The sequence below is a fragment of the Papaver somniferum genome, unplaced genomic scaffold (assembly GCF_003573695.1).
Source record: "Papaver somniferum cultivar HN1 unplaced genomic scaffold, ASM357369v1 unplaced-scaffold_99, whole genome shotgun sequence".
Taxonomy (NCBI): Eukaryota; Viridiplantae; Streptophyta; class Magnoliopsida; order Ranunculales; family Papaveraceae; genus Papaver; species Papaver somniferum.
The window spans coordinates 4,524,469-4,596,557 of NW_020653081.1; the positions used below are offsets into that span (position 1 = coordinate 4,524,469).

At 39.3% G+C, this 72,089-nt stretch overlaps 1 protein-coding gene and 1 long non-coding RNA gene across 2 annotated transcripts; both read right to left on the reverse strand.

Annotated features, from left to right (window-relative positions):
- Positions 1–9,913: 9,913 nt before the first annotated feature.
- LOC113346247 (putative disease resistance protein RGA4) lies at positions 9,914–10,963 on the reverse strand. The gene is made up of 3 exons (XM_026589805.1): positions 10,876–10,963; positions 10,182–10,476; positions 9,914–10,007 (listed from the first exon to the last, which is right to left on the reverse strand). The coding sequence occupies exons 1-3, from the start codon at positions 10,901–10,903 to the stop codon at positions 9,914–9,916; spliced, it is 417 nt and encodes a 138-aa protein (XP_026445590.1). The 5' UTR covers positions 10,904–10,963.
- Positions 10,964–23,507: 12,544 nt separating this feature from the next.
- Positions 23,508–32,273, reverse strand: LOC113346302. The gene is made up of 3 exons (XR_003358479.1): positions 32,097–32,273; positions 30,467–30,574; positions 23,508–23,581 (listed from the first exon to the last, which is right to left on the reverse strand). It is a non-coding gene; the product is annotated as an uncharacterized LOC113346302 (long non-coding RNA).
- Positions 32,274–72,089: the final 39,816 nt, after the last annotated feature.

Genomic DNA, 72,089 nt, shown 5'->3' on the forward strand with positions numbered 1-72,089 from the left:
CCAGATTTATGTTTTTTTTTTTCTTTTTTTTCTTTTAATATTTCAGAAAAACAGTTCGGCTGATGCCGAACACCGTTTGTAATGAAGAAAACCTTTAGGTTCGGCTAGTTATCTGATATATTATTTTCAGCCGAACCTTGTTTATTTCGGATAAAATCCAAGTTCGGCTAGTTCGAAAAGTTAGATTAAATGACGAACCTATAAAAACGACCCACCAAGGCAAAGTTCGGCTCATATTGGAAATGCAGTTGTATAACCGAACCTTTAACTTGTGTTTTTACACTGTCAGGTTCAGTTGTATCATAGTAAGCCAAACATGACTCTTCTTTTAAAACACCACACTGTGAAGTTCAAGTTCGGCCAATAACGATTGCAGTTCCAATAAGCCGAACATCAAATGTAATTTTTTCACACACTCAGGTTCGCCTTTAGAAATATCAGCCGAACGGTTCTTCCCAACAATATTCAACTAGTAATTTTATAGCCGAACCAGTACTGAACATCCAAAAAAGTTTGTAAAAATTCATTTTTTTTTAAGAATTCAACCTAAAAAATGCAGATCAAACATCGTCTACAAGTATACTTATGAATCTGATATTTGAATCACACATTTTGGTCACCTTTAATCACTTAAATCTCAAAACCCAAGTTTTTGTTTTTCTTTTTTCTAATGGAATAATCTGCCCCCGGAACTTTCTCATCGTCACTTTCAATTTGCACACTGGGATGATTTAATTGAAGTAACCACCGGATCATTGTAGAAGTTGCCTGTTCTGCGATGTCTTCCTCTTCAATTCTTGTTGCTGAGTAGGTCATCCCTCCCATCAAAGCCTCTGTATAGTCAGTGTTGATTAAAGACATAACAACATTACTCGAATTATTAGGATGATTCAACACAATATTAATTCTTATTGTGAAAAGATCTGGTTGAGAGGATATTTTAGAGTATTTAATGAAAATGTGCTGGTTATTGTCATTGTTATATTTAGTATGCCTACTGTTGTCTATTACAGTGGTAATCAAGTATGCAGTTCTTCTAGTGTTTAACTTTTTATTTTGAAACACCCAGTCACATCAGGTCTTCCAGATTCCCCACAAAATAGTAGCTAGGATCTTTGGCCATTCATTTGCATTTGCATAAGCGTTCGTGGGTCTACTGCACCAGGTTGAAAACCATATGTGAAAGTCTAAGTTGTCAGATAGCATATGAGTCGTGTCGATATTCAAGCAGTTATATAAAAAAAATATTAGTAAAATCACAATTCATAAAAATGTGAGTTAGAGTTTCTTTCTGCTTCCCACAGTTGGGGAAATTCTTGTTGATGGTTTGAATTATCCGACTGATCCTTTCATTCAGCGGGAGAATAGAGTGTGCACATTTCCAGATGAAAGTTTTAATTCTTGGCGTTACATGCATACCCTAAATGTTTTTCCACATTTTTGTGTTTGTTACTTAACTACTCGTCATTTTCTTATTGGTTTGTTATAGAACGATTTGGTAGTAAAACTCCCTTTGGATCCCCTTTCTCGCTATTTATTTGTATTCCTTTGATATGTGTAATAGCCTGCTCCTCAAAGTATAACTGAAGTTTGTTGACATTCCACGTTTTTCGTTTTTGGTTTTTCTTCATTAGCTCATTTAACCATATTATTTGTGTCTGCTTCTCCCCATTGTTGGAAGGAATAATACCTTGCGGAAACCATTCATCCACCCAAATATAGGTTTAATAAGATTGCTAAATCAATCAGTAATTACTCAATACAAGTTATTTGATTATCATTGCTGCTTCAGCTAGCACAATGATATGTCACAATCATCAGTGACCCATTAAATCAAGGTCTATGGTCCACAAAGCATGTTGTTGTTCCAGGAAACACTTCATGCTTCATCCATCATAACCTTGAAGTATGAACTATGTTGAATTCGTCTACAGTTGACAATATAAACTACGTCAGCAAAACAGACTTTCACATGAGACATCAATTCTTGTCACATGGGGGGATATTCACTATGGTTTTGGTGTTGAGTACTATCTTCTCTAAGATTTGCTCGAGATTTATCTCCGATAGGTAAGGTTAAAAGAAGTCACAAACATCTTCGTCTCATCGTTTGTGATTCCACAATATCTTGTTTCGTTTCCATACGATCAAGATTAATTTGAGGTGATTGATAATACTTGGATATTCTTCGGAAATGTAAGTCCGATTTATCAATTGGTTCCTATGAACCTTGATTTATCATAATACGGAACAAAAATTATAGGTATTTTTTGGGAGACAGATTTGTCTATCTCAATAAACTTTTTTGTGTGAGACAGATTTGTTTATCAAGTCTTCGACTTTGGGTCGCAACAACTCTTAGTTGTGGGTGAGATCAGCTAAGGTAATCAAGTGCGTAGAGTCCTGCTGGGATTTAGATACGTAAGGAGCGAAACTATATCTTGATCAGTGTGAGATTGGTTGGGGCTCAACTACATTCCAGTCCGAAGTTCATTTGTAGTAGGATGGTGTCTGTAGCGGCTTAATACAATGTGGTGTTCAAAGCTGGACTAGGTCCCGGGGTTTTTCTGCATTTGCGGTTTCCTCGTTAACAAAATTTCTGGTGTCTGTGATATTTCTTTTCCGTATTATATTTGTTATATAATTGAAATAATACAGGTTGTGCGTTAGATCAATCAATTGAAGAGCCCGACCTAACAGTTGTTGATTGATATTGATTGATCCTTGGATATTGGTCTTTGGTACCATCCAAGTTATCTCTCTTTAATTGAGACTAGCAGTTTGCTTGAGTAAGATTAAATCGAGAGATTGAGATATTAACTCCTTGAGATACTTTTATCCAGATTGAGTCTGACTGTCTAGTTGATTCTCTAGAAAGTGTTTCGGAGTTAGTCCATACAGATTGCTGAGCGAAATATTGGGTGGTGTTGTTAGACCCCCGCTTTTTCAGTATCAATGGTGTTCAACAACAATATAACACATTTTGCAGGAATATTTATAATCAAAATTTTCAAGAAGCGGGAAATCCACAATGTTGTGATGTTGTAGGGTCGTCAAGCCGTTATAATACAACAAGACATGAACGATTAGGTAGCTTTGTTGATGCAAATGAATCGCTAAAAAATGAGCGGTGAAACTGGAGTGATGTGGTAAGTTGTATTTGGTATTTGAAATATCATACGTTTGCTATATAACGAATTTATATTTTTTTAAAAACAGTAGCAACATAAAACTCGAGAAGAATGGAAAAAATCAAGAAATGTATGGTTCAAGTATGACGCCATTTCTACATCCTTAAGAAGTTGAACCGATATAACCCTGATTTGTTAAGCAGATATTCTTCACTAAATCAATCACCATACGAGACTGCAAATATTTATCAACCACCCGGGTCTCCTTATTCTTCACCAGAAAAAAACTCAAACACTCAGACATATACTGGCGGATCCCAACATTGTAATTATAATATAAAGATTAATAGCCATGTCGAAAGATATGAAAAACCAGGTAACAAAAAAGAAAAAATGAACAGAAATGCAATAAAAGGATCGTGCAATTATCAACTCCAGGATTCAACATGCAAGAATTTTTAATAAAATTGTAAAAAGCAATATTCTTAAAACAATAAAGCAAAACAGAATGGTTGCAAAATTAAGAAAAGATCGTAAATCAGTTGACAAAAATTTCCTTAGTAAGCACATGATAGGAATCCTTGGAATGGACACAACAAGGATGTATTTTGCACAACTAAAAGTCTAGCAAGGCAAATTGTTGTGGATAAAAAAAAAAAAAAAAAAGAGAGGAAATAACTTGATTTTATCACAGGACATGCGTTTTTCCATCAAAGCATGTGAAAAGGGACATATATATCATGAGATAAAGATGTATTTTGTTTCCGCCTCCCAGCGGTAATGACACCAAAGTACATGTATCAATTGAACATGGGATGAAGCTAAGATGTAATTCTAGCTCTCACCAAAGAGTTGGGAATGAATTTTCTTACCGATATTGATACAAGCAATGTAATGCATGTACCATATTAGCAACCAATTTTCACATCAACTTTAATGGCAACAAGAACTTTGCCAGGCCAATTGACTATCTTATTCAGTTGAACTAGATCCAATATCTGCACCTATGGAATGAAAACACGAGACATAAATTCTCTAAAACAATTGAGATATATTGGGTGAAACGTAATATATATTTACTCTAAAGTACTTGAGTTGAATCCCACTTTTATTACGTAATAAGGCCACACCACTTATTAAAACTAAAAAGGCCCAAAATGCCTAACTCATAATTGTTTTTCTTCCAGTAGCTTAAGGAATTTAAACTAGTTGTTGAACTATTTCCTTATAATGTGACTACGAAGATTGGATCACCGAGTGCAACACTGCTAAAAAAAAATTTATTTTCAAGATAGAACAAAAACGTCATAAAATCTCTATATGTACCGAGAGATAATCACACCTTGTTAAATTCCAAAGAAACTCATGCAAATGGATATCATGTGGAACCTGACTGTGATGATAATGTAATTGATTGCATCTTTTATAGTCACTAATGTATTTGGAAGGAAACATACTTTAGAGAGACTAATGAGTCAATTTAGTGAAATGTAAATCACTATATTATTAATTTGGTATTTAATTCATATTGACTCCGACAATGAAATGTTGGAAATTGACTCATACAGACTTTGACATAACCATAAAGGAACTTTGGTTGTGACATGATGTTTCGTTTTGAAAGGGCTCATATGTACATCGCTGTGTTTGACTGGACGAGACAACGAAAAAAAGATTGACAGAGTGCGAAGTAACGACATATCTCTCAATAAGTCTTTTCTAAAATACCAGATGCACAACCCCCTCCTCCCTCCCATTATGCTTTTAAGTAAGAAAGCATATCACTCATTTTACAAAGTCTTCAGTAAAACAGGATCGAGACCATCCTAAGATGAAAATGGTAAACAATCCATATTACAAAGATAACAAGGTGAAATTTAGAAAAATATTCATGCAGAATGCGGACCATTAAAGTGACTTATGGCTGTGGTGAATGTTTTGACATTTTGGACTAGTTATAGTTCCCAAGAAATTTGCGTTTTAAAAACTCCTAGCACATATTACACAATACAAAGTGCAAAGCCTCACCATCCTTATTAATGCTAGAGAATTTACATCAAAAGGACTTGATGAATATTGCATGTTTAATAGGATCAATGTAGAGCATCTTATATATACCCAATGGTCTCGCAGAGGCTACCATCAAAGGTTACATATGGTGCCTAAGGAAGAGGTTATGCGTACCAACCTATCTTTTATTGCTTTGGGGATATGCAATATTACACGCATCTTATTTAATTCGTTTTTAGAACCCAATATTAGTCAACCTTTCATGCGTACCAGTTGATAACTGGATTTAGGCCCGACATTCGTGTTCTTACGCATTTTTGGTTGCACTATATATGTGCCATTACGAATTCACATCGTACTATGATGGGTCTTCAAAACTGTTAAGTAGTTATGTTGGAAATGAGTCCCAACAATTATCCGCATTTTAAAACTTTTGGCAGGAGATCTCTTACCGCTATATTTGCGGGTTATCACTTTAATGAGACAGTCTTCCCGTCGTTAAAGGGAGATAAGAAGAAGTATTTTCTAAGGGAATGACAGGAATTGTCGTGGTGCGTTCCCACTGTATCTCATATTGATTCTTGTACTCCACAAATGTAAATGTGAAGTGATAAAGAATATTCGAGCTTCAGAATGTACACTGATGTTGCTAAAGTGATGAGATCACACATACCAGCTGCAAACCTACCTGCAAAGTTACAAATCCTCAATACGGGATATACACCATAGACTAAGGTGTTGCAACTACACTCAGTGGAAGTGTGGTTGAGGTCGTGGCTCCATAAAGGAAGTTGGAGAGACCACTTGGTTCGATCAATCCTCACCTAGAAAGAAAGTAGGTGAGTAAGGCACAACTTATTTATATCATCAGAAATCATCTCATAAGATTGTCTCTGAATATATCCATGAATCAAACTGGAGGACGATCCGAAGGTTTAAATGATTCTAGAGAACAATGAAATCCTGACGGATTATGAGAATGCATATGAGTCAATGGAAGGATCATGCGTGCACAATGATGATATAATCCATAAATAGTTGCTCCATAAGTAGAGCACAATGAGATCGAACCATGCTTTATTTTGATTAATTTCAAATAAATAGCATATTTTTCCTACACAATCCAGGTAGAACTTAGTTTTTTGGAAAATATACAAGTATTTGGTGTGGTAGTGCTAACCAACCAAGTGTAAAGCCTATTGGACATATATAATTAATTTGTCATAAAGCATAATGAGAAGAAAGTAGTATTAAAGTACAAAGACTCGCCTTGTGACGCGAGGTTTCTCACAAATCCCTGGAATTGTTCTCTTGTAATGAACGTTATAGAGTTCCGCTACTTAGTTAGCTTAGTAATTTCAAAAGGACTTGAAATGCAGCATATGTATGTGGTTGTTACGTATCTCTAAAAGAATCAAGAGATGGAAGATATTTACAAAAGTACTTGATATACTTTTGTTGCCCAAATCAAATGACTCTAAACTACAGTTAGATAGAACGCTCACTTATAGATTTAAGCAATCAGGCGGATGTGGTATACCCGTCTAAGTGTTTATTTGATTTGGAGGGGATAGAAAATAAGTTATTTTTCCTTGCGTATTCATAAGAAAGTTCCTGATTTGAAATTGTAGCTATTTATGTTGATGGTACAAACATGATGTGTACTCTTGATGTAATAAGAGATCTTAAAAGTTATTTAAAATCCGAATTTGAGATGAAATCTAGGGAAAGCTCAATCGAATACTGAGCTTGTGGTATATTATTCCACCAGTTTGCATATGTCTAAAGTTGTCAGGCAATTTAATAAAGACATGCATCCTGATAGCACTCCCATGATTATTCGAGGTTCAAATGTAAGTAAGTAACGATTTCGTTCAAAGGAATATGATGAAGATGTGTTGGGAGATGAAATTCCCATATCTAAGTACAATAGACGCATTGTTGTACTTAATATAATAATATATTCAACTAAATTTTACATCCTCAGGGAACTTGTTACTAGATATAGCTCCGCGCCAACGCAATGTTATTGGAATGGTATAGTGAATGTAATCATGTACTTAAAAGTAACCATTGACATAAATTTGTTTTATCCCTACAAAGACATTAAAAAGAATGCTAATGAAAGTGCAATCCAAAAGTTGTTAATTATGAAGGAACAATAATCTTTTCTCCAATTAAAGTAATCAGAGAGAGATATGGTAGATTATTTTCTAAGTCATTATCAATATTCAGTTTCGAAAAATACATGACTAAAGGAACTGTCTGGAACAACTCTGAAAGTGATCAGGGGGAGATGCCGACATCAGGGGGAGGATCCAAGGATATGATGTCGACATATTTTACGTCGAAATTGAAGATGTGTTGTACTCTTTTTTCCCTTCGATCTAGAATAGTTTTTCCCAAAGGGTTTTGTTACTCGACAAGGATTTTAGCGAGACAACACTAAGCACATCATGTATGTTGAACGTTGAAGACATAAAGATCGCGTTGATATTACTGAAAATATCTGAATCAAAGAAATGAATGGCGATAGTCTGTTAAGAAACGTAACTTCCAGAACCAACAACAGGGTCTTATAAACATTCAAGTCACCAAAGTAATGTGTGATAAACTCCCTTTGACTACAGTATACTAATGAAAATTGTATGACATCAGGGGGAACATGTAATGGTGTGTTGAACTCTTTTCCTTCACCGAGGTTACTTTTTCCCGCAGGGTTTATTGCTCGGCAAGGTTTTTAATGAGACAACAACAAACACTGGGAATGTAATTTCCCATCTAAGGCTATTGTCTCTCTCGCGGGGATTTTCTTCCTCAGGAGTTGTGAAGCAACTAGTCAACTTCAATGGAGCAAAATGATCATCTTCAACGGATCACCTTTACTTGCATCTTTCACATTGTCCTCTTTCCCCTTCGTCAAGGTTTTATCCCACTGGGTTTTCCTTGTGAAGGTTTTAATGAGGAAACATATACGAATCCAACTATGTTCTAAGTTTACTTAATATTGTACTCTTTTTCTTTAGTTCAGGTTTTGTCCCTCTGGGTTTTCCTTTCGAAGTTTTAACGAGGCAATTAACTTAGACTCGTTGGTCTTTGAAGATCGTATTGCATGTGATGAACTACATGTAAAGTACAAGACAACATGTGAAGTATTACATGTGAAGAGTTGTACCAAGGTTTTATCCCACTGGGTTTCTCCCTGTCAAAGTTTTAATGACGCAATTGATTTCGACACAAGTCATCAAGGAGAGGAAGACATTTGAAGAACTACATTCGAAGCACTAAATGTGAAGCACTGCTTATGAAGTCCTATTGGACCGCACAAGGGGGAGTGTTGTAGGCCTACGGCCCATAGATGTGTGGCCCATCTATATATCTAGGGTCTCCCTTGTACATGTATATAAAGGACATTGTTCCAAAACAATTCTTGCGTCAGGGAAGAGCTCGTGCATGGAAGAGCTCGTGCTGATAATGTTTTGTAGTGATAAAGGTGAGAATGATAGAGAAAGAGGCAGAGTTTCTTATTGATCATCAGTAGGGTTACATGGAACAATGTCCTTTATATACATGTACAAGGGAGACCCTAGATATCTAGATGGGCCGTAGGCCCTACAACACTAAGGGGTTTATTTTAGATTTTTAAGGCCTAATTTTTTGCACATCTAAAATTAAATTAAGTCAATTCAACCTCCGAAGGAGGTTGGGTTGACGTTTTCACGCATCAAGAACATACAAATTCATTTTCATATTCCAAAAAGATACTAGTTCATTTTCATTATCCACTTAAAATAAACTTTCAAGGGATAGTTAAATAAAATGGAGGGGTATTTATGAAGACCTTATATTCTATGGGAATTTAATTAATGTACCCTAGTTATAAGCCCGACTTTCTACTCAACATGTAATCTTTCTCTTGGAATGAGATTTACTATCTTATCCAAAAAAAATCTTCGTACGCCTGATTACAAAGGTATCTGAAAAATCTGCCAATACGGGATTTCAGAAAAAACCTGTCGAGAAACAGACTCTCTAGCATTACGTTGATCAATACCTTATGTTGTGCGTTTAGATATTACTCACACGTAACTTTGATCCAAAGTTCCAACATCCCAAAGGGGTTGTTGACTATCGGGCGTCGTTGACTATGGGGCGTCTCGACAGGTATTAAAAGTACGTCGTAGTCGATGGGTTAGTATTATAACGTGAGCTAGTGTCGATGCTTTGGCCTAGACCCCATGGCGCTTTGCATGCACAATCACGTACGTGTAATCCAACGAATGGGTTCAAAAGTACACACCGAATGGCATCCAACAAGTCGGCAGTGATGTTAAATTTGTACAATTCGACAAAAAATTGATTGAAGAAGAAGACTGATTCATTCCCACCGCACCCATACCTAAAACAAGAATTAAAAAAATTGATTGTATGGGCTGTCTATATCAGCCTGTATCTCGCACATTGTTAGAGACGTTGCTTTATATATATAGCAGTCTCTCACTTCTGTAATATCTGAGTTCATTAATGCAATACATCTGGATTCTTTCAAAACCCGCCAATTGATTCAAGACTTTTGAAAACTGAAATTCTTATCCAAGGATTCGTACACTCCTGAACTCAGTAGCATTTACTCTCAAAGCATCAAAAGAACAAAATGAAAATGAAAATAAAACTAAAAAGAGGCTAAACCAGGGATAACTAATAACACAAAAAATTTAAATCCAAAATCTGACATGTCCTCTATCATATAGTGATTAATTTGATAGATGTCCTCATAACAAATTTATCTTCCCAACAACTCTTTCAATGTCGCTTATCAACTCACTTACTATGAACGGGGATTCCGAATCTCGCATCTTTGAGCTACTGCTGGCAGTTCAACCGCTTCCGTAAGTTTTGAATAATATATATGTAAATTTTGAATACTATATCTGAACTACGCAATAATTCCTTTAATCTTTTAGTTACACCTTTAACCTTATAACCCATCCTTGCTTGAAAAACAAGTCGATTATTAGAAGAAGAAAAGAGATCCTTTACCTTGAGCAACAGATTGTCCACTTCAGCTCGACGCGCATGAGTTCATATGATAATTCACCTAATACATCCTCGACATCGTAAGCAACATCATTAAGCATTCTCAGCCAGCGTTTAACATCACCATCCCTTTGTTGTAATTCCTCGGCATCAGAAGTTATATCATAAATCATCTCCAAGGTGCGATTAAGTCTCTTCATGCCACCTTTGATTTTCCAATACGGAGCAATCTGATGAGCAATTGTAGCGATCGAGTTGTGAAGCATCTGTGAAGTACCCGAAACTTTGTCCATTTCTGCTATTAAAGAGATTACGGAGAATTCAATACACTGGAAAAATAAAATATTCTTAACACAAAAAACCATCTGTCTGCTTGATTATATATAGGCATAAACTAGATTCCTAAAGTAACTCTGAAACTAAATAGAGAAAGACTAGAAAAACGAAAGAAACTAAATTAAGGCTGTACGTGTATAGCCGACTTCTAAAACTACGCTATATACTATGAATTGCCAAATTCTGTTCTCCTAACGGCTGACTATCTACATCACCTGAAAGCAGGGCCGACTCTGACAATTTGATGACCTTGTGCAAAAATGAGAAACAAAAAAAAACGCACATGTAATATGTATATTTTTCTTTTAACGAAATCTGGTATTTAACACTGGGACGAATGAATTTATGAATCATAACTTACTACATGGTCGAATTGTAGCATGAAACATCTGGAAATTGAAATGATATACATGGTAAATAAATTGGCTGTCAGAACGGAAACAAGAGGAACAAACTGAAGCTAGCCACCGTCCAATTATTCTTCACTTGAGAGCCGTATTAAAGCAAGAACAAAATTAAGACTCTGAAAACCAAAACAAGAAAAGTGTTCCACTCTGAAAAAGCATAAAACGCATCGGATGATATGGTCCAAAAAAGTAACAATACACAGTTAGGATTTGCCAAGTAAAAGAACTTGAATCTTAGTCAGAGAAAATTTAACATGAGATGGTAACCTCTTATTAATTGCGTCAACCACCATTTAAACTTTAGACCCCTTGCACTTTTGTTAGAGCATCTCCAATGCAAGGGGTAAAGGTTTTAAAATTAAATGACAGCTCAAATTTAAGATTTTTTATACCAAATTGCTATCTCTAACACAAGGATCAAGGTTATAGAAATAAATGACATGGTTAAGTAGGGGTAATGGAGAAAGTGTAAATAAGACTTTCTTTATGACCTTGGGTCTTAAAAACACATCATTATTTGGTCTCTAAATTCAAATAAAGTTTGTTAGATAATACATTGAGGGTTGGGGATCAACTTAAGGTAAAAGATTTTACATTTTTTTTTTGTCATTTAGTAATGACCTCCATATATGAATGTGTTAATAAGACCTTCGCATAGGATGAGCTTGACCCTTTGCGTAGGAGATGCTTCAAACCTACTCCTTTTAGATCTACAAACTCTCTATAAATAAATTCAATGGCGGAGCCAACTCATGGCAAGGATAGGCAGTTGCCCACACTACCGGGATGGCTCCCAAGCCTAATTTCACCAATTCCATGCTTGTTCTATCCCAAGCCTAACTTTTGCCTACCCTAAAACAATTTTGGGGAGACAATTTTGCCTCACCAAAGGAGATTTTCCAGCTCCCGCCCTGGATATTAGTGGCAACCCACTCTTTACTATCAACTATGAAACATATAGACGCAAACAAGAATTTCAGTCCAAATCATTTTGTTTTTAAACTTGAAAGCAATAAAAACCAAGACGGTTACATAATTAGATCAAAACTAATACGTAAATCAATTTAAACTAGCGAAGTGACAAATTAACCTAAGTATATAAGTAATACTAAACGGGAGAACAAATTCTAGATAGAGGGAGTTATACTTATAACTCATGAATAATGAATCCGGAACTAAACGAACCTCAATACCGTATGGATGGAAACGAAAATCCTGCTTATTGATTTTTTTTCTCCCTTGGTCTCGCTTGTTTCAGTCGGAGCTTGACGTCCTCTAGGGTTAAGTTGATAACCTATACTTTCTGCAAGGCCGCAGTAACTTAAAAGATTATTCACCTTGTGCAAGAGCACGGCTTGACGGGCTTCATAACTGGGCCTGCTTGAAAGACAGTTTGCTTCTCTGGCAAAAACATAACTAGGTTACAAATATACCCTTACCAGAAAATTTAGATACTGAATAATTCAGTAAATCTCCATATTATATCTTTTTCGTTGGATTATATTATATTTTTCCTAAAGAAGTGTAAAATCAATTGAGAGTTACACTTACGAGACCCAGTTTTTCAAAATTTTCTCAATTATGCATCCTAGATTCATCGTTTTAATCTGATTTAATTATGTTTGTTCAAACTTTTCTACTCATCCTTAATTTTGATCCTTGTTATTTGTTGTAGCTTTGGGTTATATCTTTTCTAATATCTATTACTGAAATGATTATTCTTGTCCATCTTTAACTTTCTTTTTTGATTTCTTAGTGTTCTTTTGATTTGATTTTCTTATTTGATACTAATTTCTTGAGTGCAATTACGAGTTTTTGATTTTCGCAGGTTCCTCTGGTTGACTAATAGATTTCTTCCTATATTGGATTTTTGTGTTCAACACATTTTTGATCCTCAAGACTGTATTGTCAACACCGACTATATTGCCTACTTCAGTTTCACCCTATAATGCTATATTGCAATCCCATTATGTTTCAGATTTGAGTTTTTCTCATTATGAGAGTCATCTATCTCCCTCGATTCAATTTTTTGAAGCCATTTCTTATCAGTCCTTTACCTGGATTAACACACCGATTCATGTTCATAAAATTCAAAACTATAGCTTTCCCTCTAGTACTCACCGTAATTGGTGGAGTCATCCATATTTCTTGGATCTCATGCAATAACAGAATAACAAAAAATATTCAATTATATTTCAAAATTATTCTTTTTTTAAGGAAACAAATTATTCGTCATATTTTTCCCATGGATATATCCTAAATATAAAAGGTGATAACTTGCTCAGTCAACACATTTCATACAACCACCAAAACCCTAGCAGAAAGTTTCTTAGAAGAAAAATGGAGGAAACCAACAACAACAACGCAGCTGATACTAACTGTGTTAAGTCGATCACTGCAAAGATGAAGAGCGCATCTATCAAAGCTGGACGATGTGCTATTGGTTCTACAAAGAACCTAACTGAAGCTGCAGACTCATGGTCATTTAGTCTCATTGGAAAGCTAGTTACAAAAAAAGATAATATTAAAATAACAGACATAAAAGAAGAGCTGAATATCCTTTGGAAGAACTACAAGAAGAGAGAAACAATGGTTGTGGGGAAGTATCTTTTTGTGTTCAAGATCAATTCTGACAAAGATAAAAATGATGTTATAAAAAAATCACCATGGAATGTCCAGAAATGTCTTCTTGCTCTGCAAGACTATACCACTGGTGTTGTGTATACGGACTATGTTTTCAGAAAGCAGGCGTGGAGTGTTCAATTCAAGGGATTACTTCTTGAGCATCATCATGTTGCTTTGGTTGATGAGGCTATTGAAGATTTAGGTAAAAAAATCTCAACTGAACTATCCAATTGCAGACCTAGATCTGGTAGTATGATTACTGCAAGAATTGAGATTGATTTAAGGAGCCGTTAAAAAGAGGGGAATGGTGGAACTCTAATCATGGTGTACCAGTCTGGATTAGATATCACTGGCTAAAGCAGCCTCACAGTTTGTGCGACAAGTGTTATATTATTGACCACGATGATGATATATGTGAAGAAGTTGCTGAGATACTCAAAGAAAGATCCATGACTGAGGAGGAGTATGAAGAGCATCGTAAGAACAAGGAAAATAGGGGGAAAGTGGTTGAAAATGATCAAGTGAGCATAGAACCTAAAAGTGTTGATATGGCTGAAGCTGAAGAAGAGAGAACTGCAAAAAGAGCTCGAAACCAAGCTAGGCATGATACTGGATCGGGTCCATCTATTCAAGGACCAATTTTAGCCACACATGGTGAGGTTATGAGTGATGCAACTATAAACTCAAATGCTGAAATTATGGATGGGGTGAAAACTGGAGGAAATGAAAGGAATGATGCTGTCACAAAGAAAAATCCTGTGCTCAATCTAGAGGACCATGCTTCTGAGGTAAACAATCTTCTTCAAACAATATTTACTATTTCCTTTCCTGCATACTATAAAATTTACTTTATTAGGATTTCTAAGATTTTTTATAAGCATCATTGCATCTCTTGTGAAGCCATAAGTTGCTATTACTGTCAGTTTGCCTATAACCGGATGTTAGAAATGAGGATAATTGCTTGGAACTGTCAAGGATTTGCTAATAAGAAAACTAGGTATCATTTAAAAGATTTTATTACAAAATATAATCCAGACATTGTGTTTATTTCTGAAGCAAAAATAGGTGATGATAAATGCAGAAACTAGTTTTACCATATAGATTTCCAAATCATAAATTAATTTCCTCTAGAGGATTAGCTGGAGGTCTCATTCTTTTATGGAAAGATGGATTCCATCTTAATATTGTCAACTGCGATTCTTGGATTATTAACTGTACTGTGCAGGATGATCCTTCTAAACCGGAATAGATTCTGACATGCATGTACGGATCTTTTTATCCAAATAATAAGGAAAGGCAGTGGTCATATATCAAAGATTTAAGCTCTTAAATTCAGCAGCCTTGGGTAGTAATTGGAGATTTGAATTTGGTGTTTCATAATGAAGACACATCTTCTTCACAGAATATTGGCAGGAACTTGAACAATACTTCTCGTTCTTTTTCTTCATCTTCAAGGGATTCTTCTTATGTTCAATTAATTCAAGAAGTGGGTTTGGATGATATGAGTTATACTGGGAGGTCTTTCACATGGTCTTCTAATGTGCATGGCACTGGAATACTGAGATCTAGACTTGATAGAGCACTTACAAATGCAGAATGGGTTCTTCACTTTCCTGATGCTAAACTTATTCATCTGCCACAGCTTGGTTCAGATCACTGTCCAATCATGTTGGATTCTTCACATAATGATAGTGACAAGAAAAGAAACTGGAAATATTTTCAATGATATGAGAGAGACGATTCGTTAAAAACAGAAGTATAAGCAGCTTGGAATCATCAGATCATTGGTTCGGATCCTTATAAGTTATCTAAAAAACTTATCATAGCAAGAAGATACATCTCCAAGTGGAATAGAGAGAAGTTTGGAGATATAAAAAGCAATATTTCTTGCTTCATCAACAAATTGCAGCAGTTCAAGAAGGCAGTCAAGATATCACTACTATAAGTCGAGTACAACAGTTGCAAACTCAAATTGAACATTGGCATCAAGTTCAAAGTGAGTTTTGGGGTCAAAAGGCAAGAGATGACTACTATTTACAGATGGATAGGAATACCAAACATCATCATGTTATGGCAAACAAAAGAAGATCAAGGAATAATATCATGGCGCTTAAGAATGCAAATGGACATTGGTGTACTTCAAGAAGTGAGCTGGAGAACTTACTAACTGAACATTATGGGACGCTAGATACAACCAACTTGCCTATAAGAAATGACCAACTATTACAATGCATTCCGACTACCATCTCTGAAGCAGATAATATGGAACTGATGCGCATGCCAGATGAAGTGGAAATCTACAAAGATTTGAAGAGTATGAAGTCGTGGAAAGCACCAGGGCCCGATGGTTTTCCACCAGGCTTTTTCAAGACCCATTGGGAGGTGGTTGGGAAAGATGTTATTCAGACAGTGCAGTATTTATTCCGTACAGGGTATTTACTCAAGAGTTTAAATGCTACAAATGTCTCATTAATTCCGAAGACGAAGAACAAACAATTTCCTTCAGATTTAAGGCCAATTGCTTTATGCAATACGTCTTACAAAATAATCTCTAATATTATGTCTTTCCGTATGAAGAAATTAATGAGTAAGATTATTTCCCCTCTTCAAGCAGCGTACGTACCAGGGAGACAAATCACAGATAATATTCAGCTAGCACATGAGATAATACATACAATGGAGGATAAGAAGACTGAAAACAAATATTTAGATTTAAAGCTAGATATGTCTAAAGCCTTTGATAGACTTGAGTGTTCTTTCATCAAGGATGTAATGGTTCAAATGGGTTTTTGTCTGAATTGGTGTAACCTCATCATGCAGTGTATCACAACCACCAAAATCTCAATTTTATTGAATGGAGCTCCATGTGCCGCCTATCAACCATCAAGAGGAATACGGCAAGGTGATCCGTTATCACAGTACCTATTCATCATTGCAATGGAAGCTTTTTCCAGGCAGTTATACCAGGCTGAACAAAAACAACAAATTGAAGGCATAAAAATTGCAGCTACAACTCCCTCTATCTCACATCTTTTTTTCGCGGATGATTGTCTCCTATTCTTGAAGGCTGATCTCCATAATGTGAATAATATGTTGAAGATAATCAAATATTTTGGTGTTGCCTCAGGCCAGATGGTAAATTTCAACAAGTCGTGTGTTCATTTTAGTGTTCACATGCCTCAAAAATTTTGTAGACTCTTAACAAGAAGATTGAAGGTTCCTACAATGCAGGCTGATGAACGGTACTTGGGTATACCTCTTATTATTGGTAAGAATAAAAAAAAATGGTTTCCTCATATATTGGATAGAGTTAATAACCGTCTCAATGCATGGGATGGCAAAACTATGTCCCAAAATGGAAAATCTCTCATGGTCAAAACTGTGACCAATACCATTCCCACTTACTCTATGAGTTGCTTCCAAATCCCAATTGATATCCTCAACAGGAACGAAGCATCTCAAAGGAAATTTTGATGGGGATTTGAAGATAAAAAGGGTTTTATGCTATTTCCTGGAAAAAATTGGGACTACATAAGAATTGTGGAGGACAAGGGTTTAAGAATTAAAAAAATTCTAAATCAAGCAATACTAGTGCGTGCTTCCTGGAGGATCTGCACAAACACAGATAAACAATGGGGAGAAGCTATACAGTCCAAGTATTTCCCCTGTACAAGTTTTCTTCATGCTAATATAAAGAAGAATTGTTCTTGGGCATGGAGGGGAATTCAAAAGCAGATTGGCTTCATAAAGGAAAATAGTCAGTGGATATTAGGAAAAGGAACGAAGATAAAGATTTGGCTGGATATATGGGTAATAGGGCTGGAAAACCCTCCACAACCTAGAGAAGGAATTGCAAACAGCGAGTCTTATATTTGGGTTCATGAGTTAATACTTCAAGACAGAAGACAATGGAATTCTGACCTGGTGAAGCACTTATTTGATGTTACAACAGCTAATAAGATAATGAGTATGAGAATACTAGATACTGCGGAAGATAAGTTAGTATGGAAGCCAACTAATAATGGAAATTTTACACTTAAATCAGCCTATAATAGGCTGTTTGAACAGAGTTTAGGTTCAGTGCAGGTTTCCCTCACAATACATGGCACTAACATCAGATGGAAGGATTTCTGGAGCATTAATACTTGGCCAAGAATAAAGCACTTTTTCTGGAAGTGTTTATTGGATATATTTCCTACAAAAGAAAGACTGTCAAGAAACTTCCAGTATATTAATAGGCAATTCCCTCTGTGCAATCAGCATGTAGAAAAAATAATGCATGTCTTATTTACATGTCACTTCTCGAGAGCAGTCTGGATGCTCATTCCAGGAGGATCGACTGTGTTAAATGGGGTTCATAACAATATAGGAGATATGTTCGAGAGCTGGATGCAACCAAACTTACAGCAAAGCACTACCAATAATTGGCTTGGGTTGGCAATGGTGGTGACTTGGAGAATATGGAATACAAGATGTGAAATCAACTTTCAGAAGCTGAAGATAGATCCGCAAATAGTAGCAAAAAAAGCTCAAAGTTTATCTCTCTATCTGGAAACTCTTTATAGTAGACAAACTAATCATAGTGATTTAGTTACCGATCATATACCTTTAGATATTTATTGGAAACCTCCTGCAGATCCCTTTTTTAAAGTTAATTGTGATGCTTTATTTGATTCAAACTCAGGACTAACTGGAATTGCTCTGATCTTACGTGATTCTGCAGGTACTTGGAGAGGAAGCTTCACCAAATGCTATGCAGGAATAACGAGCTCTGAGAAAGCAAAATTTTTAGCTTTTTATGAGGCAGTCACATGGAGCATGGAATTGCAGTTTATACACATCATCATTGAAACGAACCTGCAAGGTATTGAAGGCTACATAAATAAAGCTGCACAGGGAATTTCCTGGGAAAGTGAGACGATTCTGCTTGATGCTATGGAGAAACTATGTTCTTTTATTAGATGTGAATGTATCTTTGTTCCTAGACGATGTAATAAACCTGCTGATGTTCTTGCAAAATACAAAAGAAAATTTAGAGTAAACAGGGTATGGTTAGATAATCCCGCTGATTTCATTATGTCTCAGTTATTGTCAAACAATTTAATCCCCTCAAGCTAATAAAATTCTTTCTTCGCACCAAAAAAAAAATATACCCTTACCAGCAGTCTTTCAGTTGATGCTAAAGTGTTTTACCACGACTCTAGCTACTGCGCGAGATCCTGTTTTACCTCAAAACATACATGGGGCTTATAGGCTGTTGCACAAGAAATCCACTACCAAAGAGAAGAACCATCGAATGATTTGTAATCCATCATTTGAACAGGATTAGGACTAGGAGGATCTGACTCAATGATGAATGAAAACTTAAAAGTAGAAGTACGACTAGATACGTTTATATTCCGAGTAATTCTATGACTGTAGAAAATCCCGTATTAAGGGGGACGATCAAAGTTCTCTCCCCGTATTTTCTACGGTAAACAAATTATTTTCGTTTTTAATTAATTTTTCGTCAGAGATCCCAATTCGTGTTTATGCATACCTGATAGTTGTTGGAGGAGGGATCCCATCATACTTTTATCATCACACTATCTCATACGTACGTTATTTTTGTGAATTAAAACCAAGCCGTAGCGGATTTGAAGCTAATATTTTGGAGATATGTTACTGTTACATATCTCTATTTTTCTATCAAAAATGAGCGTATTCCGAAATATATAACCCCATCATCTACTACTTTGAAAATGAGCCGTTGAAAATATGCGGATTTATGGCCGTCGAAATTAAAACCAATAGATGATGGGGTTATATATTTCAGAATAAGCTCATTTTCGATAGGAAAGTAGAAATATGTAAGAAGAACATATCCTCAAAATATTAACTTCAAATCCATTATGTTTTGGTTTTTATTCACACAAATGATATCCAAAATGTGAGATGTGTGATAACAAAAGTGTGAAGGGATCCTTCCTCTAGTTGTTAATTGTAAATTTGTAATTGTAACTTACTCCCTAAATAAACATTGTGTTTTCTCCCGATTTTCTCCCTCTCTCCCCAAATTATTTATCTTCTGGAATCTCCAAACCATCTGATTCCTCTTCCTTAAAAGTAAACATTGTTTTTTCATTATTAGGGTTCCATCTTGGTAATCCAGACACTTCAAAATTCATTCACCATTTTCAAATCCCATACTTTAATAAGATCATTATGTTCTTCTAAATCAGGTTTGTAATTAATTTAGTTTATGTTATCAAACTCGATAAAAAATTTGTTGGCGGCCACGATAGGAACATGGCACATATAGTAGAACTTTGATAAATTAATTACTTTGCTAAAATAATAAAATTTTCAGATCCCAACTAGGTTTGGGTAAGTTAAATTTTAACTCGATAAACTAATAACTTCGCTAGAATAATAATTTTTGTTAGGTACAATGTTATTAATTTATCGAAATTTTATTGTACTTAGAGTTATATGAGGCCTCTCATATCTAGCTGACACGTCATTCACAAAAATTACATTTCAACTAATTATTTGTTTCCGCGTTTCAATAAAATATTTTCTGGCCCGGCTACAATGAGAACAAGGCGCATCGTTAGAGTATGAGGCCCTTCCTATCTCGCTGACAAGTCATTCACAAAATCTACCTTTCAACTGAATTCGGTACGTGCGCGTTTATTTTTAACCTCCCCCAATCCAATTACTGATTTATACCCCTAACTTTCGTTATGAAACAAAATCTTCAAAATATTGTAGCAAACAAAATTTTTTGTTATCGTATATTTTTTCTCAAAAGGTTCCTCATTAATCTAGATTATTGAGACAGACGAGGGAACCATTTTCCTTCTTCCAAAAACAAACTTAAGCATATTCAGAAGAGGTAAGTCGTTAACTTATTTCACTTCCTTATTTATATGTTTAGGTGGAGTCTTGGATTATACAGGGAGGTTAGATTTTTTATTTTTAAAGACTAACTAGAAGGTTAGAATCGTTAGATATGTTATATCATCCATGTTCAGAGTAAGCAGATTTCTTTATTCAATGAAAACATGTTTTTGGTTTGTTGTTACCGTCTTAGTTCATCAGTTTAATCATCTTCCTAGACAAGGGTATAGAGTGATGGAGACTCAAGTTCCTATTTCAATTATGCATGTTTGTGACAAGGCTAACGGTGTTTCCATTGTAGACCCCACATGTGAATTTATTGGCAGGAGAACAAGGTGTGTCTGAACCCATGGAAGAGAGGAAGAAGATGTTCTAGCTGCTCAAGAAGCACTGGATTGGGCATCGGAACTTGGATGCAGAAGTTTCAGTTTTTTGGGATGAAATTCAAACATCACTACAACTCTGAAGGGCGGAATAAAGAAAATCAAATGGAGGACTAATCACAATATGGACTTACTTATCTTGAAGATTCAGACTTTTGAAGAAATATTTTGTAAAACTATTAATAGTAAAAACTATCTTGAACTCCTAAGACATAGCTATATAAGAGGAAAAGCTCTAAGAGCGTCCACAGTGGTACGATCATAACCAAAGATCAAAGACCAAAATAAACGATCAAATTTGAGTTTAGTCTGGTGTGTGACGTTACGGATGAAAGACTAAATTTGATCGAGCGTACATTATATATTCGCCTGGTGTGGGGCGTGGGATATACGTCCGCCTGATTGGGGAGATTCTTAAAAAAAAAAAAAAAAAAAAAAAAAAAAAGAAGAAGTGGGGCGGAGGTATAAAGCCCGCACCACAAAATTTTTTTTGGAAAACAAAGAATGAGGCGGGGGTATAATGCCCGCCCCATACAAAATTAAAAATAAAAATAAAAAATGGGGCGTAGACTTTACGTACGTCCCATGTGGAGCGTAGACTTTACGTACGCCTGGTGTGCTGCGCGGACTTTACGTACGCCTGGTGTGGGACGTAGATTATATAACCGCCTGGTGGTGGGGCGTGAACTATACGACCGCTCGACTATATCTGGGTTTGGTCTTGATCGCCGACCAAATTTGGTCTGGGTTTTACTCTTTGATCAAATTTTGATCGATGGTCCGTCCCACTACGCCAGCCCACTCGACTAGAAATTTGCTCTTAGTCGTCCACTGCAGTTGCTCTAAGTCCTTAACTTTGGGAGGCACCTTCGTTTTTAGTTCTCCGTGGTTAATTTTCCCTTTTATCTATAAAAAAAAATGTGACAAAAGCCAAACCTGCAATGACTTGGTATCCAAAACAATTATGTCCAACATTTTCCCATTCCATAAGAGCATCTCCAATAGAGGGTAAAGGTTTTATCTTTATTGACACATAGGATTTTAGACCCTCATTTACATAAAATTCATCTCCAATAGTAAGGTCCTATTAATTAGGATGGGTGTCAAACTAAATATGAAGGTCTTGGAGAAAGTCTTATTTAGACCTTGGAAATGACCTTCACGTCATCTTTTTAACCATATTTTAATTTTTTTACTTTTAAATAATTTTTTTGAACCAATAGGAAAAAATGGAATCAATTTTATCATTATCTAAGAAAACAAATACAAAATAAGATCCCCAAAAACCCCCACACTGTTGGAGATAGTACATGAACAAAGCTTTGTTATTTTTGCCACATACATATGACCCCATAAATGAGGATCTAAATAAAAATTCCACGTAGGATTTTTAGCACCCGCTGTTGGAGATGCTCTAAGCGTACATTTTTCAAGAACTATTTATTTTCAAAAAGGGAAATAACATAAGAGAGTCGTGTTACCACGCGCGCAGCCGCGCGATAGCTTAAATGAGCTCGCGTCCAAGAACCGTCCAATTTAGAAGACAGCTGTTGACCCGCAATATTTTGGAAGTCAATAAATTTTTATATATTTTATTCCATAATTAACTATTAAATTTTATGTCTATTTTGTATTCAGTCCTTTATACACCAATGGTATAGAAAAAGAATTCCATTGCAGATGCAGTTATAGATCGAAATTGACGTGATTATATTGTATTATTTAAGTTGAAATGGTTCAGACATGGACGGGATTTTTTCATATTTCTCCCGTATGGACGTGCCATTTGATATTTCCGAACTAAAGAACTCTCTATCATTAGGGGTTAAAAGAAAAATTGTAATGACCCCTATGTCATTTTATTGTAAAGGACAACAAAGGAACATTAGTCATTAGCGGGAATATCAGCGATATGAAAAAATCCATATGGGAAATACGATTGGATCTTAGGAAAAATCACAATAGCAATACGGATGAACCATTCATTACAATTAAACTGATCATCGTGATAGGTATTGAAGGGGCAAAGCGAAATGGGTTAATCTGACCATCAAGCATTTTGCTGATGATCCAATCGTTGCCCCAGTATGACTTGTCGCGAATACTACCGCTATGACTTATCGTCGTAGAGGTTATTATCAATTGTATGACCGGTGATAAGTTTGCGCATAGAGTTCATAGAGATCGGTGGGGATCTGCAGGATATGTTTGTGTCCAGGATGATGAACAAGATATATTTATTGTCCATTATCATGCAGGATAAGTTTGTGCGAGTTCAGGATAAGTTTGTGGGGGTCATCCGAATCACCATCATAGACTATCCCTAACCTCTATAAGAACAAGAGATGTCTATTGTCGTTGAAATTTCGTCTGGAAGTAGAAGAAAAACAACACTAGTTATCTTGTAAACAGCTGGAGCAAGCATCACGAGGTTGGAATTCCTTGCGTTATCCACTCCTGCAACCGAGAACCTAGACCATCGTTGATGCCTCCTTAATTGAGAGGCATAACTAGCTTGAAACAATCTAAAGATTTTATTGTATACGGGTCGTCGAAATACAAGAGCAAGTAGGAAGATGTCTAACAACGAAGCATCCGTGAAACAAAATGAGTTCCGTGTTATGGGGAATATTTTTCATTATGAATTTCCTTGAAAAAGCATGTTACTTTATGGGCTTGAACAAATACTATTTGGTTGAGAAGCCTGTTACAAAGATTTTTTCTATTGATTCAAGTTGCCTGCTTCTGGTGTGATGATGCCAACACGTCACTGCCATGGTATTAAACCAATATGCGATTAAACTTCAATCGGAGTCTAGTTATATTTTGACATAGCACGAAATATGTTTCTGTGTTATCAATAGTTTAATATAGTTAAGGAAACACGAAAATATATAACGAAGTGACGATCTACACAATATATAAAACTAAATACAAAACTTAGGAAAACAAAAACAACGGGAAAAAACCACTACATAGATAGCCTAGGGAATGTGCTAGTGGCATGGATATCAGGCATACATTTTTAAGATTGTCCAACAAAATTCTTTAACGAGACGGCGCTACTCATATGAGGAATAATTCGAACCCATGTTTTTCACGGAAGAACTGTCCCCCCAAATTTCCGTCCAAGTTCTGGTGAGTGTATTGTAACGCAATAACCTCATATCTGCCACAATAGGAGGTCGTTGTTATTTCCAAAGGCTATCGGGTTATAAGTCCGCCATTCCTCCCCATAATTTTCCAATATAATGCTCGTCTTATGATCCCAATTCCATTCCCCTCCAGGTACCCATGTATGAATATTTCCTTCTGAAATGGGTGCCCAGAAATCTATCTGTGGCTTATAAAGCACATGATGGATGTTAAAAAAAATAAAAGGCGATCTCCGAACATGACCATTCCAAACTCCGGGAAAGAATCTATCCAAAATTGACTCCCAGATATATGATGCGGGGGTGGATAATGTTCATGGAACGTCTCAGTGTCTAAATTGAAAGATACTATGACAGTATTCTGCTTAAGACAATCCTTTCATAAAATACAACCATGTGCATAGACACCTGAACTATGAAAAGTATAAGGAATCTCCCCTATGCTCCTCCACCCACTCTCGTCTTCTAGAGTGTATATTTGAACTTTACAATCCCCGTCAATGCGAACAACCTTGTTTGTTGGCAGTAGCCGAAACCCCCAATTACGTTGTTTCGAGGATACCATGAAAGTATTTGATCTCATGCAATGGGGATGCTTAGTTGTGGAATATGGAGGTGCTCCCACGTTGTTGGATTGATAATTTAAATATGATCTTGCATGTCGTGGTGTGAAACATAAAAACATACCAGACCATTGCAGGATCCAACTATTGGGTGTAAACGAGTCCATTCATAGATTCCTTCATACAGGAAGTGATTAATGTTGGCTGTTACAATCAGGTTGAAATCTCACTCGTTAATATGTTCTCTGTAGAAGATTCAAGTAACTTTGCCTTTCCCCATTCCTTGGGTGACCCCAAAAAGGAGTCCAGTTTTTTTGTCCGCAAGGACATTATTCCACTCTTTGCAAACCCCTTTGCTTGCTAAAACGCTTTCTGCAGTTTCGAGGCGCTGTAATATCTCGGTAGTCAATTCCGACAACATCTCTATCACAATTACTGATAAAATATTATCAGCAAAAACTAACAAGTAGTATGGCTTTTCTCATTGTAGATTGCTACAAGGAGATACGAGCAAAGCTTATATAGACATCTCCCGCAAAATGCACTTGTTGGCCAATGGTCGCGTTCTTAGTGAGCATGCGTTATTTTTGAAATTAAGGACACGCGTGGTATTTATAAATTTGTCCGGGAGCGTAACGACCGAGTCCCTTAGTTCGGAATTTTAATATTTCCGCCCCTTATTTTGTCAATCGCAATATCCGTGTCCCCCAACACGGTATTACCCCATTATTTAATTTGTGCTGTAATAATAACAATTCTGAACTTAATACTTATTCCGAGCTAAATATTATTTCTTTAGTAAAGAAGAACAACAACTGCATCAACAAAGTTGTTTCGGTCTGAATGTTGATCTCATAACTTGATTATCAACTGCATTCAGATGATTTTAAACTAAAAAGTTTTGATCATTTCATTTTCTGTCATATTCCTCTACTTAACCCTGTGAAGAAACAAGATACGTAGTTTTAATATGGGATTTGGTGGAGGAGAGTGATCGCTGTCGAGGCGTCAAAAATAAATTACATTTTCTTACTACTCAAAATATATAATGAAGCAAGGGCAAGAAAGTATTGTTCCCACAGAGAGGACTAGGTTGTAGATATATTTTGATTTCCTATGTAAAACAAGGGGGGATTTTTCTGATTTTGTGTAAAGTGAAATATACTAAAAGCAAATAAGAAAATAAATCACACAAATAAAGATACGAAAGTATTGGATAAAGGTTTCATCTTCAATTGTAAACGAGTATTGAATGTTTAGAATTCATATTTAATCTCGCTATCATCAAAAGCCCTAGAGTATCAACAGAGCAAGTTACTCTGTCAATTTCCTAAGTTCATCAACAAACACATTAGAGCTTCGAATGTGAATTCTACCTAAAGAATAACCTAACGCCTTGCGCTAATTAAGTTCAATTCCTAGGAGCATTAAGTTCTCAGAAATAGGCTAATCAATGCAATTGTCATACATAGCGCATAACAATTCAGACAAAGGTTAATTTCTATGTATGGTTACGAGAAAGTATCACTATAATCCGTAATCATATCATGCTACTCGTATTCAAGGTTGTCGCTCGATGATTAACCCTAAATTAGCTACAGATATGGATGTGAGTTCAATTAATTCTATACTTAACTAAACAAACATTCAATCATATTTCAATACATCAATCATGCAATTATTATGAGCAGTAGAAATCAAACGATAATATGGAGAGAAAACTATTTCATAAAATCAATAACTCGGTTTCCAAAATCCAACTACGTCTTTAACCAATAAAAGGAAATCAACTACTCATGCTCATGGATTTCATCACAAGAATAAAGAGAATATCTATCATGTTGTAAACCCTAAAATAAAAGTAAAATTCAAGTACCCTGGATATGAGAATCCTTTTCTCTTTTATAGGTGTCCAAGTAGTCAGAATCCCATGCGTACAATCCCCTGCCAATCTGTTGCCAAAACTTAACCAAGTCTGGCCGTGAAGTTGAGCCCGAAAACCACATGGCCCCTCGTCAGCTATTGTAAAAATACCAAGCCCAAACAACTGTCAGTTTCAGGCCAATTCACACAACAACAAACAACTTTGTTCTTGCAATTCCTTCACACAACCATTTTGCATCCAGACCCATACATAAGTCACCCAGACCATCATAAAAACAGCCGCATACTCTAAGCATACATCTAGTTTATACACATTCAGTTCATACCACACCGGGGTTCTATATTTTCCCCTGTCATCAACAACATCATAACCATTCAATCTTCTCTGGCTTCAATCATTTCCTGCAATGAGATAGCACAATCAATTCACCACTTAACTGCACTAACATTGCACATACACACAACCGCACTATCAATAGCAACATTAACTTCTCTTGCCGTAACTTCTAACTCTATTCTCTCCTTGTACAACAGCACGATAACCTCTTCGGCTCAACTTCAGTTCACCCATCACCTTGTTTTTTTGCTCATAACAATTCCTTGAAGCGGCACCAGTGCACATCAATTTATGCAGCTGCAACTCCTGTAAGTTCAGCTCAACACCAACTCACAAAACTCTCTGGCAGCAACACATATTCAACACATTCTGCACTGCAACTACAATCATTTTACAGCTTCACTTCCACTGCACCTTGCAGCTTTCAACTCAAACCTGTGCAACCCATAAACACTCCCTGCAACATTTGTAAACAACTCTCAACAGATCCACCTAACTGCTACATCATTTCCATCACCATTCTCTGTGTTTCAACTGCACTAAGTACCAACTCCAGGAAATTATTCCTTTTCTTGGCTTGCATCCACAAAGTAATTCCATTTGGTCACCAACACTGCATCTTTACTGGCACCATTATCTGACACAGAACTTCAAATTAACACAAACCCATATGCTTAGTGCATCTCATCTTTGCTTCTGAGTCCTTGCAATCCCTTCCTGAGAACACCATCCTCCACACAAACCCTTGAGAAAACTAACCACCACAGATTCCATCATTACCTCCTCATCTCAACTGGTCAGAATCCCTGCATCATAATACGGCTCGCCAATTCCCATTGCAACTCAGCCTCCGTTCTCTTTCTGCCAAACTCAAGCCACTGAAACCCAATGAACGTGAGCATCATCCTACTCCCAGTCTTCAGATTCATTTGAACCCCATCTGAATCTTCTCATTCTTCTCATTACCAGCAACATTGTATCACCAGTTGCAGCTGCACACTTTCAACAGCACCAGCACTTCACTGCTGCTACAATAGTGCTTTAATTCTCTGTATCTTGAGCTCAATACAACAACACCAACTCCATTCTCAGCTACATCAACAACAATACCAACTGAACTGCACCAGTTCTGCCTTGGGTATATTAATTATATGTCCTTCCTTTTCAAACCCAACAAATATATCCTTATTCAACAATAACTATGTTTTTACTTTTTTATAACCTTATCCATTTAATATTACATTAGCTTAATACCCTCACCCATGTAATATTTTTCTTTATTTCAAAATGGAACAAATTTCTTCCTCTACCACTTCGCCACCACCACTAGCACCACCACTACCAACATTCAACTACCATTCCACCATCACCGTTCAACAACCACCACCTACCAATCGCCACCACCACCAATATTAGACCACCACTCCTTCACCACCACCATTACACCACCAACAGTCCTCCACCACCACTAGTCCGTCGCCGCCACCACTGGTTCAAATATTTTTGTATCAACAACAGTAGTTGATCCATTTCAGTTGGATCAACAGTGGATGTTTATTCATTTCAGTTGGATCAACAATAAGTGGGCATAAAACTAAAATTGATACATTTCACAGTAGAAGTTTATCCATTGCAGTTGGATCAACAGTAGAAGTTTATCCATTGCAGTTGGATTAACATTATAAGTTTATCCATTTTAGTTGGATCAACAATGAATGTTTATCCATGCTGATGGAAAAATGGCTACCATTTCATCAGCTGCAGTTTCAGATCCACCAACAAAACCATCAACCACCATTAATAATCCATAGCAGCAACCACCGTCGTCGCCGCCACCATCATTTCAGATAATTTTTTTTTATCAACAACAGTAGTTTATCCATTTCAGTTGGATCAACAATGGATGTTTATCCATTCAGTTGGATCAACAGTGGATGTTTATCCATGATGATGGATCAACATTAAGTGGCATAAAACTGAAATTGATACATTTCATTTGGATCAACAGTAGAAGTTTATCCATTGCAGTTGGATCAACAGTACAAGTTTATCCATTTTAGTTGGATCAACAATGGATGTTTATGCATGCTGATGGAAAATGCTACCATTTCACCAACTGTAGTTTCAGATCCACCAACAAAACCATCAACCACCATTTATAATCCATAGCAGCAACCGTCACTATTTTATATGAAGCTTCAACACCAATTCGAACCACCACCAGCGTCGCCACCAGAACCACCACCGCCGCTACCATTATCATCCTTACTTATCTCTTCATAATTCTATATTCCCTGTAATTCCTACACATTCATCTATTCATTTTAATCACAATTAATCCACTAGAAGCATCAGCAACTTCAGATTCGAAAACACCCATTACTTCTCAGCAACAACAAGTTTATTATCTCCAACATATCCTATTGATTCACACACCATAACCATTTTGAAATCAATTTTATCGCAGCAGCTCTCAGATCCCTTTTCTTAATCGAATCGAACCACCAAATCGTTCACAAACGTTCCTCAAAACTTGATTTCAAAACCTAAAAAATCAGATCTCATTTTCTTTGGGTATGATTTTAAAAATCGAAGAAGAAGAAGAAGGAGAATGAGAAGAAGAAGAAGGTTTCATATGTTGCTGATACATCTCGATTATCGGCGGCGAAGGTAGGAGAATTTGCAGAGGTGGTGATGATGGAGATGCTGCTGGTGGTGGTGGAGAAATGGGGGGTTCGCTTCTAAATGAAGAAGAAGAATAAGAAGAAGTAAGTAGGGATATACCTAGATAAAAACACTAGATAAGAGGGAAAATTTGGAAGAAATAAAAACCTTATTGGACCCCTGATGGGCTTAGGAATGAAGAGGGACATATTTATTGTGTGATGAGGATATTTGTATAGACCATCAAAAGTAGGGACAAATATTCAATTATCACTTCTGCCTTCATATCTCTATTCAATCACAAATTCAACATCCTGCAGACCCTTGTTGACAGACCCAGCAACACATTTCACACATTCCCAACTGCCACTGCAATTCATATACCAGAAACCCTAATTGTTCTTGTTCTTCTACGTGATTCTACAGCTGTGAACCCAAAACTGATCCCAATTGAAATCTAACCAAAACCCATCATTAATCGATCAGTATCATCAACATAATTTCCTTCATTCGTGCTCCCTTAGCAGTTCATGGCCACCATCTCTCAATCTCAGTTTCTCCTTCTCAGATTCATGTTTTAATCCTCAACTGCAATCGAACCAGTCTTCAATTCGAGATACATCTCAACACTCCATGATTTCTCTTCCTTCTATGAATCACTCCATCTCTGTCGATCTTTCTTGAACTGATTTCTCGTTTGAGAATTCAAACACGACAACCAGACTCCATTTCTTCATTGTTTCTCCTGTTGCAAACTCCATCCGTTCCTTGTAAAACTAGAACCACCAGCATACACAACACCATCACCCTGGTTTGTCCCTGAATTCCTTTCTCAATCTCAGTGAACAGCCTCAGCCGTAATTTCTCACTGTTTCTCTCGGTTTCAGGTAGAGAAATAAAAATGGTTTGTTCTTTCTTTAAAATTTAGGTTTTGTGTAAGAAGAAGGATGGTTGTATCCACCCAAGCTATGAGAACCCCAGAGTGTAGGAACCTGGAAATCAGTTTCAAGCCACCAACAATGACAGCCAATAAACACAACTCAGTAAGTTACCTGATCGCCGAGCTCTCAATCGCACTTGCACGTCAATTGACGCTTTTTGTCCTTTACGCTCCAAATGGACGTTTTCTCTTTATTTTGCTCATAATGACTCCATTGCACCTAGTAAATTCAAAAGCAAACATAAGATACATGATTTACAAAAAAACTCGCAAAGAAAACATAAAAAATAGATAAATATCAAGGTGTTTACAACACCTATCAAAGAGAATGGAGAAAAAAATGGAAATTTATGGAAGTAATATTGTTAGAGAAAATTGAAGGATGTCGGTGGTGGTGGTCATATTGTTGGGGAAGTCCAGAGATGTGGGAAGGCGATAGATTTCCTAGGAAATCATAACCATGTCTACTGGTTATATAGTACGGTTGTTAGATTTCTGGTAGTTGATAAAATCCATATCGATTAAAATGAATAAAACAAATAACCTGGTGAAAATCAATACTATCAAAGAATACAACGATGAACCGATCAAAAAAAGATCGACGAACACAACGATGGGCCATATTTTCGAGGGGTTCATTACAAATAAATTAAAAATTTAGGGATGTCTCTCCGATAAATTTTAGAGAATATTATACAGTATCTTCGATAACCGATCTAAGCTTGATGATGTAAATCGGAAGGCGGGAACATGCGAGTTCATTTGTGATGTCACGCAGCCGTGCACGTGATAGCAGAACTCTAAGATATAATTAAAACTTATACAACAAAACTTCATATATTAATAGTCTTGAGACTTAATTTTTATTGATTATGGTTCATCTTTAATTAATCGAGTCATTAGCAACCTAATCTTCTCTTGACTAGTCTAATAGCGTTGACGAGCTTCAGGGTCCTTATAAAACTGATAATTGCAATTATCATTCAAATGTGATAACGATGATTTCCCTTAGGTTGTGATTAGCTAGTATTTTTTCGCAAGATGCTTTTTTACGAGTGAACTGAATTTCCACATCTATGTATTACATTTTCCAGGTAATGAAGGCTAGTTGTGAAGCCATTAAGGCAGGGTCCTAAAACGTATATAGAGTTATTGCCTTTGCTATTTTAGCTTGAAAGCCTGGATCAACTAAACCTTTGTGAGACCACAAATATACAAAGATTGCATTTCTACTATATATCCTTTTGCAGTTTCCTTAGCATAATAGAAGATCAGCGTATATTGTTTCTGAGATCAAACAAATGACTCTTGCAAATGTCCCCAGCATTGTCAAATGATACGACGCCTAATAGGAAATTATCACTAAATATGCATCAGATGATAACGTCAACTATCACAACTTTTGTAAATAAAAAACAAAATTACTACATAATAAATCAATGAAAAATATATTTATCACAATATTTGATATGTCAATTACATTGAATAAGCTACTTCTTAACTAAATTATTAATAATTTATATGTTTTTTCCCTTTTGCTAAGAATGATTCATAATCATGACCATGACATACATGAAAAAATATGAAAAAACCATTAAAAAAATTGAGGATAATTTTAACTATCACATGTATACCAAAGAAGAAAAGAAATTATCACCAAATATGATCGGGGACGAAAAATTGATAACAAACATAAACACAATATGGATATTCTATATGGTTTTCATTAGATTCGAACAAACCTACTAATAGAGAACCTATTAAATCAAAATTAATTCCCCAATCAAAACATGCATGACTAATCGAGTCGAAAATCCCAGACAGACCATTTTGAAGCAATCCGTACAATAACGAATGAATGTAACAGGGTGAAAATACAAGAGCTTTGGGTTTATGAAGCTTGAAGAAAGAAGAAGAAATGGAAGAAGATATCTGGGCGTGATAAAAAGGAAGATGAAGGGGCGAGATAAATCATGTAAGCTTGACTGTTGGGATTTTCCTACATTCTTGGATCTTGGTTTTGGTTGTTTACGCCGAATTTATGGCTTTGACTGTTTTCACTGCTGACCAAATAAGGATATATAACTAGATATCGGAGAGAACAAGATATCAAGAAAATAAAGTGGAAGGTTAGTTTTGTAAAACTAGTAGTCCTCACATTAATTATGAGTTTCACATATTCGATATCCTAACGATGGGTTTGTCATATAAGAAAAAGGTAGAATGGGCTAGAAATATTTTCCCCGGTATACAAAAAAAAAAAGAAAATTCTGTTAATTCAGAGTATGTAAATGATAATGGATATGAATGTCTTCCTTACCCATCAAAATGAGCAATAAGTCGTATGTGCTTTAACCAAAGAAGAAATCATTGATGGAATTAGACAAGAAGCAAAAGGATATAATCCTGGTGATGATAGTACGGAAATACCAAAAATTTCATGCTAAGAAGCTCTAAACATGCTCGAAAAGTTGGAAATATTTTGTCTTTAACAAGAAGGTGCCTATAATAATTAGATCTTACGCATCCATAAATCAAAAGATGCCATAACGATCCAAAAAGTTACATCACTTTCTCAGACAACCATAGATAAGTATTTTATTTCATCTTAAATTTCAATGTAACAAGATATATAAGTTTCCAATAGTGATGATTATACTAATATATGGAGGTAAATTCCTTATGGCGGGACTAGAAAAGTCTATTAATATTAAAATGGGGAGGTTATTACTATTTATAACTGTCCCAAGTTGGGATTTTTTATTTGTTGATATAAAGAGTTTATTAATATATGGAATTTTTACTGTACATATATATACATGTATGAATTAGTTCATGACAATATTTGTTTAATTTGCTTATGAATGTTGTTAGAGCATTGCTCGGTCGAACTCGCATGCGTTGCTATCTCAAGCATGTTTGTCAATGTTAGTGATCAAAACTATAAGTCTTGATTTCTTGTCTACTATAGCTAAGTCTCGGACTAGGATAGAAAATGTAGTTGAGCTCAAGAACTCCATGGCGATTCATCATACAAAGACGAAGAACTACTCAAGGAACCGGTGGAACTTCATCAACAAAAAGGTATGTGGAGACTTGAACTTATCTATCACTCAAAAGTCTATCTACTCTATCTCCTACTTTGAGACAAAATTCGTTTGCTATATAGACTTTGATTATACACATTTGGTATTTCGAGCCGAGTATATCTCGCCTATCTATATCTCGAAATATGTGTTGGAAACTTTCGCTTCAACCAAGTTTATCTTTACCTAGTGACGAAAGTCATGTTATGTTTCAATCACTTTGAAAATTGCTTTGACGAGAAATGGTGTAACAACTATATAACGTCCTCTAAGAATGTTTCAATGATTGGAATGAGAGTTTAGATTACATAACCAATGGTGGACATAAGAATTGTTGTGGAAACACATATATGTATAAGTCTTATTCCTTGAACCAAAATTTGTGAACTTTGTTGATCAAGAGAACCGGAATAGTGGCGTGAGCTAAGTCCGCAAACTCAGTCCACGAACCCAGTCTGCGAACTGGCGAAGTTCTCAAACCCGAGAATTTCTGCTGGAGTTTGTAAAATCTATCCGGGAACTTGAGATGGTTATATATCTAAAGATGATTTCTGAACTTAAACTTAAAAAGACTAAGGAATGCAGTTTGCAAACCGTGGCTATAAAAGTTCATGAGCCGATTCAAGTGAATCAAATTATCTTTTCTTCAATTATGTCTTGTGTAGTACATAAGATTTCCTTGAAATTGAACAACTCCCTAACTAGTTCATTTGAGTCAATTTGACTAGTTATGGTGAAGAAGAACATGGTTGGTATGGAAGTAATCATATGGATAACCATTTGGTTAACTATTGTTGAACCAACAAATGTACACGTTTGGGTACGGTTACACAAACCTAGAAGCATACATTTCATTTGTGTGTAACAAGCTAAGTTTTCGATCTAACGGTTGAAAGATATTGGCTTGAATCTAAATCGGGTATTATCTAACGGTGAATGTTGAATGCTTTATGACCAAGGTAACTTAGATTGCAATCCCTGATTTGAAAGACTATATAAGGGGAACTCTAGCATCTGTGCAAAACTAATCCCCACACATTCCGTGTGATACTAGTTCGCTTGCTAGAGTCGATTCTCCTTTAACCTTTGGTTTCTTCTTAAAACCAGGTTAACAACTTAAAGACGTCATTGGGATTGTGAAGCCAGACCGATACTACTTTTATCGTAGTTGTGTGATCTGATCTTGCATCTTCTACCGTACGAGTACAATCAGATTGATTGGCTTGAGATTGATATATCCGATAGGCAAGATATAAAAGTAATCACAAACATCTTCGTCTCATTTTTTGTGATTCCTCAACATCTTCTTTGGCTACCATATTATTAAGATTGTTGTGAGGTGATTGATAACTCTAGGATGTTCTTCGGGAATATAAGACCAGATTATCAATTGGTTCCTGTTCACCTTGATTTATCAAAATACGGTACAAAAACCTTAGGGTTTATTTGTGGGAGACAGATTGATCCTTATCGATAGACTTGTCTGTGTGAGACAGATTTGTTTATATCAAGTCTTCGACTTTGGGTCGTAGCAACTCTTAGTTGTGGGTGAGATCATCTAAGGTAATCAAGTGCGTAGTATCCTGCTGGGATCAGAGACGTAGGGAGAAAAACTGTACCTTGGATCAATGGGAGATTGATTGGGGTTCAACTACAGTCCAGTCCGAAGTTAGATTGGATTAGGCTAGTGTCTTTAGAGGCTTAATACAGTGTGTGTTCAAATATGGACTAGGTCCCGGGGTTTTTCTGCATTTGCGGTTTCCTCGTTAACAAAATTCTGGTGTCTGTGTTATTTCTATTTCCGCATTATATTGTTTATATTTATAATTGAAACAATAAAGGTTATGCGTTAAGTTCAATCAATTAAAATATCTGACCTTGTGGTTGTTGATTTATATTGATTGGAACTTGGATATTGGTCTTTGGTACCATCAAAGTTATCTTTCTAGTATTTGATAACGACTCAGAGATTTCTATTTGCTTGAGTATTGATCAAATCGAGAGGTTGAGATATTCTAACTCGTTGATATACTTTTAATAGATTGAGTCTTGTTGATTCTATTAAAAGTTTATTCGAGTTTGTCCATACAGATTGCTAAGCGAAATATTGGGTGTTGTTGTTAGACCCCCGCTTTTTCAATGTATCAGAGCAGGAAAACACGTTCAAGACCTCAAAAGTCTGTGTTGTAGCGATCTAACTCTATGGACAAGAGTACTGTCTCTGACAAACGCGTCACCAGAAATAAAAGTTCTCTCTCGTCCAACTCTATTAAAGAGAAAGGTTCTTCAATCTCAAATATAGATGAACCGCGTGTTCTGACGAGACATACGAACACTGACATGTGTGTTCCTGATTACCTTCGAAAGAGACTTTCTCTTATAGTGAACGGGATACAGCTGAAGAGAGTAAATTGATTCTTAATCTTGTTAGAATCCAAGCTGGTAGATTTAATCGATTAAAACACCATGTCAATTTTTTTTTTGGCGTAGTAAGAAATTACAAACACAACGGTAATGCTGAAGATCAGTCTTCATGCACGACTCTTGAGGCCAGCCTCGAAAGAGATGCCTTGTGTTGATGGTGGTTTTTAGCTCAGGGTTAAAATCTTAAAACCTTGCATCTGACATGACGTCACTCCCACCACTAGAACATTTATTGAACCATTCAACATGTCTACGTAAAATTACTAGGGTACCTTTTTTTTATATATATATACGCTATATTCCACGGCAAAGCCCTCAGTACTGAATGGCATCATCTCTGCACATGCCAGCCGCGCATGCTAGCCAAGCGTGCCAGTCACACATGCCGCATATTTAATTAGGGTTTTCAACACGCTAAGCCCTAATTCTACGTCTCCGCGCCAAGGCATGCAAACCATGCTAGCCGCACCACAGTGCCAATATCATACCGTGCCAACCACATCTCCGTGCTAAGGCATGCCAACCATGCCAGCTGCACCACAGTGCAAATGGCATACCTTGCAGCCACGTCTCCGCGCCAAGGAATGCCAACCATGTCAGCCGCACCACACCACAGTGCCAATGGCATATACCGTGCCAGCCACATCTCCGCGCCAAGGCATGCCAACCATGCCAGCCGCACCATAGTGCCAATGGCATACCATGCCAGCCACGTCTCTGCGCCAAGGCATGCCAACCATGCCAGCCACGTCTCCGTGCCAAGGCATGCCAACCATGCCATCCACACCAAAGTGGCAATGGAATATCGTGCCAGCCACGTCTCCGCGCCAAGGCATGCTAACCATGGAAGCCGCACAGTGCCAATGGCATACCATGCCAGCCACGTCTCCGCGCCAAGGCATGCCAACCATTCCAGTCGCACCACAGTGCCAATGGCATACCATGCCATCCACGTCTCCGCGCCAAGGCATGCCAACCATGCCATCCGCACCACCGTGCCAATGGCATACTGTGCCATCCACATCTCCGTGCCAAGGCATGCCAACCATGCCCGCCGCACCACCGTGCCAGCCACATCTCCGCGCTAAGGCATGCCAACCATGCCAGCCTAACCACAGTGCCAATGGCATATCATGCCAGCCATGTCTCAGCGCCCAAGGAATGCCAACCATGCCAGCCGCATCACTGTGCCAAAGCCATGCCGGCCATGTCTTCATGACGCTGGCTGCCAAACGAAGGGTTGCAACAATCAACGTCCACCCTTCCTCCTGAGATACAAGTCTCAGCCTTACAAGATTGCCACTAAACGCATGGCAACTTCTGGCCCAATGCCAAGCCCTAATTTTGGTCGCGCCTAAACTATGCCAAAACCCTAGTTTTGGCCGCCCTAAACTACGCCAAAATCCTAGCTTGGCCGCGCCTAAACCATGTCGCTGGCTCCAAACAAAGGGTTGCAACAATCAACGGCCACCCTTCCTCCTGAGATACAAATCTCAGCCGTAAAAGATCGCCACTAAATGCATGGAAACTTCTGGCCCAATGCCAAGCCCTAATTTTGGCGGCGCCTAAACTATGCCAAAACCCTAGTTTTGGCCGCGCCTAAGCTACGCCAAAATCCTAGCTTGGCCGCGCTTAAACTATGCCGCTGGATGCAAACGAAGGGTTGCAACAATCAACAACCACCCTTCCTCCTGAGATGCAAATATCAGCCGTACAAGATTGCCACTAAACACATGGCAACTTCTGGCCCAATGCCAAGTCCTAATTTTGGCCGCGCCTAAACTATGCCCAAACCCTAGTTTTTCCGCGCCTAAACTACGCCAAATTCCTAGCTTGGTCGTGCCTAAACCATGCCACTGGATGCAAACGAAGGGTTGCAACAATCAACGACTACCCTTCCTCCTGAGATGCAAATCTCAGCCGTACAAGATTGCAACTAAACGCATGGAAACTTCTGGCCCAATGCCTAAACCCTAATTTTGGACGCGCCTAAACTATGCCAAAATCCTAATTTTGGATGCGCCTAAACAATGTCAAAGCCTTGCCGGCCATGCCTCCATGCCGCTGGCTGCCAGAACGGAAGGTTGCAACAATCAACGGCTACCCTTCCTCTCAAGATGCAAAATCTCGACCGTAGAAGGTCACCACATAGCCGGTAAGCCTCTCAAGCTCAACTTTCCAAACAAAAGCAACATGCTACACGTTTTCTATGAAAACACTCGAGACATCAACACATGTCACAAACTGGGGGATGCTCATCAGGGTATTGGTCTTGCGGTTTACAGCGTGCGGCGTACACTACGCCCGTTACAAGAAAGTGTCATAAGAGTGAGGCGGTTAGTAAATACAAGGAGTAATGGTGAAACGTTTCCTTCATTATGGAAACATCAATTCCAGGCGTTACCGTTATCAGTTTCTTCCATTTACTCAACCGTTTCCACTTCTTACGAGACCAAGGTACGTTTCGTTGCGACTTGTATAAATAGGTCTCACATATTTCCACCAAAGGACGGGTTTTGGTCAGGAGTATACAACACTCAGAAATCACTTGTTAGCTTTCCTATGTGTAAGCTTTCCACTTTCTGATACAAGTCGTCAAACAACTACTCATCTAGAATCAACTATTCTGGTCTCAACACTCTCTTCGCTTCCCTCCCCAAGACCAACCCTTCTCCTTCACTTTGTGACCGAAACAAGTCTGGAACGACCATTTCTTGGTTTAGGCCGGATTTGTACAGATTGATCTCTCGAATCAAAGTACTCCCTTGTAGTACATTGTTTAGGGTTGAGACTCGTTTCTCACCCACACACCCGAAATTACCAAAATCAGCAGAAACTGTTTTCACCCTCAAACACCTTGGAAATTGAACATCGTTTGAGTAAGCTCTCCATTCAAGGATGTTCAAAGAGATCTTGTGTGCCAAGTACTTCTGACACAACTAAAGATGATTTATGCTCACAAGTAAAATTGGATGTGCCTAAAATCTCTATCAATCAAGGATGTTGCGCATCTAATGGAAAAAATAAATATTCTAACGATGATATTAAGACTGCACTTTCCAATCATTCTGATGATCAGAAAGTATGTCTTGTCTGTAAGACAAAGATTTCTCTTAAACGGAAGGGAAACTCTAGGTTGAATAAAAACTCCTTGGTTCAACTTCAACACACCTTATATTTGATTCTCAAAGATGTGACTGACATTCGTATGACTAAACCAATTGGTTTTCGTACCTACCCTGTGTATGTTACCAGGAAAGTCAGTTCAATAAGTTCCTCGAACACTCAAGAGAAGAACAAAAGTCTTAATGAACATCGTTTAAAAAAATATCGAGTCTTGTACTCTGAAAGCTAAATTGTCCCTAATGAGTATTATATCCCAGGAGAAAGAAGGAAAATTGATGATATGAGTGAAAATTTAAAAGAGATAATTGAAAGGTTTAAATAACTTATCAACAGATTGTCTTCCTCCTCATGTCAAAACTCTTATGGTAAGAACTCAAACTATGTCTCGTATTTTGATGACAGTAAGTTTTATGATAATTTCTCATTTCAAAAGGGATCCCTCTCTAGATTTAGGAGGAAAAACAGACTTGACCAAAAACACAAATCTCTTGATGAGCGTGTGGCTCATACTTGTGCTAATTAATCACAAGGTTTAAAGAACTTACTCATAAAAATCCTCTTGGATAAGATGTGTTAATAATCAGGTATGCTTTTGGTTTTTGCGTATGTTAAGTTGAGCTATTTTCTTATCGTCCATATCTAAACTTTTGTTTGCAGATCTGCTGTGCTTAAAGTATTGATTGTGTCTAAAATGTTTCCTCTCGTCTTTAGGAAGTCTTTTTCTTGGTTCTTGCTAAAACTACTCTAAATTGCTTTCATAATGGAGTTTATTGAGTGTTTGTTTGTTTGTAGCAATTTTTTTTTATTTTTTGGGCTTTATTTTTCTGGGAAAATGTTGTACTCAAACGGATACCCGTTCTGGCACGAGTCAACTCATTTAAGAAACCCTAGAATCCTTTCCCTAAGAATTACTATCGACCAATTGAGTTACAAAAGTCACGTACGCATATTCTAGGTTAGTTTCTGGATTGTCAAGAATGTCTTCCTCCTCGTTTTGCTATGGTAATTTTGCTAATGGATTCCTTGACAAAGGTTTTGTTGTTGAATCCAAGAGGAAAAGAACCCTTGTATATGAAGATCATCCTAACGCTTCATGTTACTTTTCCTATGTTCATGAGGATGCTGAGAAGGATGATATGATTTATGCTGAAGTTTTTCATGACTTTCTTAAGTACTTTAGGGAAGCAAAACAACAGCTCATTGTTGCTCTGAAAAGTGTTGTTGCGCTGAAAACTGAGTTGGAAAAGGTTACCTATGACTTTGGTCTCATAAAATCTCACAACAATGATCTTCGCAAAGAGAATCACCTCTCCGATGATGCAATAGATGCTGTCGATCACAAGCTCAAAGACCCTATGTCTCGTGAGGATCCTCAACCGTCCATATGATCTTGTTCGTGTTCGGGGTTGTGCTGGAGTCTTCTTTTCTTTAGCTTGTCATATTTTTATTTGCGTAGTATGTCTTCTTTTTGGTTTAGTTGGAAGAATAACTAGTGTTTTGGAATAGCCATTATTGTGACTACACATAGCTATGTCCTTTATTTTTCATCTTCTTGTTTTTTTTAAGTTTATTTGGTTTAAATTCTAAAAACTATTTGGGAGATGATTTTTGCAGTATTAATCTTATGATCTTATATATTGCAATGTGTTATGGGATATGTGTGTTTGCGTCCGTGAACTATGATTGTCCCATACTTTGTCAAAAGTAAAGTCGTTTGTTGTCGATATTCACGTATTGATTTAAGAATGAATAGAATTTTGAAAAATAAAAAAGTTAATCCTATATTGTCAATCATTGATGGAATATAGGTTCAAATCTTTTGTGAACAAGGATGATGTCTATTGATTGTCGTTATGCAAATAGTGATGTAAAAGAGAATGAATCCTTGTATATTCCGCAGTATTGATCTACCCTGATCCATATTCTATGTGTATACTGAAATACTCCATAAGTTTCTCTTGTGTTGAGTATATGAACGATTAAGCTAATCATTTTCGTATGGTTAACTTATTCATAGCTCCGTAAGTTCTCTTATGTTGAGCATAATCAATTAAATTGATCACTTTTTGTGTTTAATTTGGCTGTGTATTCTGATTGAATTAATCATGGGTTTACTTGTGATTAATTTGATTGAGTTTTTGGATATAGAAAATCATTCTTATGATTTTTTTGGTGTCCAACAAAAATCCTTCTTTTTATTCGAAATTAAGGTCGCTCTTGTTGTTCTTTCGGGAATGACATCAAATGGGGGAGAGTTCTTTTGAACTTGTGCTTAATGGTCATATTTTGAGGGGTGTGCGGCTTTGGAATTTTATAGGGGTTATCTTGTATATTTAAACTGCTTGATGAATGCATTTAGCTTCGGCTTTATGATTGCATCTAAATTAGTTGGTATGTATTTTTTCGTTTAGTCATGAAAAGTCTCTTTCGGAAATTTCATTAGGATCCTGTTCTTGTACCTTTACCAATTTTATTGACAAAAAGGGGGAGAATTAATATGTAGTTCACACTACAAATACATATGGTTTTCGGATCATTATGTAAGGGGGAGTGGTTTCCATGTGAGCTGGAGTATTGACTAAGGGGGACATATCACCATAATATTATTGTCGAAGTTGTGATACAATTGAACTTTGATACTGTATAATAATTCTATAACACTATATAACAATGATCGAGATCTATGTTTTCTCATTGTTATAGCTCCGGATCTTCAACAATGGTGATGCTAAACTTACAATCTTTGGGGATCATTGGAGTACTTGGATGTGACGAAGATTTCGAGTAATATTGAAGATTAGACATGTGGAATAGGAGCTACTAAAGCTTCTTTATCTTTTTTTTGTATTCCATATGTGTAGATGGTGGATTTTCTACAAGGGTTAAAATCGTAAAACCATAATTATACATGCTCCTGATCCGGCAATCAGATGAGTATTGAGGCTCATGTCTCTCATTAAAGCATGAAAGCTCATGTCATAAAATATCTGACTGAGAATACTGTCTCTCAGAGTATATGAATATGTGTAGACTCTCAGCTGAGGCAACGACACATCTCATGAATACTGAGCAATTTCAGTAATTATTTCTATATAGAACCGAAAGATTGGACGGCTCCTAGACAGCTTGCCTGCTAGTGTAGAGCGACAACGTCTTCAGGATGCAACAATGTTTTCCCTGACTATATAAAGGAGATATGACGTTTCAACAAGCTCATATATCTCAACTCTCAGATATAATGCTCCTAGACAACATGCCTTCTAGTATAGAGCCATCAATTAATTATCTCTAATCGTTAACTGAATATTCAGCAATATTCTACGATTCTTCGTAATATTTCGTCCCTTCAATTTGTGGTTTTTTCCCAAGCAAAATTCCACGGGTTAGTGATAAATATTCAACGTATGGGCATCTGAGCAGCTCTCGAGTAAGCCCCGACTAAAATGGTGCAAGTGCACTCGGCAATAATGCACAAACGAGCATCTGAATGCGCAAACGAACATTCCAAAACACGAAGGAATGATGAAACTATGCAAAATAGGAAGAAAATAATAAATAACAAATATTAATCGAGGCGCTGGGGACTGGGCCTTCCAGTCGTGTCGTGGCCAGTTCCACGTCCAATTTTATATTTTATCATATTTTTATTATTTACCATGATCTCATGAAAATCCCTTCATTTGAGCAAATCTCCTTCGTCTCAAGGAAACTCCCCAGTCTCATGGTTTCCTTTTATCAAAGAAATAATAAAATTTAGAAAATGTGTTGCGGGACCAAGCCCACTAGCCGGCTGGCTATGCCTTAGCCATGGTCGGTCCCACACCTCATGACTCCTTATTATTTTATTATTTCCCTCATCCCATGAAAATTCCCTGATTTCATGATATTTTCCTAAATTCATGAAAATTATATAAATTAGGGAGAAAAACGCACGGGACCCGGGCTCATTGGCCGGCTATCCATGCCCTAGCTGTGGCAGGTCACACACTCCCATGTCTTATTATTTTAGTATTATTTGTTTCCTCATCTCATGGAAACTCCTTCACTTCGAGGAAACTCCCTAGTTTCAGCAAACTCCTTGAATTCATGGAATCTCCCTCAAGTCATGAAAATAATATAAAATTAGGGAAACCCGTGGGACCGGACCCTAGCCGTCCGGTCATGCCCTAGCCGGTCCTACACGCCTCTTATTTTATTATTATTATTTTTTATGTTTCTCTCATCTCATGGAAACTCCTAGATCTCAACAAATTCCTTGGTTTCAACAAACTCTTGGATTTTATGATATTTCCCTAAAATCATGAAAAAAATAGGAAAAGTGCCTTGGGACCGGGCTCTTTGGCTGGCCGGCCATGCCTTGGCCATAGCCGGTCCCACACTTCATGATTCCTTCATTATTTTATTATTTACTCCTTCATCTCATGAAGCTTTCCTAGTTTCAGCAAAAATCCCTGATTTCTTCATATTTTCTCAAAATGTTGCTCAAACGCACACCAGAAAATATCAAAACTCTCAGGATTGAGACACGGACATTATGGTGACACAAGCATGTCTCCTTGACCGACCAAGGTTGGCCCTGAGGCTTGCAAATAGCCGATCCCATGTATTTTAACAATTTTGACCTAATTTGCTCAATTGCTTATACTGGGTCCAAACTCTTCTCAAACAACTTGGAGTTTTCTCACACGACCATCAGCTGGTCCCACGGCCACCAAGGGCCGATCCCATGACCCCTTGGTCAGTCCCTCATCTCTCCCTAATCAGGTTCTACTACCTGACGCTCACACGATCATTATTTTTAATAAATGATTAAACTAGCATTTAATCATCCTTTCACCAACTGGTCTTCAAGAGACTTAAGTATTTTGCTCACTTGAGCATCGGGGCGCTACATGGTCGATTCATCATCCCATGTAGCCGGTCCCACCTTCATTTCATGAATGATTTTCAACAAATCATTAATTTATCATCGATTCAGCAGTTGATCAAAATTAGGGTTTTCGAATCCAGAGCTCTGCAAAAACATAATTCTGAGCAGATTCAAACACTAACAATTTTTACGTTGATCCCGTGGTCAACACTTTAATAATTATGCTCGGCTCAGATGTCAGCATCTTAAATCAACATTTGCTCAGACGAGCAATATTCGCTCAAATGGACAATATTTGTTCACGCTGAAGAATGTTGGTTCAACTATCAATATTCAATAATTCATTAAATGAGCAACATTTTCTCATACGAGCGATATTTGCTTATCTTAACAAATCGACAGAATTATACCTCTGTCTCAACAGAAACGTTCAATTCATGAGTTTCAGAACATTCACAAATTACGTTCGACTCAACAATACAAGGAATCATCGTCCCATAAAGTCAGCAACTGACTCCACAATCACGAGATATCAATCGTGTCACATGGGGGGATATTAACTAGGGTTTTGGTCTGGCGGTCTACGACACGTGTGTTCAAACACAAGATGAGAATGTGAGCAAGTCGTGCAATCAGTTGGAGGAGTTAGAAAAGTAGTGGGTGGAAAGTTAACCAAGTCTCTGCTCGATGAGCAACTGGTTTCAACATGATTTTTCCACTTCCCCACTCTTTGACTCCAACAACTGTCACACTTCATGGGATCATGGTGTTTTCAATTCAGCAATATAAAAGTTCTCTGAATCTTGATTGAAACAAACAAGAATTTCTCGACAAGTTCATACAGACAATCTTTCGTCTACATGAACTCATCGTCTGAGCAATCACTCTCAACTGAGTAACATTCAATCATTCAGAACTTTCTTACGCAGAATACCCAACACACCTACAATCTCTATCACCATTGATCTCACACATTTCTCAGCTTCCCTCCTATAGATCAACCCATCCTATCTTGTGACCGAATTGACTCTGGAACGACCATTGTCTTGGTTTAGGCCGAAGTCCTACAGATTGATCTCTCGAATTTAAAACACTCCCTTCTTTCAGTGCATCCGTGTGAGTTTAAGCATTTTCTCGGTTCAAGGAGTCTCCGCACGATCATCTCCTCAATTCCGTAAAGACCAACAAATCGTTTTTCCCAATCTAAAGATTGGTGACCACAGTGGGAGATTAATCTCTCGATTGCAATCTCAAACTTTCACAAGATGGTTGGTCTTAGGTCTACTTCAGAAGCTCCAGGTTCTTCCCAGATTCTTTCAAATGACAACGCTCCTCATACTCGTTTGAACGACTCTAGTAACGTTCATCATTCTTACTTCACTACTCCTTTTCTCTCCGTTGACACATCCGATGGAGAGATCCCATCATTGGCGGAATTAGCACAAAGGAAAGGAATTTTGGCCGGAAACATCAATCGGTTGAAAGAAGCAATCGATAACCTCTTCACCTGCATGGTGGATCTGACAAGACTTTTGGGAGCAGAAATGGTGGATCTCCCAAACTCTACCAACGCTCCTCAAACCAACAATTTCACTACTTACGAGAAGCCGGTGGATCAGGAAGTCACACACTTGATTGAAAATCTATGTGAACTCCTGCATTTCTCAAAGGATCAACGTACAAACACGTTCGCTGCACTCAACCAAATATCATCTGACATACGACTAGCTCCGTCATGCCTAGATGTTGAAGAAACATCCATGACGTCTGAGCATTCGATCAACAATATCACGTTCGGAGAAGAAGACCGTATGGCATATGAAGGGCATAATCGAGCCTTATACGTGACCAGTTTCATCAGAGACTCCGAATTTAAGAGTGCTCTTGTCGATACGGGTGCTTCCACAAATATTGTTACCATGAAGACTCTCAAAGAAGACAAGTTTCCGCAGAGTAAAATTGTTTGCCATCCCATCTTGATGACGGGTTTTGAAGGAAGCCATATCCATACATATGGATACGCATACATAGACCTGAGGGTGGGGCATGTTCAATCAAAGGCCAAATTTCACGTGATCGAACAAGAACCTGATTACCACATGATACTTGGAAGACCGTGGATCCATGACAATAAAGTGGTTCCTTCAGTATATCATCAATGTATGAAAGATCTTCTCAATAAAAAAATTGTTCGTATCGCAGCTTCATCATCTCCTTACGCTCCGGTTTATGACACTGAATTCCTTGAATCTCAAAAGAACATCCCTGAACCTCCCAGAAAGATTTACAGCAACCCACTCCCGAGATGGAAGTCCATTGAAGAAGTTGCTGACAAACCATCATCCTCAGACGTTAAGCTGATCAAGTCATCTGCTACATCGGTCAAGCACGCAAGGATCAGGTCTCAACTCTGGGGTCTAATTTCATGTCCAGTTATGATGCGGAAGGGAGGATCATTTACCGCCGACGCAAGGATTAACACTTAACAGGGGAGAACGATGAAAAGTCTCCCCGCCCAGAAGAAATATGTCAGAGCGAACCATCACTCGATGGGAAGTCCAAGATGCTCCACGACAATTGCAAGACGCCACTGATTCCACCATTGATGACCTCGAAACAATTAACATCGGTACATAGGAAGATCCAAGGCCAGTTTTAATTAGTTCCATGCTGTCACCGGAGGAACAGACAGAACTGATAAATCTACTGAAAGAATATCAGGATGATTTTGCTTGGACGTACGAAGAAATGCCTGGACTAGACGGCAAATTAGTTACTCATCATCTGCACATCACTCCTGGATCTAAAGCTGTCAAACAACCGCCTAGGCAGTTCAGACACGAAGTTGAGGAACAAATCAAAGTCGAGATTCAGAAGTGTTGATGGTGGTTTTTAGTATAGGGTTAAAATTGTAAAACTGTACATCTGACATGATGTCACTATGACCATTAGCACATTTATTGAATCAATCAGCATGCCTAAATAAGAATTACCAGGTGTTTGAGAGTGAAAACAGTTTCTGCTGGTTTCGGTAATTTCGTGTGATGTGGGTGAGAAACAAGTCTAAACTGTTTGTACCCCATTAAAATGTTGCGGTGCATGCCACACAAGTTATCCAATGGGCCACACAAGTTATCCAATGGGATCATTTTGGGAGCCTATTTGGTTTATGGTAGAAACCCGTGATTCACTGAAGAAACTCAAATGATTATTAAAGAAATCAATAGCTTATTATAGAAGCCGGTCTAGTTTAATAAAGAAATTTTTTTGCTTAACATAGAAGCTCAATATGATTTATCATGGAAACCCACTTTGTTTAATATGGAAGCTCAATATGGTTTATTACGGAAACTCACTTGGGTTAATATGGAAGCCCAATTCGGTTTATTGTAGAAACCTACTGGCTTATTTTGGAAGTTGGTTGGCTTATTATTGAAGTCCATTTAGTTTATTGTAGAAACATAATTGGCTTATTCTGGAAGCCCGATTGACTTATTATTGAAGCCCATTTTGTTTATTGTAGAAACATAACTGGCTTATTTTGGAAGCTCAGTTGGCTTATTATTAAAGCCCATTTTGTTTATTGTAGAAACACAACTGGCTTATTACAGATTCCCAAAAGTCCATGGATAATTAAATCCTAACAAAAAGAGGATAATTATCTTAGGTGGTTATAATTTTTATACAAGATAATAATTATTTAAGATAATTGCAAAATCCTAACAGAAGGAGTTTAATTATCTTAGGTGGTTATAATTATCATTCAAGATAATTCTAACATAAAGAAGATAATTATCTTAGGTGGTTATAATTATTATTCAAGATGATAATTAAAGATAAATAAGGATTATGATAAGGGAATAACAAATTTTATCATCAATCTGGTTGTTTTCTTAAATTTATACAGATAAAGGAAGTTACTAAGATAACTATGAAGCCCTAAAGCTAGATCTGCTTTTTGCCTATAAATAGTGGCTAAATCCAAACTCAAAAGGGACAGATTTTCTAATCCTTTTCCATACAATACACCTGTAAAGAAACTCTCTCTGACTTTAACATCGGAGTGTTTTTGTTAGGTACCCCACCATTCAACATCAATCATATCAGCAACTTCCTGTGGAATTGAATCAGTATTTAGAGATCAATCAAACAATATCAATCACAAATTCATCAACATCTTTGGTGGAATCAAATCAATGAAGGAGATTTAATCCATCTACACGCATCTCGAAGAGTGTTGGGGTGAATATTTCTGCACCAACATCTTTTGGCGCCGACCAAGGGGAACGAGCGAAAGACCCGTGATCTACCAAAAACGAACTGGTTTATCACCGCATACTGGTTTGCTTGTTCCTCTTCTTTTGTCTAATTATTACTTTGATACAGTAATATGATCATTCACATACATCCAACCATGCTTTGTATAAAATTATATACTTAAGTCTGCCTACTTCTACTTCGAAACAAAGTAAAATAGAAACTAACCATTTTGGTAATCGTGGAGTCATCCTAACTTACGTAAGATCTAAATTAGTTGTTTAGTGGTCGTTTTATGTCATCTCGATTTTTTCGGTTGTTTTCTATTCACGTTATACTGTGAGAATATTGGCCATATGACCTTGTCATTGAGTACCAGACACTAAATTAAGAAGGCAAACGGAGTAAAAGACTCCGTATGAGGCAGCCCTCTCATTTGTTCTTGAAGCCTCGCCCCTGCCATGGGCACTAAAACCTTTCACCTACAGCAAGCACCAATCCAGGTTGTCAGCGACGGAGCCAAGTATCATTCTATCTCAAGCTAAGCTTCCCTCAATTAGACAAGGATGCGCAGTAGAGTGCAGAACCATCATCTAAGCTATGAAAAGGCAACAACGCCAACCACTAAAGCTACAAAGTCAGCATCCTAGATTAAAGATCGATTACAGCGATTCCTCAGTCACCAACAAAGAAGAAAACTAGCAGTATGTATAAAACGTACGAGAAGAAAATTCACTGAGCAAGATAAACACCGGTTACGAGTACGACTCTAATTAAGTATGTGAGGATAAAACGCAACACCTAGGGAGGAAAGTCCTCGCCGATTGCCACATTATAAATGAAGTTCATATAGTCTTAATTGAGAACACTTTTTGCATGTATTTATTAAAGAAATATTTGCAATGTTTTTCTAATAAAGAGAAAAATAAGAACGAAGTATTTTGATTATTAAGGATATGATTGCAATATCTTTCTAATAAAGAGAAAGACAAGATATTTCAAAGGAGCTGGAGAAAAAGACAACAAAGAGCTAGAAACAGTCTACCTTTATACCAGAGATTGTCGTAATTCGCAGGCACAAGAGCGTTGAGTTGGAAAATTCTAGGCCAGTACGCATAAGGGAAATCAATGTGCCTAGCAAGATACATGAGCAACCTGCATTCGAGTTAGAGATAAACAATTTTAATAAGCATTTTTCTATCAAAGAGAAAAAAATAGGAGACGAAGAAGGTACTCAAAGAACAAAGGAAGAGTACAAAAATTCAGAAGTAAAGGCTCGGAGATGCTCCAAGTCGGAAGGAATTTATAGCAACCATAGTGCTGCCCAACCTATAATCAAGGAACCCAACCTCTTATCGAGGAAGAGGGAAGGAGGAGTACCAACTATTGAAGAGTTGATAGAGAATCCGGAATCAGCAAATGGCATACAATGTTTATTGGTGCGAAATCGCCGATAGATGAGAAAGAAAGCTTTTTTTACTCTTTTGAAAGAAAATAAAGATGTGTTCACTTGGAGTCTCGGAGACGTTTCCAAGGGAACATGTAAACGCAAGTAAGTGATATGTAGGAGAGTATCAAACACTCAGTAGAAATACTTAGAGGAGATAGTGGAACATGGAAAATTTACACTTACGGATCAACAAACACGAATGGTACAAGCGTCCAACTAAGATTTACAGCTTCAAACGATCTATCGGAGTATGAAGCAATAGTCTCTGGACTAAGGACTGCACTGCACTTGGGGGCATGTACTACTTGCTAGATGCAATTGGGTGCATGACCAAATGGCTTCAGGTAGTAACTTTGCTGAGGATGGAGGCCATAAACACGTCCAAAAACTCATCTGAGAACGAATACTTACTTACTAATATAAGCATGCGTCGATTGGCAATATAGGAATATCGATCAGATTACGAGCTACAAAAGTCTAAGTGTGGCATAATCCGAAGAAAAATCAACGCGTTTCAAAAAGGTCAGACAACATGGAGCTTCTTTTTCAATATCACTACAAGTAATGGGGGCGGCCAGGGTTGAAGGAACGACTAACGCCCGGTGAGAATTGGGAACACTTTCTGCAAGTATTTAATAAGGAAATACTTCTAAAAAAGAAAGGCAAATTGCAATTGAACCATACCTTCCTTGTGTTACTACAGAGGAAGGGAAGCAATTCTTTGCTGAGGCACATGAAGGGTGCTGTGAGAATCATTCTGAAGGCAGGAGTCTAGCGCATAGGCTTTTATCTCGATAGTACTTCTGGTCTTTTATGCAGAGTGATGCAGAGACTATATAAGAAAATGCTTGGCTTGTCCGCTGCATGGCCCTCTTTTAAAGAGACCAGCGAATGAGTTGCATCTGGTTGTGAGGTCGTGGATGTTCAACAAGTGAGGATTGGATATTGTAGGTTCGATCCCAACTGCACTGGGGGGGAGTCAAGTATTTGTTAGCTGCAACTTACTACTTCACTAAATGGGTAGAAGCAGTAGCTTTGGTAAGAATAGGAGCGATAGACATCTGCAAAAACTTGCAGATTCGACGCACCAGTGATAATCATTTCTGACAAAAAAAAATGTACCTAGTAAAATACAGGAGAAAGCTGTATTCAAATAAGGTAAAATCCTCGATAACGCTGTTAAGAAACATTTCACGTACACATGTCTCAAAATATTTTCTATTAAAGAGAAAAGTAAATAGCTTGGAACATTTTCTATTAAAGAGAAAACCAAGAACTTTGAATGTTCATTATTGAAGGAGGTTGTCTTCGGTATGACTACAGACCATTGAAATATCCTAGAGGCTAATCATTTAAGATGTAGCTGATCATAGAGGATGCTAACAGGAATCGTTATGCGGTTCTCGTGGTGCTTCTCCTGAGGAGTCTAATCCGTTTGCATGTTATGGTCAATCATATAAAGTTTCTTTCGTGGAAGGTGATGAAAAGTTGCCGGACATATTGATGATAATTAAGCATAGTTAAGAGAAAAGAAAGTCTCGTACAGTTCAAAGACTACTAGCGATCTTAAAGGAAAGAACAAAGACAGGTGCAGAGACAGTGCTCGAGTTACCTGAGGTGGTAGCAAACTTCTGCAGTGAATGGAGGTGCGAAGACGCTCATATAGAATGAGATTAACCGCCGTAGAAGAAAGGGAATTTATATTTGACACGGACTAGGACTTTGAGAGTTTCAAAAGTTGTTGAATTTCCAGTGTTGACGGCTACGTTATTGAATGAGAAGCGGAGGCTAATGGGCTTTTATAACATGTGCCACCCATTGGAGATTTCTCAAGTTCGAAAACAAACAAAATGATCAACCAACATAATCCCAAGCAAGGACAACTGACATGTATAATTGGTTGATGTGATGCTGTCGTTCCAGTCCAGTGAAGTGGCAAAGCAAGATTAAGCTAACAATAACAGCCTAGCATCCATCATTGCACGAGAATATCAAAGCACGGAATTCATGTTGGATGAAAAATTGTCCTCTAGACATACAAACTACACGTAGTTGGGAAGAGTAGCTACACAAAGGCAATTAACGACTAAGCCACGGATCCTAAACACTTCAGTGTGGACAAAGTAGAAAAGGATACTCAGGCAATCACAAGAATATGCCATATACTCTTGATGCACTACCATTATTGGTTGATTATCGGATTGAAGGTTACGAACATCAGCTGAAGAAACATCGCCTAAGAGCAACTGCAGTGGACGACTAAACCCAAATTTGGTGTCGAGTGGGCTGGTGTAGTGGGACGGACCATCGATTAAAATTTGATCAAAGAGTAAAACTCGGACCAAATTTAGTCGGGGATTAAGACCAAATCCAAATATAGTCGGGCGTTTATATAATGTCCGCCTACCCGACGGACGTTGGTATAATGTCCGCCTGTAGCCGCGCGTTCGTAAAGTTAACGCCTGATGCAAGGCGTTGGTATAATGTCCGCCTGGACGGGGCGTTGGTATAATGTCCGCCTGGATGGGCGTTGGTATAATGTCCGCCTGAATGGGGCATACGTAAAGTTAACGCCGGACACCCAGGCGTACATAATGTTAACGCCTCTCTTGAGGCGTTCATATAGTCATGATCCCACCTTCACAAAGTTTTGAAAACTTTGCTTGGGGCGTTGTCTTTATCAACGCCCCATTTTTTTTTTTTTTTTTTTGTTGAACCCGGGCGAACGTATATCTCCGTCCCACACACCAGGCGTTGCTATAGTTCACGCCCCATACAGGCGTTATCTTTATCAACGCCCATACCAGGCGTTATCTTTATCAATGCCCCATGCCAGGCGTAATCTTTATCTACGCTGGACGTTGAAGCGGACTTTATATCAACGCGCGACCAAATTTACTCGTCGCCCGCTATGCCACAGGACGGACTAAACCCAAATTTGATCTTTCTTTTAGTCTTTGGTCTTTAGTTATGCTCGCACCACTGTGGACGCTCTAAGGTACGTGAAACTATAGAAGCTTACCTTTGTTCTTCTATAAAGAGGGTTGTCGTTACTGCAAGCTCCAAGGATTCACAGCGTCGAACTACCAAGGATACTGCTGTAATTGCGTATAATCTTGGTAAGAAGGCTATTTCTACAGACACCCATCAGGAAGGAAGAGACTGGAAAGATGCAAGAAACAGAATTGTTCATTCAGATTTTTTATCAAACAGGTCGTGAGACGTACTCTTCTTGCCGTAGCTTTAAACTTTTATGGCTTTCAATTTCTCTAAAAATATTCCTACAAAGTTCAATTCATATTAAACTGATCATTCATACTCCATTCAACATTGGAAAATCTTCAGCTTGGTTCTTCATCATCAATCAACAACGGCACAGTTGAAGTTCGAATTACGACCCAATTCATTCACATACTCAAACCATATTCCCTTCTCCGAGTTATTACAGATTGAACTTCTTAATATTTGACACACCGTCATCGGAGCCATGGATAAATGTCAACATAAGCTTGGTCAGAAACTGGTTGCAGCAGCTTCAGTAGGAAACAATAAACTTGAGCTCCTATGGTTACTAATTTTTGGTTCCCCAAACCGACTTTTAGTCCATCACCAAGCTCAAACTCTGCAAATAAAAGAAGAAGAAAAAAAAAAAACCAATTGTAGTGGAACTATACCTAAATTTTATGACTTGAGAGGTAAAAAGTAATTGCTCGGTAAACCACATCAAGGGTGCCACGGAAATCATTCTGGGGTACGGAGCTTGGCACGTAGGATTTTATTACAAGGACGCTTTCGGCCTCCAAGAATGCACTGTTGCAAACTGTGACCCTCGTTTAAGGATGCTGGCAAACTTTATATCCAGTCAGGACATGGTGGCAATTCGGCAAGCGAAATTTGATTTTGGTAATCAATTTCTTGATGCACCTGGGAGCGTCAGATATCTATTAGGTGCGACCTACTACGTCGTCAAATTGGTAGCAGCAGTACATTTGAGACAATCAAATTTCTGTCAGCTGGATTCACATCCCGATGTTACAAATGTCGTACGAAACGTACTACCAGTGGCCCAAATGTTAAACCAAGCTGGTTATGGCAGAAGCACAGTGGATCATAAAAGAGTCCAACTCTCCTGTAACCAGGGACGGACTCAGGACTTTTCCTAGGGTAGAACTAGAATTTCAATGGCTGTCACTGCGTCCGAAGGCCGCGGCAAAATAATTTTTTTTGGAACGAATTACGTAGTGATTAATAAAAATCTGTCCGTAAAGACTAGATAAATAGATAAGTTTAAGATCAAAACCCGCAAATTTTAATCACGAAAAGTGATCGAAGAAAGGAATTTATAGTTTATAGCAGAAAAATGGAAAAGAAAATGGATCAAGGTTTTATGATTTAAACAAGATCTTGGGCTAGGAATTATTTAAGCTACAACTATAAGGACTAATTATGAATAGAGGTGGGCTAAACATTAATTTTAAAAAAATTTCCTATAAAAAATTTTAATGGGAATTTTGATAAAGTACCCCCGTTTTTTTAAACCCATAAAATTAATGTCCCCGTTTTTTTCAAACTTTCTAAAATGCCCTCACTGTTTACTTTCACCGCTTGGGCCCGCATAATGGAGTCAATGGACGTTTACCTAGTCAAAAACTGGGTCAAATTACTAAAAACCCATCACTTATCTAAAAGGGTGAGAAATATCTTTACCCGACCCTCTCTTTCTTCCTCTATTCTGTCTCTCTTTCTTCGTCTCAGAGAAGAAGAAAAAAATAGTTTGATGATTCAATTGAATCGATTAGTTATTGATGTTTTTGGTTTGATTTATCAGTCTATTGAAGATTAAATTGAATGGTTTCATCGATGGCGACGACTGGAAAGGAAAAGGTGATGTCCAGGTAAGATATTTTGAAACCCTAAGTTTTGATTTTGTTAGATCTTTACTTGCATGATTAAACCAAATGATTTGGAAGAAGCAATCATCTCAACCATCTGGGATTAGAAAAACAGCAGCTGCATCTTCTTCTAAAGCTAAGAAAGCTCCTGCTAAAGCTTCTACAACTTCAAAGAAGAAGAACATGAGTCATACAAAGAAGTGAATGGCAGTATGTGACTTGCAGTAGTTAGGGTTATGACTTTTTAGAACAATGCTATTTTGGACCATCTTTATTTTGGACAACAATGTTATTTTGGAACAACTTTATGTATGAAATAGTACTTTTTAAATCATGTATTACATATGAAATGAAGCAGGTTTACATGTTAAGACATTTTCATGATTTTGTAACTAAATCAATCATTTGTTGTGTTGAATCTCTAACTCTCTCCTTTGCAGCAAGGAAGATAGCATCTGTAGCCCATCTAAATGCATCACATTTTTGGTCGGTAAGGTAAGTTATTCCCTTGTTGTGTTGATTGTTGCATATCTTCAGGTACATTCTAGAATTGCAAGCTGAAGAGAAGCAAAGTTGATGGTGCAGTGGACAACTTTCAAAGCAGTGATCATCTACTCCACAAGCTTTGCAGCTTTTATCTGAAGGTAACAACACCAACTTGGATTTACAATGGTTAGAAGCATCTTCAAACCATTCAGAATAATTGCAGGTAGGTATTGTGCACTTTAAGAACATTTTCCCATAGTTTTCATTTGTTGTAGATTGAAGCAATGCTCTTACACCATTACAGGGAACATGCTTGCACCTAGAATATAGCCAAGGACACACTTTTGTGTCATGATTACCTTGTTCACACATAGCACAATGAGTGATGATTTTTTTCATTCTCACCTTATGGTTGTTTTTGTTGCTACTACTACTACTACTACCTGGAGAGTCTTTTGCACCTCCACCATTCATTGTTTCTGAGTTTTCTTAGCTTATAGTGAATTTTTTTGAGTTGCAGAAACATATGGAAGATCATCTGTATATATACAGGTTGAAGAAGATGGAATTGGGAATAAGACCGTTGGGAGATTAGATCTTATTGTGGGCCGTTGATTTTTCTTTTACATGGATGGTTAGATGGATGCCACGTTTTTCTTATTGACTCGAGTTGAGTCGGCGTTTCAACTTGGCGGTTCAAGTAGATTCAACTCTATTTAGTTCAAAGGGATTTTTAGACTTTTATTGCGCTGCCACCTAAACAATAACGGCTGTTAACTGCCGTTAACCGTTTATTGTATAAAACGATCAAACCAAGGACATTTTAGAAAGTTTAAGAAAAATGGGAGCATTTTTTTAGTGTAAAGTTAAAAGTGGGGGTACTTTATTAAAAAACCCAATTTAACCAAAAATAGGGACGGGCTATAGCCCGGGTTAGCACCTTGCTAGGCCCGTCCCTGCCTGTAATGATGGTACCAACTTAACTAACACACAGGTCATTAGTTAGCTAAAGCAAGAGCATGAGACATACCACGATCACGTGTTTGGCATTTAGGTAATTATTATTAAATGAAGATTAAGTACATTATTGTAATTTGAATGTGTTTGGAGATCGGGGAACAGTGGCTTATGAGACGGTTAAGTACATTTTTGGCGCTTCGAGTTATTAAGCCGAAATTGGGGCAATTCCACGCAAAGGCTGGCGAAGGACATGGAAGGTTATCCGTTTAACGGCCTGGGGAGAAACTGAACGAACCACAAAGGTTAGTCTTTTGATTTTCTTAATTCTTCACCAAGTTGATAATTAAGAGGGGGTGATGTTTATACCCCGTTAAAATGTTACGGTGCATGCCACACAAGTTATCCAATGGGCCACACAAGTTATCCAACGGGCGCATTTTGGGAGCCTATTTGATTTATGGTAGAAACCCGTGATTCACTGAAGAAACTCAGTTGATTATTAAAGAAATCAATAGCTTATTATAGAAGCCGGTCCAGTTTAATAAAGAAATTGTTTTGCTTAACATAGAAGCTCAATCTAGTTTATCATGGAAACCCACTTTGCTTAATATGGAAGCTCAATATGGTTTATTACGGAAACTCATTTGGGTTAATATGGAAGCCCAATTCGGTTTATTATAGAAACCTACTGGCTTATTTTGGAAGTTGGTTGGCTTATTATTGAAGTCCATTTAGTTTATTGTAGAAACATAATTGGCTTATTCTGGAAGCCCGATTGACTTATTATTGAAGCCCATTTTGTTTATTGTAGAAACATAACTGGCATATTTTGGAAGCTCAGTTGGCTTATTATTGAAGCCCATTTTGTTTATTGTAGAAACACAACTGGCTTATTAAAGATTCCCAAAAGTCCATGGATAATTAAATCCTAACAAAAAGAGGATAATTATCTTAGGTGGTTATAATTTTTATACAAGATAATAATTATTTAAGATAATTGCAAAATCCTAACAGAAGGAGTTTAATTATCTTAGGTGGTTATAATTATCATTCAAGATAATTCTAACATAAAGAAGATAATTATCGTAGGTGGTTATAATTATTATTCAAGATGATAATTAAAGATAAATAAGGATTATGATAAGGGAATAACAAATTTTATCATGAATCTGGTTGTTTTCTTAGATTTATACAGATAAAGGAAGTTACTAAGATAATTATGAAGCCCTAAAACTAGATCTGCTTTTTGCCTATAAATAGTGGCTAAATCCAAACTCAAAAGCTACAGATTTTCTAATCCTTTTTCACACAATACACCTGTGAAGAAACACTCTCTGACTTTAGCATCAAAGTGTTTTTTGCAGGTACCCCCACCATTCAACATCAATCATATCAGCAACTTCATGTGGAATTGAATCAGTATTTAGAGATCAGTCAAACAATATCAATCACAAATTCATCAACATCTTTGGTGGAATCAAATCGATGAAGTAGATTTAATCCATCTACACGCATCTAGAAGAGTGTTGGTGTGAATATTTTTGCACCAACATAAACCCTAATAATGTACTGCAAGGGAGTACTTTAGATTCGAGAGATCAATCTATACAAGTCCGGCATAAACCAAGAAATGGACGTTCCAGACTTGTTTCGGTCACAAAGTGGAGGAGAAGGGTTGGTTTTGAGGAGGGAAGCGAAGAGAGTGTTGAGACCAGGATAGTTGATTCTGTAAGAGTAGTGGTTTGACGACTTGTGTCAGAAAGTGAAACGTACTCTAGTCTCGTAAGAAATGAAAACGGATGAGTAAATGGGAGGAGGTGATAACCGGTAACACCTGGAATTGATGTTCCATAATGAAGGAAAGTGTTTCACCATTACTCCCTGTGTTTACTAACCGCCTCAACCTTATGACATTGTCTTGTAACGGGCGTAGTGTACGCCGCACGCAGTAAACCTCCAAACAAATACCCCAGTGAGCATCCCCCAGTTTGTGACATGTGTTGATGTCTCGAGTGTTTTTATGGAAAACATGTAGCATGTTACTGCTGTTTGGCAAGTTGAGTTTCGGAGACTTGCCGGCTCGGTGGTGACCTTCGACGGTCGAGATTTTGCATCTTGAGAGGAAGGGTATCCGTTGAGTATTGCAACCCTTCGTTTGGTAGCCAGCGACATGAAGGCGTGTCCGGCATGGCTTTAACATGGTTAGGCATATCAAATCTAGGATTTTGGCATAGTTTAGGCGTGGCCAAAAACTAGGGTTTTGGCATTGTTTGGACGCGACCAAAATTAAGACTTGGTGTCGGGCCAAAGGTTTCCATGCGCTAGTTGGTAACCTTGGACGGCTAAGATCTGCATCTTAGATGGAAGGGTGGTCGTCGATTGTTCCAACCCTTCGTTTTGGTAGCCAACGTCGTGAAGGAAAGGCTGGCATGGTTTTGGCAGGTTGAGATCTGCATCTCAGATGGAAGGGTGGTCGTTGGTTGTTGCAACCCTTCGTTTTGGCAGCCAGCGGCATGTAACGGGGCCGGCATGGCTTTGGCATGGAGACGTGTCCAAGCTAGGATTTTGGCATAGTTAGGCGCGACCAAAAACTAGGGTTTGGCATTAGTTTGGGCGCGGCCAAAGTTAGGGCTTGGCGTTGGGCCAAAGGTTACCACGCGTTAGATGGCGACCTTGGACTGCTAAGATATGCATCTCAGATGCAAGGGTGGCCGTTGATTGTTGCAACCCTTCGTTTTGGCAACCAGCTGCCTGTAGCGGGGCCGACATGGCTTTGGCATGGAATCGTGGCTGGCATGGTTTGCCATTGGCATGGTGGCGCGGCTGGCATGGTTGGCATGCCTTGGCGCGAAGATGTGGCTGGAACGACATGTCATTGGCACATGTGGTGCGGCTGGCATGGTTGGCATGCCTTGGCGCAGAGGCGTGGCTGGCATGGTTTGTCATTGGCACGGTGGCGCGGCTGGCATGTTTGGCATGCCTTGGCGCGGAGACGTGGCTGGCATGGTTTTCCATTGACACGGTGGCCCGGCTGGCATGGTTGGGATGCCTTGGCGCGGAGACGTGGCTGGCATGGTGGGGCGGCTGGCATGGTTGGCATGCCTTGGCGCGAAGACGTGGGTGGCATGGTTTGACATTGGCACGGTGATGCGGCTGGCATGGTTGGCATGCCTTGGCGTGGAGACGTGGGTGGCATGGTTGGCATGCCTTGGCGCGGAGACGTGGCTGGCATTGTTTGCCATTGGCACGGTGGTGCGGATAGCATGGTTGGCATGCCTTGGCGCGGTAGACGTGGCTGGCATGGTTTTCCATTGGCACAGTGGTGCGGCTGGCATGGTTGGCATGCCTTGGCACAGTGGTGCGGCTGGCATGGTTTGCCACTGGCTTAGTGGTGTGGCTGGCATAGTTGGCATGCCTTGGCGCGGAGATGTGGCTGGCATGGTTTGCCATTGGCACAGTGGTGTGGCTGGCATGGTTGGCATGCCTTGGCGTGGAGATATGACTGGAATGGTTTTCCATTGACACAGTGGTGCGGTTGGCATGCCTTGGCGCAGTAGCATGAGAATTAGGGTTTGGTATAGATGATGTCGGTCAATGTTAAGGATTCTACCGTGGAACATGACACATAAAAAAAAGGTACCCTGGTAATTCTTACGTAGGCATGCTGATCGATTCAATAAATGTGCTAATGGTCATAGTGACATCATGTCAGTTGTACGGTTTTACGATTTTAACCCTAAGCTAAAAACCACCATCAACAGCTACATGTTTTCCACAAAAACACTCGAGACATCAACACATGTCACAAACTGGGGGATGCTCATTGGGGTATTGGTTTGGAGGTTTACTGCGTGCGGGGTACACTATGCCCGTTACAAGACAGTGGCATAAGGATGAGGCGGTTAGTAAACCCAGGGAGTAATGGTGGAAAGCTTTACTTCATTATGGAACATCAATTCCAGGCGTTACCGGTTACCACCTCCTCCAATTTACTCATCCGTTGCCATTTCTTACGAGACCAGAGTACGTTTCACTTCGACTTTTATAAATAGATCTTACCTATTTCCACCAAACAACAAGTTCTGGTCAGGAGCATACAACACTCAAAAAATATTTTCTAGCTTTCCATCTATTAGATTTCCACTTTCTGATACAAGTCGTCAAACCACTACTCTTCCATAATCAACTATCCTGGTCTCAACATTCTCTTCGCTTCCCTCCCAAAACCAACCCTTCCCCTCCACTTTGTGACCGAAGCAAGTCTGGAACGACCATTTCTTGGTTTAGGCCGGACTTGTACAGATTGATCTCTCGAATCTAAAGTACTCCCTTGCAGTACATTGTTTAGAGTTTATACTTGTTTCTCACCCACATCACACGAAATTACCGAAACCACCAGAAACTGTTTCGCCCTCAAACAATTGGCGACCATAGTGGGAGATCAATCTCTCGATTGCAATATCGAATTCCAATTTCCGATATCACCTTTCACTTCCAACTTCAACATGGTGGAACTCAGATCCGGATCATCTGCAAACTCCGAGAACACCAACGCATAATTTGTCCCTGGTGTTAACGCTACTTCCAGCGGCATCACTACACCACATACTGACCCCAGGAGCACCGAAAGCACTCCTTCAGATGTAACACCACCAATCATCAGGGCCAGAGCCGCTGCCGCCTCTAATGTTCCTGCGGAATTTGCTAATACTGGCAGCACCGAAAGCGCTCTTTCAGGCGTTACGCCTCCAGTCACTAGGGCCAGAGCTACCGCTACCGCTCCTAATGCTTCGTCAAGCATGGCGCCTCCAACCGCCTTTAAGACTCCAATTACCCTACCAACGGGACGAGAAACCGGAGGAACCAGAGGAAGCCGACCTTATATCATCATCGTTGATTTGATGGAACGACAGGAGAATCTCGCTAGAGCCCAGACGGACATGGTCTCGACGCAGAAAGAAGTACTCGTCTTTCTCAAATCCCTGACAGAGCGGCTACCACAGGAGTCACGCCCTCCAGAGCCGTTGAGAAACGCCTCCAACACCCCCGGCGCCAGCACCTCGGCAGAACGCATCTCCGCGGACGAAGAGATTCGTGCCAGAACCCCATTGAAAAGAAATCAGCCGTCGAATTTTGTCACACGAGAGGATCTGGAGCAACTTCTTCGGAATCGAATCAAGAGTGACGAAATAGACATGCATCAGCATCAACCCCCTTACCCACCTGAAATACAAAGAATTCCTCTTCCAAGAGGATACTCCTCTCCTCAATTCACCATGTACGACGACACCGGAAATGAACGTGAGCATATCTCTCGATTCCTGGAGTCCCTGGGCGAACACGAATAAAATCACGTTCTTCGTCTGAGGGATTTTTGAAATCGCTTACCGGAAGAGCATACACGTGGTACAACAGCATTGCGCCAAACAACATCCCCAACTAGGGTGACATGGTTACCGCATTTTACAAGAAATACTTCTTTGTGTCTGAACAAGATACCTTCTCGGACCTAGGAAGGATGTACAAAAGGGACAACGAACATCCAAATGATTTTGTCAAGAGATTCAGGGTTCAAGCACTAGACTGTCATGACCCAAACGTGACCGAGCAACAGTTGGTGAATTCATGCATCAATGGTATCGCTCCCATTTACCGCGCCTTGCTAGAAAACCTGCGTTTCCATACGTTCTCTTAACTCCAAGAAGCTGCCAAGCGATCAGCAACCACAGCACCAGCATTATTAGAAAGAGCTAGACCAACTAGAGCTGAAGACGTGCGCGAAACTCGGGGGAATAGACGTCTCATCAACAAGCAGTATAACGCCGGTCCCTCCTCTGTGAGCGTAGTAAACGAGGAAGGAAAAAAGAAGGCCCCAGCTGCATACCAGCAGCCTAAACGCGAAGCACCAGCACGACGAGCAACTTCGCCACGGATGGCCGCCGCTAAAGCTCCCATGCGTCATCACGAAGCTGGAGAAAATGCTATGGATTTTCCATTTCCCATTGAGGAGGTGATCGAACTCTTAGAAGCATGGATTCAAGATGATGTTATCAGACTACCATCTCCCAGACTCCCACCGACCGAGGCCGAGATGGAAAACCCTAAATACTTCCACTACCACAGATTTTTTCATCACCTAACTAGTGATTGCAATATACTAAAGCATATCTTCAAAGAAAAGATAGAAGCAGGGGAAATTCAGCTGGGGAACGATGGAGTACATCGAAATCCACTTCCGGTGAGAAATTGTGGAGTCTCTGGGGACTCCGTGCACGAGACTGTACAATCCATGATGCAACATGTATGCGAAATTCTATACCTTTCCAAGGTGCAGCGTCAAGATATCTTCACGGCTCTCAATCATGTCGTGTCGGGCAAACGTATTTTTCCTACTACGGAAGCCGCGCCAAGAGCCCAAGCTCTCTCAAGAAGCAGAACTGAAAAGGACAACTGGGGACTGCTGACCACGTCCTATTTAAGAGGTATTGAATTCGGGAACACACTAATCGACGCGGCCTCTGACTTCAACATTGTTACCTTCAAGACTCTGAAAGCTGCGGGATTTTCGAAACAAGAGGCTACCCATTCCCCATCCATGATTAAGAACCTGGAAGGGGAAGCCTTGAACGCGTACGGCTACATTAACCTCGAGATCAAGATGGGAGACGCTATAACGCATAACAAGTTCTACATTATTAAATAACTAGGTTACGACATGATATTGGGGCACTTGTGGGTACTCGACAACAAGGAGAAACTGGGAACATCCCCTCTACCAATGTCAACGCCTGAAAGAATCTCCAACAAGCCGTCCCACCTGCTGCCGTATCAACTATTTACCAATGGAACTCGGTCACCTGGAGAAAAACCGTTGGCGCTAAATCATAGATTCCAAACGCAAGTAAGTTTGGCCGAACGATCTTCTCTACAACCAGTCATTTCTTCTCTTATCCCGTCATGGGGACTCAGTGCGATTACCGGCGCGGACGCTGTCAAGAGATGTGGGTGGGGCGCTGGGCCATTCAAACGCTTTTCTAAGAATTTGGAAGCTGCAATCGAAACCGACGATATCAAGATTCAAGTGGTTACACAACACCCGAACTCGTTTCAAATCGGAGATATGGTGGTCAAAGCGACCTCGTTTCAAGTCGGAAAGATGACGGTGAAGATAGTTGTTCGTACCGATTTACCCAAGGAAAAAGAAGACGAGCCATATCTGGTGGCAGACGTCCTTCTGGGGGGTTATTGCAAGCTTATCAACACATACAAGATGGGGGGTGTGATAGTTTACTCGCAGTGGCTTAAGCCTTTCAATCCCTAAAAACGCTGTACTACTTTCTCTTCCAGCACTCTCCCTTTAGTATTTTCTTCAACAATTTCTCTTTCCAATCGATATTTGTATCCCCCCCGAGATGAATGCACCACTTGTATTCTTCATTAGGATTTCGTTTTTTGTTTAAAAGCATACCTTTCCTTCCGAATGAGTTTTCCGAATCGCTGAAAAAAAACATATACCAAATAAATCCCAAACCATTGAGAAACCATTAACCATCATATCACAACCAGAAATACCTTATTCAATTATCCAAAGCTATGAAGGGAAAAATATAAAGACATGGAAAGTCGAACAACCCATTCTAATGGAAGATTTGGGTCTTTCAAATGAGAAGTTTTATTCAAAAATGGAAACCGCAAGCGGGATGCTAATTGGAGAAACCCTAACTTCGTCACGAATACAAGGAAGATAAAAATGAGTCTGCAAAGCATCAGGACGACTAAGCAACAAATAGAAACAATAAAGAAGGAGAAGCTAGTCATCGAAAGCTAATGCGTGAATTGCCAACTCCTCGGTCAGAGCTCTTTCAAACACTTTCCCCAACAATCTCTCGGGCAGCAAAGATTCCATCCGAAAGCCGCATCAGCAATACCAACCTCGACATCCCACCCGGTAGTCGTATCAGCAGCAACATCATCCGTCTTTTTACCGACATCCTCCTCAACAACCGACCCAGCATATGCCACCATGACTCCCCCAATGTCACCGACAACAGTTTCGTCGTCTACTCCGAAAGCTGTTTCAGTTTCACCAACTGCATCATCATCATCTTCCTCAGAAGTCTTCTCAGTGACCTTTCGATGAGAATTTCCCGATTCATTTACATCAGAATCAAGGGTTATGACACCGTCCTAGACAGGGGAGCTACATTGATTTTCCTCTAAAAGTTTTACAAACTCGGTCTTCCGTTGTTTCAACTGAGAAACAAACTGTCCCGCCCTAGCAGTGGGCCGTGAAGAAGTTTTGTTGCACCAAAGCCTCTCAACGCACTGGGATGCTTCGCCGCCTTCCCGTTCTTCCTCCAAAGGTATGTCCCGAATAATTTCGCCAGCTTCACGGAACAGAGATTCAATTCTATTCAATGACTCCCCATGAGAAGAAAACTGTCTTTCGCCGATTCCAAAGTTTCTCCCCGAAGAGTTGGAGGTACGTATGTCACTGGAAGATCCCATTATGCGCTACAAAACCAGAGAAGAGGGGTAAGTTTTCACCCTGTCTACACCAGCAACCTACATAAGAAAGGGGACAAAATGGGAAACCAGGAGAAAACACGAGACGATACCTGTAGAGAGGATATGCACGATTTCAGGACGACCTGTGCGAATGAAGGATTTAAGATCATCTCTTATATCCAGCAGAGCGATGAGGTCCCGAAAAGGAAAGCCTTTTACTAGCCGCGAATTGAGGCGTCACATCAGATTCTAATGGAACCATTTTCTACTAGCAAATATAAGGAAATGCCTGGCCATGCGAGATAAATTAGGGTTTAGTGAGAAAACGTGGAAGTACATGTTTAAGACACACTTTTCCGCGTTGTTACTTCTCTTCCGACAACACCGAGACTTGAAAACAAAACCGCCAAGGTGACATGAGGAGAATGAGTAACGCCCCCTTTCTATGGGCATAACACTTTCAGAGTTTGAATAAGGAAATAACTTCCTATTTGAGTCAAGTAAGGAAAAGAGGCAATCGGGCCCGCGAAGACAAACCACCACCGTGCCAAGCCGTCTGCGCCATGCTTTCCTCGCCAAACCGCGTCATGCCTTGCCCCACTGTGCCGCACCATGCCTTGCCACGTCAAGCCATCGACCTAGCCCATTCCCACACTCGCGCCGTACCAAGTCCAAGCCAACGCAATGCCTGCGGCCCCCTTCCAAGCCGCACCAACGTCAACAACTCGCCAAGCCATCGTCTCAGTGTTCCCTAACCCAGCCAAGATGACGCATGACCAGACTAAGCCGACGATCTTCATCTCACCACTTCACGGTCTACACCACAGATAGAATCTATGCAAGGCCGCCAAACACGAGAATCATGAACTCTCCTTACCTCTCGAAAAAGGTTAGTCGGACCTTCTTGACCATCTTTTCACGACTTGTCGCTTTGATTTTTGTCCTCGCTTGTCACCAACTTATGCTTACCTCGCAACAATGCTCCTGTTCCGAGCTAAGCAGGGGACTTAATATTGATAGTGGTTCTTATCTTAGGGTTAAAATCGTAAAACTGTACATCTGACATGATGTCACTATGACCATTAACACATTTATTGGGTCAATCAACATGCCTACATAAGAATTACCAGGGCATCTTTTTTTTATATACATGTGTCATGTTCCACGGAAAACACTTACCATTGACCGACATCATCTGTGCCAAACCCTAATTCTCATGCTACCGTGCCAATGGAAACCATGACATCCACGTCTCCACGCCAAGGCATGCCGACGATGCCATCTGCACCACAGGCGCCAATGGCATGCGGTGCCAGCCGCATCTCTGCACCACATGCGCCAATGGCATGTCGTGCCAGCCGCACCACTGTGCCAATGGCAAACTATGCCAGCCACGTCTCCGCGCCAAGGAATGCCAGCCACGTCTCCGCGCCAAGGCATGCCAACCATGCCAGCCGTACCACATGCGTCAATGTCATGCCGTGCCAGCCACATCTTCGCGCCAAGGCATGCCAACCATGTCAGCCGCGACACTGTGCCAATGGCAAACCATGCCATCCACTTTCCCATGACGACCCCGCTACATGTCGCTGGCTGCAAAAACGAAGGGTTGCAACAATCAACAGCCACCCTTCCATCTGAGATGCAGATCTTAGCCGTCCAAGGTTGCCAGCTAACACGTGGTAACCTTTGGCCAAAACCCTAATTTTGGCTGCGCCCAAGCTATGTGCCTAACTATACCAAAATCCTAGCTTGGTCACACCTAAACCGTGCCAAAGCCATGCCGGCCACGCCTTCATGCCGCTGGCTGCCAAAACAAAGGGTTGCAACGATCAACAACCACCCTTCCATCTGAGATGCAGATCTTAGCCGTCCAAGGTCGCCAGCCAACGCGTGGTAACCGTTGGCCCAATGCCAAGCTCCAATTTTGGCTGCACCCAAACTAATGCCAAACTCTAGTTTTTGGCCGCGCCTAACTATGCCAAAATCATAGCTTGGTCACGCATAAACCGTGCAAAATCCATGCCGGCCACGCCTTCATGCCGATGGCTACCAAAACGAAGGGTTGCAACGATCAACGACCACCCTTTCATCTGAGATGCAGATCTTAGCTGTCCAAGGTCGCTAGCTAACATGTGGTAACCTTTGGCCCAACGCCAAACCCTAACTTTGCCCGCGCACAAATGAATGCCAAACCCTAGTTTTTGGCCGCGCCTAACTATGCCAAAATCCTAGCTTGGCCACGTCTCCATGCCAAAGCCATGCCGGCCCCGCTACATGCCGCTGGCTTCCAAAACGAAGGGTTGCAACAATCAACGACCACCCTTCCATCTGAGATGCATATCTCAACCTTACAAGTTCGCCACCCAAGGTATGCTAACCATGTCGCGCCACATGTACCAATGTCATGTCGTGCAACCTCTCCGCGCCAAGGCATGCCAACCATGCCACATGTGTCATGTGCACGCTGTGCCAGCCACATCTCCGCGACAAGGCATGCGAACCATGCCAGCCTTTCCTTCACGAAGTTGGCTACTAAAACGAAGGGTTGCAACAATCGACGGCCACCCTTCCATCTAAGATGCAGATCTTAGCCGTCCAAGGTTACCAGCTAGCGCATGGCAACCTTTGGCCCGACACCAAGCCCTAATTTTGGTCGCGCCCAAACAATGCCAAAACCCTAGTTTTTGGCCACGCCTAAACTATGCCAGAATCCTAGCTTGTTCATGCCTAACCATGTTAAAGCCATGCCGGCCACGCCTTCATGCGGCTGGCTACCAAACGAAGGGTTACAATAATCAACGGCTACCCTTCCTTTTAAGATGAAAAATCTCGACCGTCGAAGGTCACCAGCGAGCCGGCAAGTCTCCCAAACTCAACTTTCCAAAAAGCAGCAACATGCTACATGTTTTCCACAAAAACACTCGAGACATCAACACATGTCACAAACTGGGGGATGCTCATTGGGGTATTGGTTTGGCGGTTTACAGCGTGCGGCATACACTACGCCCGTTACAAGACAGTGTAATAAGGATGAGGCAGTTAGTAAACACAGGGAGTAATGGTGAAACGCTTTCCTTCATTATGGAACATCATTTCCAGGCGTTACCGGATACCACCTCCTCCCGTTTACTCATCCGTTTCCATTTCTTACGAGACCAGAGTACGTTTTACTTCGACTTGTATAAATAGGTCTTACCTATTTCCACCGAACAAAAAGTTCTGGTCAGGAGCATACAACACTCAGAAAACATTTGCTAGATTTCCATCTGTTAGCTTTCCACTTTCTGATACAAGTCGTCAAACCACTACTCTTCCAGAATCAACTATCCTGGTCTCAACACTCTCTTCGCTTCCGTCCCCAAAACCAACCCTTCTCCTCCACTTTGTGACAGAAGCAAGTATGGAACGACCATTTCTTGGTTTAGGTCGGACTTATAAAGATTGATATCTCGAATCTAAAGTACTCCCTTGCAGTACATTGTTTAGGGTTTAGACTTGTTTCTCACCCACATCACACGAAATTACCGAAACCAGCAGTAACTGTTTTCACCCTCAAACAAGAAACTACTGGCAGCAGGGTTTATCAAACCCATTCAACACCCAACATGGTTACCCAACTTTGTTCCTGTCAAGAAGAAAAATGGTCAAATTAGATGTTGTGTTGATTTCAGGAACCTGAATAAATGTTGTCCAAAAGATGATTTTCCTTTACCCGATATTGATATTCTCATTGATGCAACCAGTGGTCATGGTATTTTCTCGTTTATGGATGGTTACAGTGGATACAACCAAATCAAGATGTATGAACATGATGCCAACAAGAGCGCATTTCGTACTCCTATCGGGAATTTTCACTATGATGTGATGCCCTTTTGATTGAAGAACACAGGTGCTACTTACCAACGAGCCATGCCTTCCATATTCCACGACATGATGCACAAGAAAGTGGAAGACTATGTCGACGATGTGGTGGTAAAATCGAAGACTCGAGCATCCCACCTTGAAGTTCTGAGACAAGTTTTTGAAATATGCAGAGAATACAAATTAAAAATGAATCCTCTGAAATGTGCTTTTGGTGTTTCCTCCGGAAAGTTTTTAGGATTCTTGGTCACTGCCGAAGGAATCAAAGTGGATCTGGACAAGACGAAATCCATTACTACCATGCCTCCTCCACGCACTGTGAAAGAACTCCAGAGTTTTATGGTCAAGGTAAACTATATCCAACGCTTAATTCCTGGATTAGCTCAACTCATTGCTTCGTTCACTCCTCTGCTGAAGAAAGGAGCAAATTTCACATGGACGACCGTCCAACAAGAAGCATTCCAGAAGATACAACAGATATTGCTATCATCTACTGTTATGAAATCTCCGGTGCAAGGATTACCATTAATACTTTACACAGCTTCCAGTGATGTGGCTATCGGAGCACTTCGTGCTCAAGAGGACGAAGAAGGTATCGAACGTCCAATCTACTATTTCAGCCGCACAATGAGAGATGCTCAACTCCGATATCCAAAAGCTGAAAAAACGTGTCTAGCATTAGTGCATGCGATCCAGAAATTTAGGCATTAGTTGCTGTCCAACAAGGTTGTTATTTTCTCCAAAGCCGACCCTATAAAATTTTTACTATCAAAGACCGCCTTGATGGGGAGACCAGCAAAGTGGCTACTTCAGATGTCGGGGTTCTACATAGCTTATGTACCCCCTAAAGAAATCAAAGGCCAAGCAGTTGAAGACTTGATCGCCGCTTTTTCAGGTGAGGATACGACAATGTTACATGAAGATGTGCCTTGCGAGTTCCCGAAAGTCTTAGTCATCAAGGAAGAGACGTGGCTCTTATACTTTGACGGGTCCGTCACTCCTAGCAACGATACCGGAGGAGTAGGCATAGTGCTAGTATCTCCATCTGGTGAAGTCTTCTCACATTCATTCAAACTGGATTTTCACTGCACCAACAATTCAGCGGAATATGAGACTTTCTTATTAGGTTTGACCCTGGCCAAACAAGCAGTAGAAACACACCTCGAGATAAGGGGATATTCAAAGTTAATGGTCAATCAAATGAACGGAGCATATTCTCTCAAAGAAATCACGCTCGCACCATTCAGAACAGAAGCTCAGTTGATCTTAACCCATTTTGCTGATGCCACAATCGTCTATACTGGACGAACTAACAACAGGCATGCTGACTGTCTAGCAACTCTCTCTTCTAAACTGCAATTCGAAGGAGCAGAGAAAACAATCACGGTACAAAGGCGTGATGTATCATCTACCTGGCTTGCTCAAGTCGAAGACATTCATACAAACGGTTGGCGAGCACCCATTATATCATGAATTGAGCAATTCTCTTTCAGAAGGGAAAGTCAGCCTCAGGGAACTAAAGAACTACTTCTTGCTTCATGGAGCATTATACTATCGGAATCCTGATGGGTCTTTATCACGATGCCTCGGAGACGATGAAGCGAGTGAGCAACTCAAACGCGTACATGAAGAAATATGCAGACAGACGTTGGTGGTAAAACTTTACAGAAAGCTTCAAAGGATGGGATACTATTGCCCTACCATGGAAGCTCATTCAAGAACTCTGCAAAGATCTTGTCCCAATTTTCAGACGCCTCCTCATCACTTAGAGGCTTTGACGTTTCACCACACTGGGGACTGGAGGGAACCTTACTTCAAGTACCTTAGGGAGAATGAGCTGCCATTGGAAAATAAGGAAACAATCAAGCTCATTCAGAAAGCTAAAAGATTTTCCTTTCTGGACGGAATCTTATACCGCAAAAGTTTTGGTGGGAACCTGCTGAGGTGCTTAGATGAGCATGAAATCTCAACATTTTTAAAGGAAATGCACAACGGAGAACATCAAGGAAAAAGGAAACTATTTCTCCAGGTTCACGAGAAATATTATTGGCCGACCATGGAAGAAGACGCAGCTGCACACGTTCAGAGGTGTCATCAATGCCAAGTCCATGGTAATCTCATCCATACTCCTTGTCTCCCATTGAATTCTGTGAATAGTCCATGGCCTTTCTATAGCTGGGTACTGGATATCATAGGAAAAATAAATCCAGCGTCTTCGAAGCAGCATGAATACATCATCACTGCAACTGGGTATTTTACCAAGTGGGTTGAAGTTATTCCTCTTCGAAACACTACCGGAGTCACGATCGCAGCCTTCATCAAGGAACACATAATATGCAGGTTCGGCATTCCTAAGCACATCATCACTGATAATGGAACTCCTTTTGCCAACATACAGTGACAGAATTGCTCGAGGAATATGGCATCAAACAAGTTTTCTCCACACCATACTATCCCCAAGGAAACGGACAAGCAGAGAGCACCAACAAAACTTTGATCTGGATTCTCAGCCGAACAATTCATGATAATCCTCGGACATGGAATGAACAATTGCCTATGGATTTATGGGCCTACCGGACCACACCAACAAGCTTAATCGGTACTTCACCGTACTCTCTTGTCTATGGAGATGACGCCATACTCCCATCAGAAATCAAGATTCCTTCAGTAAGGATCGCTGCATCCGGTGGACTACAATAGGATGAAGTAGAAGTGTCCAACTCAAGAATTGCTGAACTGGACATGCTTGAGTCAAGGAGAGCTAAGATAGAAAAATACGTGGAAGCATACAAGCAAAGGATTTCCAGAGCTTACAACAAAATGGTAAGACCTCGAACATTCCAAGTAGGAGATTTGGTGCTAAAGACAGCAAAACATATTCAACAAGTATGTCTTCCCCCAAGTTCTCTCCAAAATGGGAAGGACCATATGTGATCATCAAAGCGGTATCCAGTGGATATTACAAGATCCTAGCTATTGACGGAGGAGTAGAGGGAAATATCATCAACGACAAATGGCTCAAGGCCTACTACGCTTAATCAACATCAAATAATTAACCTTTCACCATTATTCAAACACATTTCAAAATGTAATTTATTTCCTTCAAAGAGCATGCAAGATACTCATTTTCTCATCAAACATTCATCAATTGAACAAAATTTCTCCATACTGTCAGACTATCCTGCCTTGTCAAAAGACCAACACTTCAAATCTTGGATGCTCACTTAGAGCAAGTCATCCAACAATGGATAATCTATATAGAAAAGCCTGTGAAGCTTCTTCTGAAAATTTTTGGTTCTCGTCTTCAAATCCTGGACCGCCTTCTCGACTCTTGCCGACTCCAAAGCGAGCACCTTCTCCTCTTCCAGTAAAGAAGTAGTAACAGAAATTGCATCAGCGGCCTCCGCTGCCTTGTGAATCTTGATTATCTAAAGCCGATGACGAAGCCAGCCTACGTTGAACTGCAGAGTTTCACAGTTCGAAATCATCTCGTCCCACTTGTGCAGTTCCTGATTCTTGACATCCCGCAGGTGCATATGGTTCATCTCTTCAATGATCGGTAACAACCCTGCAACTGTAGTCAGGAGGATTGGTAGAAAGCCTTTCTACACCTTGGTCGTAGCAATATGCCCGTACCTTTTCCAGATTTTGGTGTACAGAGGCATGTGACACTTGGGAATGACGAATCCACCGATCACCTCATTATCTGGGGAAGTGTTAATCAAGGGAGCTTCAAAAAAACCCGGTTGTTGGATATTCACTAGCGTGAATCCTATCTCCAGCCTCCATGGATTCTGCAGAGTTTTCGCAGA

Coding starts and splice junctions, on each gene's coding strand:
- LOC113346247 (XM_026589805.1), bottom strand. CDS start 10,903: ATGTTTCATGCTACAATTCGACCATGTA. Junction 10,477..10,875: donor TGCTACAATTCGACCATGTA/GTAAGTTATGAT, acceptor TCTCTTTAATAG/CAGAAATGGACAAAGTTTCG. Junction 10,008..10,181: donor TGGACAATCTGTTGCTCAAG/GTAAAGGATCTC, acceptor AACTGCCAGCAG/TAGCTCAAAGATGCGAGATT.